The sequence below is a fragment of the Prionailurus viverrinus genome, chromosome D2 (genome assembly GCF_022837055.1).
Source record: "Prionailurus viverrinus isolate Anna chromosome D2, UM_Priviv_1.0, whole genome shotgun sequence".
NCBI lineage: Eukaryota > Metazoa > Chordata > Mammalia > Carnivora > Felidae > Prionailurus > Prionailurus viverrinus.
Window position 1 is genome coordinate 50,079,199 of NC_062571.1, and position 70,579 is coordinate 50,149,777.

General features: G+C 44.9%; 2 protein-coding genes across 14 annotated transcripts; one reads left to right on the plus strand and one right to left on the minus strand.

Annotated features, from left to right (window-relative positions):
• The first annotated feature begins 23,679 nt into the window (after positions 1 to 23,679).
• On the plus strand, positions 23,680 to 42,220 carry HNRNPF (heterogeneous nuclear ribonucleoprotein F). 10 transcript variants are annotated; one of them, XM_047826262.1, is made up of 5 exons: positions 23,706 to 23,744; positions 24,064 to 24,131; positions 35,067 to 35,200; positions 36,870 to 36,938; positions 40,304 to 42,220. In XM_047826262.1, the coding sequence occupies exon 5, from the start codon at positions 40,355 to 40,357 to the stop codon at positions 41,597 to 41,599; it is 1,245 nt and encodes a 414-aa protein (XP_047682218.1). In that variant the 5' UTR covers positions 23,706 to 23,744; positions 24,064 to 24,131; positions 35,067 to 35,200; positions 36,870 to 36,938; positions 40,304 to 40,354; the 3' UTR covers positions 41,600 to 42,220. The 10 variants fall into 10 exon arrangements, with proteins under 10 accessions (XP_047682222.1, XP_047682223.1, XP_047682218.1 ...); XM_047826260.1 differs by lacking the exon at positions 23,706 to 23,744 and adding an exon at positions 34,076 to 34,232 and having other exon boundaries at positions 24,067 to 24,131; XM_047826267.1 differs by lacking the exon at positions 35,067 to 35,200 and having other exon boundaries at positions 23,692 to 23,744.
• An 11,863-nt stretch (positions 42,221 to 54,083) lies between these two features.
• Positions 54,084 to 58,510, minus strand: FXYD4 (FXYD domain containing ion transport regulator 4). 4 transcript variants are annotated; one of them, XM_047826272.1, is made up of 9 exons: positions 58,385 to 58,448; positions 56,842 to 56,901; positions 56,241 to 56,357; positions 55,981 to 56,013; positions 55,818 to 55,841; positions 55,072 to 55,146; positions 54,929 to 54,965; positions 54,471 to 54,508; positions 54,084 to 54,271 (listed from the first exon to the last, which is right to left on the minus strand). In XM_047826272.1, the coding sequence occupies exons 3-9, from the start codon at positions 56,281 to 56,283 to the stop codon at positions 54,252 to 54,254; spliced, it is 270 nt and encodes an 89-aa protein (XP_047682228.1). In that variant the 5' UTR covers positions 56,284 to 56,357; positions 56,842 to 56,901; positions 58,385 to 58,448; the 3' UTR covers positions 54,084 to 54,251. The 4 variants fall into 4 exon arrangements, with proteins under 4 accessions (XP_047682228.1, XP_047682229.1, XP_047682230.1 ...); XM_047826273.1 differs by lacking the exon at positions 56,241 to 56,357 and having other exon boundaries at positions 58,385 to 58,510; XM_047826274.1 differs by lacking the exon at positions 55,818 to 55,841.
• Positions 58,511 to 70,579: the final 12,069 nt, after the last annotated feature.

Consider the following 70,579-nt stretch of genomic DNA (forward strand, 5'->3'; position numbering starts at 1 on the left):
AATAAAAATAAAACTTAAAATATATATATTAGAATGAAAAAAATCAAAATCTTAAAAAATTATGATTCTAATAGCTATAATTGAATTTTTCAAAAGCATGTCTCTTGACTGTGTTTAGAGCATCATGGCATAAAAGTTTTATTTCACATAATCATTTTAATATGCATATATAATTGCTGAGTTACACTACTACAATATAAACTGAAATACGCTCAAAATGCAAGAGACATTTTGAGGCATTACAAAATATTAAAAAGGCAATTTTTAAAAAATACTGATTTCACAAGTTCATGGTGCAAATCTGTTACACAGCTTCCACTTCTGTAATAACAGCTGCTCATTGTATAAGCTTAGACTTCAGTCAGTGGAGTTTTTCTATAAAACTAGCTATCTCAGGGGCAGCTGGGTGGCTCATTCAGTTGAGTGTCTGACTTCCGCTCAGGTCATGATTTCACAGTGCGCAGTTTCGAGCCCAGTGTTGGACCCTGTGCTGACACCCCAGAGCCTGGAGCCTGCTTTAGATTTTGTGTCTCCCTCTCTCTGCCCCTCCCCTGCTTGCACTCTGTCTCTCAAAAACGAGTAAACACTAATTTTTTTTTAAAGAATGCAGTGCATTTAAAAAAATGAATTGTATTTTTTATACTAGCAATAAAATATGTGGAAATCTAATTAAAAAATATAATACTATTGGGACACCTGGGTGGCTCAGTCAGTTGAGCAGCCGACTCTCAATTTCAGCTCCAGCCATGATCCCAGGGTGGTGAGACCGAACCCCCCATAGGGCTCCATGCTCTGCTTAGGATTCTCTCTCTCTCTGTCCCTCTACCCCTCTCTCCTGCTCACACTCTCTCTCTCACATTAACAAAAATTGTTTTAAATAACAATACCATTTATGATAGCTCAGCAAAATCAAAATTACTTAGGTATTTAACAAACATAACAAAACATATGGAGGACTGGTATGCTAAAAATTACAAAAAACTTATGAAAGAAATCTAAGTAAATGAACAGACGTACTATGCTCAGAGATTGGAAGACTCAACATAGCAAAGACAGATGTCAATTCTCTCCCAAAATGATATATAGGTTTAACATATTTCCTATCAAAATCCCAGCAATATTTTTTATAAAATATAAACTGTTCTAAAATGTATATGAGGAGAGCCTGGGTGGCTCAGTCAGCCAAGCATCTGACTCTTGATTTCGGCTCAGGTCATGATCTTGCAAACCTTGGGATCAGTCTGAGTTGGGCTCCCTACTGATAGCCTGATAGCATGGGTCCTGTTCAGGATTCTCTCTCTCCTCTCTTTCTGTCCCTCCCCCTGCTCATGTGCAGTCTCTAAATACATAAACAAACAAATAAACAATTAAAAAGGAGGGGGGGGGGTGGCTCCTATAAATCAGCAGAACAGAGAAAAGAGTCCAGATCTAGACCCACACAGACAGGGCCATTTGATTTCTTACAATGGAGCAAAGGCAATTCAGTAGAGAAAGTAGTCTTTTGAACAATGGTGCTAGAACGATTGTATAGCCATTTTTCTGCATACCCATATCTATAAAGAAAAAAAAAGATGGGGTGCCCAGCTGACTCAGTCAGTAGAACAAGCGACTTTTGATCTTGGGGTCCTGAGTTTGAGCCCCACGTGTAGGGTACAGTTTACTTAAAATTTAAAAAAGTGGTTTTTAATTTAAAAAAAAAAAAAAAAAGAGGGGCGCCTGGGTGGCTCAGTCGGTTAAGCGGCCGACTTCGGCTCAGGTCACGATCTCACGGTTCGTGAGTTCGAGCCCCGCGTCGGGCTCTGTGCTGACAGCTCAGAGCCTGGAGCCTGTTTCAGATTCTGTGTCTCCCTCTCTCTGACCCTCCCCTGTTCATGCTCTGTCTCTCTCTGTCTCAAAAATAAATAAACGTTAAAAAAAAAAAATTAAAAAAAAAAAAAGAGAGAACCTTGAACTAAATCTTACACCTCATTAAAAACAAAAACAAAAAACTCAGAATGAAACTTAAATGTAAAATGTAAAGGTATAAAACTTTTTAAAAGAAAATATAGGTGAAAAAAATCAAGACCTAGTGTTATGCAAATAGATATAATACCAAAAGCAAGATCCATAAAAGAAAAAGTTGACAGACTTGACTTCATCAAAATTAAAAATTTTTTTGCTCTGGGGGCGCCTGGGTGGCTCAGTCAAACAACTACTTCTGCTGAGGTCATGATCTCGCAGTTTGTGGGTTCGAGCCCCATGTGGAGCCTGCTTTGGATTCTGTGTCTCCCTCTCTCTGCCCCTTCCCCAGTCGCACTATGTCTCTCTCTCTTTCCAAAATAAATAAACATTAAAGAAAAAAACTTCTCTGCTCTGCAATACTGTGGGGGACGAGCAGAGAGAGAGGGTGACAGAAAATCCCCATCAGGCTCCACACTGTCAGCGCAGAGCCCAATGTGGGACTCAAACCCACAAATCATGAGTTCATAACCTGAGCTGAAATCAAGAGTTGGACACTTAACCAACAGCCACTCAGGCACCCCATACAATACTAAGAGAAGATGAACTATAAACTGGAAGAATTTTTTTTTTTTTTTTAATTAGGCTTCATGCCCAGCACAGAGCCCAACATGGGGCTTGAACTCACAACCCTGAAATCAAGACCTGAGCTGAAATCAAGAGTCAGTTGCTTAACCAACTGATCCACCCAGGGGCCTCTGGAAGAAAATTTTGTAAATCGCTCATCTGGACCTGTATTTAGAAAGTATAAGGAACTGTCAGATCTCAACAGGAAGGAAACAACCCAATTTTTAAAAAATGGGAAAAACACTTATTCAGATACTTACAAAGGGATATGGGGATGACAAGTAAGTTCATGAAAAGATAATCATTAGCCATTAGTGAAATGCAAATTAAAGCCATGATAAAATATGGCCATATAGCCCATTAGAATGGCTAGAACAAATATTTTAAGTTACTAAAATGACAATATCGGGGCGCCTGGGTGGCTCAGTCGGTTAAGCGGCCGACTTAAGCTCAGGTCACGATCTCGCGGTCCGTGAGTTCGAGCCCCGCGTCGGGCTCTGGGCTGATGGCTCAGAGCCTGCAGCCTGCTTCCGGTTCTGTGTCTCCCTCTCTCTCTGCCCCTCCCCCATTCATGCTCTGTCTCTCTCTGTCTCAAAAATAAATAAAACGTTAAAAAATTTTTTTAAATGACAATATCAAGTACTAGTGAAGATGTAAAGCAACTGGAACTCTCATGCATTGCTAATGGGAATGCAAAATGGTACACACACTGGAAAAGTTTAGTAATTGCTTATAAAGTTAAATACTTTCTAATCTAGCAATCCCACTGGGGCTAGGGAGGTAAATTGGTACGACTATTTTAGAAAGCATCTTTATGGGGGTGCCTGACTGGCTCAGTCATTAAGCGACCGACCGGCTCTTGATTGCAGCTCAGGTCATGATCTCAGGGTCGTGAGATTGAGCCCCGAGTCCAGATCTGTGTTTATAGCATGGAGCCTGCTTGGGATTCTCTCTCTCCCTCCCTCTCTGCTCCTCCCTGTGTACACACACACACTCTCTCAAAAATAAACAAACAAAAAAATAAATAAAATAAAATGATAGTATCTTTATGTGATGAAGTTGAATGTGGGCAAACCCTATAACCCAGGAATTCCACTGCAGGTATAATCTAAAGTAAATCTGGCACATGTGCTCCAGAAGACATATGCTGGTTCAAAGTACCATTGTTTATCATATCCCAAAATGGAAATAACTTTAACAGAATAGTGAAGAAATAAGTTGTTGCCTGCTTATTAAACGGAATATCATAGGGCACCTGGGTGGCTCAGTCGGTTAAGCTTCCAACTCCAGCTCAGGTCATGATCCTGAGGTTCTTGAGTTTGAGCCCCTCACAAGGCTCTGTGCTGACAGCTCAAAATCTGGAGCCTGCTTCAGATTCTGTGTCTCCCCCTTTCTCTGCCCCTCCCTGACACCCCTGCCCTAAGGAAGGGATTCCTCACACTTGTCCCTCTGGATCCTCCTGTCTCCATCTCCCCAGACAGAATAGCGATTCCCCCACTGGAGCCAAGAACCTTGGCTCGCTCTACAACGAACCCCCCCCCCCACACACACACACACTCCAAATCCCAGTCCCATTGTCCCCACCCCCAGAGGGCCCAATTCTCTGCAGGTCCCAGTTGTACGACCCTCAGCCTCGGACCCGCCGCCCGTCCCGCCCCTCACATCGGACTCCGAGTCTCCACGCTCTCGCTCTTCTTCACATTCCGCACCTTGGTCGTCCCTCTGAGCACCCAGGGGAGGATGGAACACTGGGGACTAGGCATTTGTAGCTAAGGCAGTTGGCCCTTGTTTATTATCACCATGGAAACCCCTGGCATTGCTCCCCTGGCGGGGCCTCCGAAGGGTGGGGTCTGGCGCGCGGTAGCCCCCCCCCCGCCCCGCCCTTCGGGCACACGCAGCGCTTCCGGCAGCCCCGCTGTTCTGGGCTTGCCGGGTCTCCGCTCGACCCTGCACCCCCAGCACCCGGGAGCACCAGCCCCGGGAGCCCTCGCCCCCGCTCCGCTTCCATATTCTCGCCAAACCCCACCTTCTTCCCCAGGAAGATGGAGCGGGAAGGACTTAGCGCGGCGGGGCAGGCCCTCAGTGGCTGGCTCCGGGGGCGGGGCCGTGAGGGCGCCATTGTGACGCGCCTGAAACGGAGCAGGGATTGGTCTGCCAAGCGTGGGCGGAGCCAGGGCCTGTGGGTGCGGACAGTGAGGTAGGGGAGTGGCGCCGCAGAACATTCCTGAGTCGCGGAGGCTGCCCACTGAGAAGCACTTCAAAGGGCGGGCCCCAGGACGTCTAGATAGAAGACCACCGTGAGAGGAGATATGGAGTCGTTTCCTGCCGAAGGAGAAAGAGGGAACCAGGAACACCAGAGACATAATGGCTGCTCAGAGGGCAGAGCATGAAGAGTGGGCGCAGGTTGTGCTCCCAGCTCTTGGGTTCCTACTCCGCACTGTCAGGTAGCTTCACCTGGCTCTAGGTTCCTCTGGAGAACAGGGCTTTGGCTTCTGGCCCGGTTCTCAGAGACAAAGTGCTGGGGTAGAGGATGTCATCGCTAAGATCTTCATTGCTGGAGAAAAGCGCCAGTTCGATGTCATTTGAGTTCCTCCTACATCCGGGCCACCAGTGTTTTTGCTCTCAAGACAGACTGAATTTGTACACAGTCGTAATTAGCAGTTTGGGGCCAAAAGTTGTCATATTTCTGTAGCAAAAGCTGCTAAGCAGTCTTCTTTTGCTTTCCATCGTTAAAAAAGATTTTTTTTCAATGTTTATTTTTGAGAGACAGAGTGTGAGTGGGGGAGGGGCAGAGAGAGAGAAGGAGACACGGAATCTGAAGCAGGCTCCAGGCTTTGAGCTGTTACCACAGAGCCGGACTTGGGGCTCAAACTCAGGAACCATGAGAACATGACCTGAGCCAAAGTTCAGGCTTAACCGACTGAGCCACCCAGGTGCCCCTGTTTTGTTTTGTTTTGTTTTGTTTTAATCCTTCATTGTTTGATCATAACTATGCGTAGTCTTTGGTGGGCATCACCAATATGAATAAACTCCTATTTCAGAATTACACGTAAGCAGGGGCGCCTGAGTGGCTCAGTTGGTTGAGCGTCCGACTTCGACTTAGGTCATGATCTCACAATTCGTGGGTTTGAGCCCTGCGTCAGGCTCTGTGCTGAGAGTCCAGAGCCTGGAACCTGCCTCAGATTCTGTGTCTCCCTTTCTCTCTGCCCCTCCCCTGCTTGCACTCTGTCTCTCAAAAATGAATAAACGTTTCAAAAATGAAAAAAATTAAAAAAAAAAGAATTATATGTAAGCATACACAAAAAATAAAACCTTACAGGCTATAATGAGAAATCAAAACATTAAGGTGAATGGTAAAATGGGGCAAGGTCTTTGTATATAAAAAGCTTGCATGTGAAATGCAATGTGGCTTGTGTGTTGGGTTCTAGAATCATAGAAAGACATCAATGGTAAAACCAAATTAAAGTCTATAGATTAAGAGTATTCTACCAATGTGAATTTCTTAGTTTTGACAAAGGTGCCATGGTTATATCAGACATTAAATATAAGAGAAATAGTAAAGGGTATGCAGGAATTCCCTATACTATCTTTGCACCTTTTCTGTAGATTTAAAATTATCCCAGGGGTGCCTGGGTGGCTCAGTTGGCTAAGTGTCCTACTCTGGATTTCGGCTCAGGTCATGATCTTCACAGATTGTGAGTTGGAGCCTGACGTTGGGCTCTGCGCTGACAGTGCTGAGCCTGCTTGGGATTCTCCCTCTTGCTCTCTCTGCCCCTCCCCCGCTTGCATGTTTATTCATTCTCACTCTGTCTCCCTCTCTCAAAATAAATAAATAAGCTTTACATAACCAAACTCTATCTTTGAAAAATAAAGTAATCCCATAATAAAAATTTTATTTTAAAAAAAGTATGAACAATTATCCTCCAGGAAAAGAGTTTTATTTTTGCACTCAGAGCGTTGGTGATAGTTATTATAACTTGAGTGATCTAGGTATGAAGGACAAAAATACAGTCAACAACTCTTTTGCCTCAATTCCAGCTTTTGGTTCTTCCCTACCCAACATTTCAGAGTTCCTTCCTGGGTCCCCACACACCCCTCTGGTGTGTAGCCATCAGTCACTGCAAGTGACCATACCTGGTCCAGGTACTGCCCCACTACTTTGTTGTTACATGGAAATAAGTCATTCCAGCATTCCTGACTGCTTCCTGAATGGAAGCTGTAAGTGGTAAGAACCACAAAGGTATGGGAGAAGTTGTGTCAAGGCATGTTCAAATTAAAGAAGAAGGAAACTGCCTCTTTTACTCTGAAAACACATTAGCGTATCTCCTGAGCTTTCCTCAGTGAAGTGTTTATCATGTGGCCCCCAGCCTTCACCCCAGGCACAGGAGTTAATTGACACTGTAATGGAAGGCATGAGACTGTAATACACCAACAAAACATGGAAACCAGATAGTCACTGGGGAACTAGGTAGAACAGCCCAGTTTTTCGCTGTAAAGGTGACTAGAAGTTTTCATTCAGGGAATCCTCCCATAGTAAAAGAAAGATAGATATAAATATTAAGAGCAGAAGATGTAAATGTTAAAACAACTGGGACTCAGAGATAAGTTTATCTTCTGGAATCTGGCGATTTTCATTATGCTGTACGCGTGGAGGCTCCCAGTATAGCAGTACTGTCCAATAGAAATATAATGTGAGCCACATATGTAATTTAAAATTTTTCTAGGAGGCGCATTTACAAAAGTAAGAAGAAACAAGCAAAATTAATTTTTTAATGTTCATTTATTTTAAGAGAGAGAATCCCAGGCAGGCTCCACACTGTCATCGCAGAGGCTGATGTGGGACTCGAACTCACAAACTGTGAGATATGAACTGAGCCAAAATCAAGAGTCGGATACTTAGCCAACTGAGCCACCCAGGTGCCCCTCAGGTAAAATTAATATTAATGTTTTTATTTGTTTCAGTATATCTAAAATATCATTATATATGCAGTCAATATATAAAACTATCAATGAGACATTTTATATTATTTTTTACTGGATTAGACCTTTGAAACCTGATGTGTTTTTTCCACTTACAGCACATGTCAATATGGATGTTAAGTTTTTATTGGTAAAATTTACATTTATGGGGCGCCTGGGTGGCTCAGTGGGTTGAGCGACCGACTTTGTCTCAGGTCATGATCTCGCGGTCTGTGAGTTTCAGCCCCACGTTGGGCTCTGTGCTGACAGCTCAGAGCCTGGAGCCTGTTTCAGATTCTGTGTCTTCCTCTCTCTGACCCTCCCCCACTCATGCCCTGTCTCTCTCTGTCTCAGAAATAAATAAACATAAAAAATTAAAAAAAAATTTACATTTAAAAAAGTAGATTCGCATATCCATGTTGTTCCAAACATAGTTAAAAGTTTTCCACTAACTGAATTGAGTATCAGTATTTAAATTTATTTTTTAAATCAGTATTTGAATTTGAAATAAGGCAAGGATGTGAAAAAATTGGAACTCTTGTGTGTTGCCAACAGGAATGCAAAATGGTTTAGCCACTATGGAAAGCAGTATGGAAAATCCTCAACCATATGATCCAGCAATTACATTTCTGGATATACACTCAAAATAATTGAAAGCAAGGTCTGAAAGTGATATCTGTACCCCAGTGTTCATAGCAGCATCACTTACAATAGTTAAAAGGTAGGGGTGCCTGGGTGGCGCAGTCGGTTAAGCGTCCGACTTCAGCCAGGTCACGATCTCGTGGTCCGTGAGTTCGAGCCCCGCGTCAGGCTCTGGGCTGATGGCTCAGAGCCTGGAGCTTGTTTCCGATTCTGTGTCTCCCTCTCTCTCTGCCCCTCCCCCGTTCATGCTCTGTCTCTCTCTGTCCCAAAAATAAATAAATGTTGAAAAAAAAAATTAAAAAAAAAAAAAACAATAGTCAAAAGGTGGTAGCAACCCAATTTATTGACAGATGAATGAATAAACAAAGTTTGGTATATCCATACAATAGAATATTATCCCACTTCAAAAGAGAAGGAGATTCTGAGACATGCTACTATGTGGATGAAACTTTAGGACATCATGCTACATGAAATAAGCCATCACAAGTTGAGTACTGCATGATTCCACTTACATCAGATATCAAAAGTACTCAGATTTATAGCACCAGAAAGAAGAGCGGTGATGTTGCAAGGAGCCGTGGGGAGGCAGAAAATGGGGGAATTGTTTAATATGTGTAGAGTTCCAGACTTTCAAGATGAAAAGAGTTATGGAGATTGGTTGCTCAACTTTATTACTATTTTTTTTTTAAGTTTTATTTTATTTTTGAGAGAAAGAGCATGAGCAGAGAAGGGGCAAAGAGAGAGGGAGAGAGAGGATCCCAAGCAGGCTCCGAGCTGCCAGTGCAGAGCCGAACAGGGGGTTCGATCTCACAAACAGCAAGATCATGACCTGAGCCAAACTGGACGCTCAACCAACTGAGCCACCCAGCCGCCCATGCACGATGTTAAATGTATTTAACAACACAGATCTTAGAAAATGGTTAAGATGGCCAAATTTTTATTGTATTTATTTAGAGAGAGAGAGCACACATACACAGGAGGGGCAGAGAGGGAGAGAGAGAGAATCCTAGGCAGGCTCTGCTCTGTGAGCAAAGATCCCAATGCACGGCTCAGCTCACGAACCATGAGATCATGACCTAAGCCAAAGTCAAACGCTTAGCCAACTAAGCCACCCAGGAACTCCATAAGATGGCCAATTTTATGTTGTGTATTTTACCTCAGCTAAAAAGTTAGAAGGGCGCTCTGTGCTGACAGCATGGAGCCTGCCTGGGATTCTCTGTCTCCCTCTCTCTCTGCCCCTCCCCTGTTCTTTCTCTCTTAAAATAAAATAAACATTAAAATAAAAAGTCAGGGGCATCTGGCTGGCTTAGTCAGTAGAGCATGTGACTCTTGATCTTGGGGTCATGAGTTGGAGCCCTATGTTGAGTGTAGAGATTACTTTTAAAAATAAAAAATAAAAATATTAAAATATCAAAATAAAAAGTCATGTCGTCAGTCACAGTAGCCACATTTCACATGCTCAATAGCCTTGTGTGGCTGAATGCCCCCCCCTTATCACACAGTGCAGCTTTAGACTAAGAAAGGAGGAACTGAAATGCTACTATCTTCAGCTGCCACTTTGAAAGGGTTTCTCCAAGGCTGGCTCTGCTCTAAGCCACCGCCTTTCTCCCCTGTGCCTGGAGGGCTAGAACCTGTTACTTAAGTCTTGCCTGTGTTAAATACTCACACTAATTACTGCAGAATAAGCTTCGGTTTCCTTTAGGGAGTCTCACTTGAATACAGAGGGCAGGGCAGCCTTCTAATTATTGGCTATCCACTTTGACTCTGCGGGTGTAATATTTCTCAAAGAGAGGTGCAAGAGACTTCTGCTAACTCCAGTTGTCACCCTGTGAAATTGTACCCCAAAGTGGATTATTTAACACTGAAATCACTGTGATCCAACGAATAAGATTTGAGAGCAACTTGTATTAAGTCTCATTTGTGAATAGCACAGAGATTTGACCCCTCAGGGACAGAAAGAAGGGTGAAGGAGATATGAGGTTTGCTCTCGACTTTCTCTCTAGGGCTTAAATGTGGTTGACTTTTATTTACAGTTGTTAATATACTTTAAGTTTCCTATCAGGTGCTTAATATATATTTTAGACAAGGATTGATTAGAGTTGTTTTTATAGTAATTTTTGTATTTTATTACTATGTGATCTAATCACATTTTACAATTTCAAGGTCTTTTTAGTTAACTTGTAGCTCCTGAGAATTTTTATTCTTTTCTGAAAGGGCATAATATGTGATAAGCCTGATAAGACACACATTGTGCCTTTTCAGAAAAGAATGAAAATCCCTTGGCTTGGTGATAAGCTCTCTAACTGCAAGGACAGAACAATTTAATTCTTTTTGTCTTCCATACCATTAAGCACAGGGCTCAAGTTCTCAGTAAGTATTTGCTAATGGCTAGACATACTTTTTCTGCAGGTGTTCATGTGTGTTTTAAATGAAAATACCTAGTTTTATTTAACAAGGTTTAAATGTCTTTGTTGCTCACCAGTAATCAAAGGCAGGCGCCAAGTTTAGCTTAGTTACTGAGTATCCAGGGCAGTTGGAATGGTCTCCAGCTTGAAGGAAGGGCCCAAGTAGTATTGAATAGATAAATAAATGAAACTAACTGCTTTTTAAAGTGAACTGCTCTAAAATGAGTCAAGGTGGTGCCTGCCTGACTCAGTCTGTAGAGCATGGGACTATTGATCTCAGGGTTGTAAATTTAAGTCCCTTGTTGGGTGGAGAGATTACTTAAAAATAAAATCTTAAAAGAAAGAAAGATGTACCTTATGGGGCACCTGGTTGACTCAGTGGGTAGAGCATGCAACTCTTGACCTCGGGGTTGTAAGTTCAAGCCCCATGTTGTGTGTAGAGGTTACTTAAAAACAAAATCTTTAAGCAAATAAAAATAAATAAAATGAGCAGATAATCGCATGTATTAATCCTTAGGAAGAACTCTCCTATAAATATTTTAAGTGTTAAAAAATACAGCAAAAGTGAGGTTTTTGACATCCTCTCGGATTTTATAAACATAAAGTCACATTTAAGGGGCACAATTGTCTGAGTACACTCAGCACCCAGAAGAGCCATGCTCAAGGGAGCTCAGCCACGGAAATAGGGGCCTGTCAGCTGTGGTGAAGATGAATGAAAACCAACTTTGTGACTCAGCCAACGTCCCAATAGGAAATGAAGAGTTTATAGTTCACATTCTCAGGAAATGCCAAAACGTTTTTCATTGTACTTCCAGAATTCAGTAGATTTATTTATAGATTCAATATTCATGACTGCATTATAAATTGAGTCAGGTTGCCCTCTCACTTAGAAAATAATACGAAGGCCTTTACCAATAGTAACTTGTTGGTTGTCAATTAACAGAAGTCAGACTGGCCAGGACAGAAGAGAGTCACTGGTAAGACGCCTTATTTCACTGTTCAGATTCAGCCCAGGGAAGTTAAATGACTTTTGCAAAGTCCCCCAAATAGTAAATTATTGCACAGAACCCGGAAGGCTTGCGACCCATTCTAGCGATGTTCCTGTTAAGCCAGACTGATTCTTTGCTCTATGGGTAAGTGTGCTTGTGTGTTCCTCACTTTGTATGGTAGTGTGGGACTGTCAAGGTGACCATGCAAGCTGAAATGATGCAAAGCGATCTTAGTGCTCAATGGGGAAAAATTATTATTATAAATTATTATAAATATTCTTATTTCTGTGATAAAAATTTTTGCCAAAACATTAAAAACTCTCTGACAGTAATAAGTGTACTGGGAAATGAAAACAACACTAAAACTAATATTTATTTTGTACTCTGGAACCTATTAGAAATGTTGAGAATTAAAGTGTTTTATATGTAAAAACTTACCACGAGTAGTCTGAACAATGCTTGCCTCTTATGTTCATTGTATAGCTTATGACAGAAAGAGCATCTTTTTAATTCCTTGGCCAACTGTCATACTCCTTTATAAATTTGGATCACCTTCCAACATCTTATCATTTGCACTTTTAATGTCAAGAAATATCTCCAAGAATCCTCTAGCACAAAGTTATTTTGCCAGCATCACTTCCTCTAGGACACCTTTAACCTTTTCATCACAAATACTTTTTTTTATGTTAACTTCTCTTTCAACAAGTTCCCCTGGCTGCAGATCTGGAGTCTCTTGAACACCAGCAATGTCAACATTCCCCCTGTCAGCTCTTTTGGCTATAACTCCATTTACACTCAGTTCCAATTTCACTCCCAGCATTATCATTTTTCACTTATTTGCTGCACTTTTGTCTTTGTTGGTCAATTCTCTCTTTTGATCATCCATTTTTTTTTTTTTTTGAAATGTCACATAGTTTTATTTTGGGAGACAAGAGGTGACCCAGTCACATGCTTTTCTGTCCATTTGTGAGCTGTACAACAGACTCACAGTGATGATCACTGACAGAGAACTTACATGCCTTGTCACTTATCATAATACACATCTGTTATGTATGTAGTGATTTATGGCCTGAAGAGCTAGCAGCCAAAGTTTGTATTTTATGCAATTACAGTTAATACACTGTGGTAACTAAAATTTGAACGATCTTGTTGAGGGACTAATATGTAACTAAACCATGGTAAGTGTAATTTGTGCATAAGGGAACCCTACAAAGTGAGGGCTGGCTGTGTCCAGATGCAATTAGTAGAGAGTTTAAGAGGAATATAGACTTGAAGCTTTGACAGACTGGTTTAAATCCAGGATAACCGTCGTCGTCAACCTTTTAAAAGAAAAAGGCAAGCAATTCAGCCAGCAAAATTGAGTTTATTGGGAATGGCAGAGGAATTGCAATTCAGAACAAGCACGCTATGGCAAACCATAAGGAAGTACAGAGAACAATGGAGGAGAGCATCCTTTTATAGAGGAAAGGAGGAAGTTGGGATGGGGTGTTTTGAACAAAGTCCATTGGAGGAAAATGAGAAGTCATTGGCTGCAGGTAAAAATGAAAGGCAGCCTTTCATTGGTGGCTGAGACGAGAGGAAATCTTCCTTCCTGCTGGATTATGCAAACTGTGAGGAGTGGCTTGTGTGACAGCCCTCCCTTCATGGCTTCTTGACTAATTTTGAGTTAGTTTTCCTTAACACCTTTTCACAGCCTTAGGCAAGTCCTTCACCTGTAAAATTAGACAAAACTATCCCATCTCTCAGGGTTACTGTGAGAAGTAGTGATCATATCAAGATTTGATTTCACTTGGCATTGGGCAGATGCCTGCCAGGCTTAGCAGCAGAAATGGAATCTTAATTTTCCATAGACAATTCCAAAATTACTTTTACATTCTTATTGTAATTAAACAGGAAGATAAAATACTTTATGGAAGCATATCACTCCCTTTCTTGCAGTCCAAAACCTCTTAAGACTACTTAAGGTGTCTGTCTAGTTTTGAGGAGGTAGGGAAGGAAGAATAGCTAAAGGAAGGTATGCTGTAGCTGTCTTAAGAGGACTGCCTTATTCTGGGGAGGGAGGAGATGGAACTAGGGTGTTAGATGAAGAAAGGGATGGGATTTTGTGCACTGATCTGTGTTTCTCTGAGTCATATCTACATGGTATCTTTATTATTTGGTTTGCAATAATGTCCAGAACATGAGCCAGTCTATTAACAAGTGCAAGAATAAATACATTGCAGGGGCCCCTGGCGGGCTCAGTCGGTAAATCATGCAACTCTCAATCTTGAGTAGTGAGTTCCAGCCCCATGTTGGGGTGTAGAGATTACTTAAAAAACAAACAAACAAACAAAAAACATTCCAGTAACAAGTAACATAGTAACATTACCTTTTTTCACATCTATAATTTTAGTTTACCACTGTTCTTTCTCAGTGTGTGTGTGTGTGTGTGTGAGAGAGAGAGAGAGAGAGAGAGAGTGTGTGTGTGTGTGTGTCATAGGCATTAATGATAACAAGGTAGATGACTCAGTCTTTATTAACACTTTATTCCCAGTGCATATAAGATGGTCATTGAGAAAGTGTAAGAACTTTTTCTCTGATGAGGGGCTTGCTCCTCAGGTTCTGGTGATAGCCAATGAAATTAACATTGATAATAGGCAGTTAAGACCTGTAAGAGCAAAGAGAGACAACTTATTGCACGAGGGCCCCCAGATGACCTACAAGTGAGGTTGCTACAATGAAGCCCCTAAGTTTGGAGTGTGATGCTTGCTCAGCACTTTGAGATGATCTCCAGTGCTTACAACCTTGACAAAATATAGACTTTGGATAAGAAATGCCTGAGAGTTCTCCCTACCACCTTTTTTTTTTTTTCTTTTTTTTTTTTGTTACTGAGATGTGGCCTCAAGTGTTTTGGGTCCATGCACTCTCCCTCTGACATGGGAAACAATAATCAGGGATGGTCCTTCCTTGAAATTAGGGAAAAAAGGCTACTGAATTTGGAAAACCTAAGTCTTGATCAGTGATGCTTTCAGAGACCAATCTTGACCAAAAAAGAGAATGTGAAAATTAATAAAGGAAACCTGAACTAAAATTGGAGTTGGGAAGACTTCTAGAGGAAACTCTTACCCCCATCCCTGGTCAGTTACCCCAAAGAAGAGGAAAGATACCTTGCATCTCCAACTAGAAGATGTCACTACTTTACTACCCTAGCAAGAGAAAAGAAGATGTTCTCCTGCCCAGCAACAAGCCCAGCCAACAGAAAATGCCGTAGCTCAGCCAATGAGAAGCCTTGTCACCCTGAACTCTTTCCTACTAGAACTTTCATTTTTCCTTTGCCGATGACTTTCTTGCCCAACCCTCCTTTCTATAATAGCCTTCCATTTTGTAGAACTCCTTGAAGTTCTCTCTCTGCTTGCTGCCCAATTCATGAGTCACTTGATAAAGCCAATCCATCTTCAAATTTACTGTTATATTTTGGTTTTCTTAACATGAGAAACCAGGAAGAAAGGACAAAGGACGGGAATAATTGCAGTTGGTGGTTATCCCAATATTCAGAAGAGTGTGAGCATGAAGGAAACCTTGTTTAACACTTTTAGGTACATACTTGTAGAGCTTTTTAATGTATGTAGATATATATTGTACATTTGATGACAATAGCAAAATATATCATTTTAGGAAAATGTTCACAGGACTACTTTTTTTAAAAAAAGATTTCTACTGTGGCACCTGGGTGGCTCAGTCAGTTAAGCAGCCAACTCTTCATTTCCTCTCAGGTCATGATCTCACGAGCCCTGCATTGGGCTCCATACTGACAGCATGGAGCCTGCCTGGGGATTCTCTCTCTGCCCCTCCCCTGCTCGTGCTCTCTCTCTCAAAATAAATAAACTTTAAAAAAATGTCTGCTGCCACATGTCTGGAAAGCAGCAGAATCAACTGCTTATCAGATCAGGTGATTTATCTCTTCCAGTATATTAAGCAGGAGGGCACTAAGAACTCAGCTATGTCATTAAATACCCATCTATTGTATAAGTGCAACTAAAAATTTTGGGCGGCTTTCCATATCTATCAAGGTTCAAAGACAAGAAGAGTACCACCAGAGAATGTGTATATATATATAATTTTTTACAGAGATTTGAAAGTTATACTACTGTGGGAGCTGGTTAAGCAGTCTCTGTCTGCAAGGGAAGATGGATATGAAGTCGGGGACAGCCAGAATGGCTGGAACTCACAAGTCAGAGATGAAGCTAAAATTCACCTTAGCTCTCCTTGTTCTTGCCTCTGACCTTGGTAGTGTGGGTATCCAGTAGAAGAACCTTCCTTCCTGAGCTAAACACACACCTGGCCCGGGAGTGGGGAAGTAAACAGAGGCCGCAGGGGAAGGACAGCAGCTATAAGGCTAGGTGCTGCCACCCACCTAGGATGATAAGGAACCGCAGGTCCTACTGCCTGAAAGCTCACACAAGGATCTCTCTTGAAGTCCCTACCCCAGATGGAAATACACAGGGAAGGGAATTCTGGGCAACATCCTTCAGCTTAACCAGGCGGCTACACGTGAAGCCATTGACCCTGATTTCTTTATTGTGCCCCACGTGGCCTGCCCCTGGTATGCCCTGACACGAGCAAGAGTTTAGGACATGTTAGTGATTCTTCATTTGAGGCTAACTGTGATACAGGTTTTTTTGTTTTTTAGTTTTTTTGTTTGTTTTTTTGATAGGAAGAGAGCGCAAGCGGGGAAGGAGAGGGTGAAAGAGAATCTTATTAAGCAGACTCCATGGGACGCTCAACTGACTGAGCCACCCAGGTGCCCCAGTACAATGAATTTTTGTTTTTTTCTTCCTTGTACAGAAGAGTAAGCCCTATCCTTTCTATGTTTTTTTCTGTCTCTCTCATTGCCACTCACATACCAAACCACTTTACTCAACTGATCTTTAACTTACAACTGTCCCCCTCCTTTTTTCTGTTGTAGATCAAAAACTTTCAAAGTCAACGTTATTTAAAAAAAATTTTTTTAATGTTTATTATTTTTGAAGGAGAGAGATACAGAACATGAGTGGGTGAGGGGCAGAGAGAGAGGGAAACACAGAATCCGAAGCAGAGTCCAGGCTCTGTCAGAGCCCAATGAGGGGCTCAAACTCATGAGCCATGAGATCATGACTGGAGCTGAAGTCGGACACTTAACCAACTGAGCCACCCAGGTGCCCCTCAAAGTCAACATTATTAACAACTTCCATTGTGAAGATAAAGATCTGAAATTTGTTCCAATTTTGTATGATAAAATTTGGGGTTTATTTTTTTCATAAAGTAGTCAAAATGTACGTGTTAACAGGATGCCATTGCTGCTTAATAACCCTCAAGTGATTAAAAAAAAGAGAGAGAGAGAGAACTTCTGACAAAAGCATAGATCATGAGAATGCTTAGCATATATTCATCCCTCACAGGGAGTGGAGCTCCCATGGCCTGTGCCCACGCTTCTGTCCTATCACCTCTGCCCCACATGCAATGAGGCTCAGGAGTCATTGGCCAACTCTGGCCCCTTTCTCACTTGCCCTTGGGGAGCACAAAGTCTGCGGTGAAGAACTGGAGGTAGGAGAGGCTGCTCCCTAATAAGGCACTAGTCCCCCAGAGGGGTGGGGATTGTGGGGCTGATGCAGTGACCTCAATTCAGGCTCCCTCCCACCCATCCAACCATGATGGTTTTGAAATAGAAGCCGCACTGAGAAGGTATTGTTTTCACCATATTACCTTGGGTGAGGTCAGATGCTGATCATAAGAGAGAAAAATGGGGAGCCTGGGTGGCTGAGTCAAGTTGAGCATCCGACTTTGGCTCAGGTCACGATCTCACTGTTCGTGAGTTCAAGACCTGCATCAGGCTTGCTGCTGTCTTCCTGTCATCCTGTCAGCCTGCCAGCCTGTCAGCCTGTCAGCGCAGAACCCGCTTGGGATCTTCTGTTCCCCCTCTCTCTGCCCCTCCCCCGCTTGTGCACTCTCAAAAATAAATAAACATTGAAACACAGAGAGAAAACAGCTTTATAGTTTTCTGTACTCAGCTCTCAAGGGAGAACACATGCCACCCAAGGACACTCAGGGGAAGCACCAGGTTGGTCATGAGGCAAAGCACGGGGAAACTCCTCAAGGGCAAGCACCTTTATTGTGGCTTTTGCTGGAAGGAAAGGGTTAGACAGGGCAAACAGGTTTAAGATTGGCTAATTTGAATAATTTCAGTGGGCTCTGGGGCACAGGGGCTGTCCCAGGATGCCTGGTACTTGGCACTGGGGTAATTAGGGTGGGCGTTTTGTGGTCCAGAGTATATAAGTCAGATAAGCGAGATGTTTAGTGTTGCAGACCTAATGGGTTGTTTAGGAAGGGGAACTGACCAGCCTCTAGCCAGGGCCCCAAAACTGGATCAAGAGAGCACACAAGGACCCATACAAGCTTCTATCACAGCAAGCAATATTCTTTTTAAAAAGTTACGTAAGCGGGGCGCCTGGGTGGTGCAGTCGGTTGAGCGTCTGACTTCAGTCAGGTCACAATCTCGCGGTCCGTGGGTTCCAGCTCGCGTCAGGCCCTGGGCTGATGGCTCAGAGCCTGGAGCCTGTTTCCGATTCTGTGTCTCCCTCTCTCTCTGCCCCTCCCCCGTTCATGCTCTGTCTCTCTCTGTCCCAAAAAAAATAAATAAACGTTGAAAAAAAAAAAAGTTACGTAAATGAACACACATTTTGTTACTTCTCTGATACCAAAACTTTAATACTCCCTGCTGACTATATTATCTTCAAATTTTTTTCAAATTTTGAAATATTCCATCATTAAAAAATTGTATTATAGAAATTGTTTTTGACTATATTATCTTCAAATTTTTTTCAAATTTTGAAATATTCCATCATGAAAAAATTGTATTATAGAAATTGTTTTTTAAAGAGTTGAAAATACCTTAGAGCACTGGTTTAGCTGCAATTTTTTGTCCCCAAACAATGAAATAGTCAATATGTCAAAGTGTCAACATCTCTTACATCTGTACAATATCTAATTTTCTGCATGTTTTAAATATTCCTTTTTTTTTTTTTTTTAATGAAAGTTACTGGGGCACCTCAGTCGCTTAAGTGTCCAACTTCCGCTCAGGTCATGATCCCACGGTTTGTGAGTTCGAGCCCTGTGTCGGGCTTTCTGCTGACAGCCCAGAGCCTGGAGCCTGCTTTGGGATTCTGTGTCTCCCTCTTTCTCTGACCCTTCCCCACTTGTGCAGTATCTCCCTCTCTCTCTCAAAAATAAATAAATATTTAAAAAAATTTTTTTTAAATGAAAGTTTCTAGGGCACCTGGGTGACTCAGTCAGTTAAGCATCTGACTTCAGCTCAGGTCATGATCTCACAGTTCGTGAGTTTGAGCCCTGCATTGGGCTCTCTGCTGTGAGCACAGAGCCTGCTTCTGATCCTTCTCTGCCCCTCCCCAGTTTGCACTCTCTCAAAAATAAGCATTAAAAAAAATCTTTAAGAAATGAAAGTTGCTGAGAGAAAAGGAGGCAGAGAGGAGCTGCAAGCTGTCTTGCATCTAGCACATCTTTTTTCTTTCCACTTTTTGAGATATAATTGACATCTTGATGTCAATCTTAACATACATCTTGATCCAAATGAAGTTTCCTGACTCTCCTGAGGCCCCGTAGACATGAAGACATCTAACTGTACATACTTTCGGATGGGAAAACTCATAATCAAGCTAAAAGCTTATGACTCAGAATGAAGACAGATACAGCTTAGGTCACTAACGTCCAAACCAGGGCTTTTTCCTGGCTAGCCCCGTTGAAGAAATGGTCAAAGGGCAGCCACACGATGTTGCCCAGTATCACCCAGTCCACCTGCAATCCTTTGCTAGGCAAAAAAACCCCAAAAAACAAAAAAACAAAAAACAATTCAAGCAAGTAACTATCAAGCTAAGAGGGGTACTATAATCCCTCTTTTACTACTTAATACAGAGTGCTATTTGAAGTAACTGCAAAGTAATCCCTGAACTGCAAATAACCCAGGGATCCAGCCTGCTGTAGTGGTGACTGACTTCGCCATTAGGTTAGCATTAGTGCTGCCTCAAAGGTGCATGTTTCTTTTTCTTTTTTATTGATGTAAAGTTGATATATAACATTATATTCGTTTCCGGTGTACCACACAATTCAACATTTGCATGTACTACAAAGTGATCACCACAGTAAGTCTAGTTACCATCGGATACCATACCACTGACCTCCTCCACAAAGATGCATTTTTCTGTATTGGTCAAGAAAATTATCCAGATGGGGCTATGACCGCTGAGCCAGCCTGCATCCCACCTGGGTTATGTCATCCCTCATCTCTGCCTACTAGAACACCCGGCCGTAAAGAGAAACATTACATTTGGACAGGATCTATGCTGCTGCTGGACAATTCAATTTACTTTTTACTTCATTCTCTTCTCTCAATAGGAAATAGAGACAGAAACAGGGCTTGTGAGCCAGCCTGGACGATCTCTCTCCGTTGGGTTCAAGAGTGCAGCAGTTAAGAGTGCATACCATAGATTCAGAGCACCTCAGAGTGTCAGCGTTTAGACCTGCCATCCACAAGCTGAGTGACCTTAGGGAAGTTACCTTAGGGACCCTGTACCTCAGTCTCCTTCCACTACATGGTGATGATGTTAATAACATCTACCGCTGGGTTGCTATGATGGTTAAATGAGATTGAGTATTCAGATTGTCCCAGTGAAGGTACAATACATGTAAGCTATTGTTATTATCATTGCTTTTTGACAGATACTATGGCTTGGAGTAAAAGTCTTCTCTAAACCTTGGGATCCTGCCTACCCATTGGCACTCTCGTGGGGAAGGGGGGGGCAAAGCTTCATGGGTAAAGTGTTCTTTGAAGAGATAGCAGTAACTAGAAAATTTTAATGGACTCCAGGCAATACAAACTTTTGCACCATTTGTTATGGACCAGTGGCTTCCACAAAGGAGCTTATTTTTTATTTTCTAGAGGGAGTGTGAGCGGGGGAGAGGAACAGAGAAAGAGAAATGTTTTAATGTTATTTTTGAGAGAGACAGAGTGCTAGTGGGGGGAGGGGCAGCGAGAGGGAGACACAGAATCCACAACAGGCTCCAGGCTTCAAGCTGTCAGCACAGAGCTGACACGGGTGTCAACCTCACAAACTGCGAGATCATGACCTAAGCTGAAGTTGGATCCTTAACTGACTGAGCCACCCAGGCGCCCCGAGAAAGACAGGATCTTTTTTTTTTTTTTTTTTTCAACGTTTATTTATTTTTGGGACAGAGAGAGACAGAGCATGAACGGGGGAGGGACAGAGAGAGAGAGAGGGAGACACAGAATCGGAAACAGGCTCCAGGCTCTGAGCCATCAGCCCAGAGCCTGACGCGGGGCTCGAACTCCTGGACCGCGAGATCGTGACCTGGCTGAAGTCGGACACTTAACCGACTGCGCCACCCAGGCGCCCCTGAGAAAGACAGAATCTTAAGCAGGCTCCATGCAGGCTCTGTGGAGCCTGCTGCAGGGCTTGTTCCCACAACCCTGGGATCATGACCTGAGCCAAAATCAAGAGTTGGACACTCAACAGACTGAGCCACCCAGGTGTCCCAAGAAGCTTATTTTTAAAACTTGGGGTGCTTATTTTGAAAACTAAGAGGCACCTGGGTGGCTCAGTCCGTTGAGTGTTCAACTTCGGTTCAGGCCATGATCTCACGGTTGGAGGGTTTGAGCTATTGTCAGCATGGAGCCCATTTTGGATCCTTTGTTCCCCTCTCTCTGCCCCTCCCTGCTTGTGAATACTTGCTCTCTCTCAAAAAAACAAACAAACAAAAAAACCCAAAACCTTAAAATATTTGTTGAAAGGTATTAAATTTGTGATCATCTATTTACGTAAACAACAGAAATAAAAAGGTCAGTCTGTGAGAGGATACATCTTGGGATGATCTTCATTTGTGGTGAATTCAATTGTTTTTATTTTTTATTATTTTTTAAATGTTTATTTATTTTATTTCTTTTTTTTTTTTTAATTTTTTTTTTTTGGGACAGAGAGAGACAGAGCATGAACGGGGGAGGGGCAGAGAGAGAGGGAGACACAGAATCGGAAACAGGCTCCAGGCTCTGAGCCATCAGCCCAGAGCCCGACGCGGGGCTCGAACTCCTGGACCGCGAGATCGTGACCTGGCTGAAGTCGGACGCTTAACCGACTGCGCCACCCAGGCGCCCCAATGTTTGTTTATTTTTGACAGCATGAGCAGGGAAGGGGCAGAGAGAGAGGGAGACAGAGTATCCGAAGCCGGCTCTGCACTAACAGTGGAGAGCCGGATGCGGGCCTCAAACTCATGAACCAAGAGATGGTGACCTGCGCCAGAGTCGGACACTTAACCAACCTAGCTACCCAGGCGCCCCTCAATCGTTTTTAAATCACAAACCTTAAAGGTGCATCTCTGTGCATGTACTCTCAACAATGAAAAAACATGTCTCTTTGTAGATTTCAGAGCTTAGTTGAGACACTTTTGTGGACACGGAAGTGAAAAGAATGGAGGCCCCTAAGACTCCACAGCTGAGATGATCCAAGTAGACCAGGTGTGGGCAAGTGTTTTCCAATTGGAGAGATGAACTGGACATTTGTGGAAAAGGCCTGGATCAGTGGCACTCGTATGAGCAATTCCGGCACTCACTGTGAAAGGGGGTCTACATGTGAGTGTGCTGGCTCTCATCTCTGAAAAAAATATAGTGGACACCTGGGATGACTCCTAGGGGCCAGAGGGAGACTCAAAATCAGTCCAAGGCCCTAGTCTTTTCATTCAGAGAAGCCCTCAAAGACTATTGATGAAGGGTCAAGCAGCCCATCTGGCACAGAGTCAATGAACTGTGTACATAAACACCTTGGATCTGGTTTCACAGTCCCTTCATTCTCAAGAACTGTTTTTTGGTAAAATTTTAATATTTGCCCCAGAGTGGCTGCTTACATTTTCTCTCCAGAAACAGACTACTCTACAGCGAGAGCCGTGACAGTCATTGCGGGGTTTCCCAAGAAGGCCCACCTGATTTTTGTAGGACTCTTTCTCCTCAATTTTTGCCTTAATTTTCTCCTTGTACATTTTCATCTCTTCTGACAGCTCTTTTACTGCTTTCATTTTTTTCCCCCTGGAATCAACTTTTGTTTTTTGACAAACAGCTCCTGCCTCTAATATTGTCATCCACTCATCATCTGCCACTATTCAAAGCATTCTCTTAATTTAACCAGTTATTTTTTTAATGTACTGTTTTTTGTTTGTTTATTTATTTACTTTTGAGAGAAGAAACGGACGAGAAAGAGGGAGACAGAGAATCCCACGCAGGATCTGCAATAACCAGAACCAGCTGTGGGACTTGAACTCAGGAACCTTGAGATCCTGACCTGAGCTGATATCGAGTTGGAACCTTAACCGACTGACCCACCCAAGAGCCCCTAGCCAGTGATTTTAAAATAATCTGCCCTGCTTAACCTACGATGAATGCATGTCTTGATCTCTTCCTCTTGTATGAAGAGAGTCTCCAAAAATAAAATGGTAGTAATAATTAACCCCAGAACACACGAAGAAAATCTCCACAGACTCAAGCTGGGTCGCCATATCCACCCAGCCTGTAGTCTCAGGTGTTCTGACTGAAACCCTTGCATTCTCCGTGGGTCTTCCGGGTCACCTTCAGAGAATAGGTTTTTCAGCCCAAGTGATAATTACGTGAGCAACCTCGGTAAACCTGTTAATCCTTCCCTAAATCCTCCAATCGGGCCGCCTTTATCCCTCTCGGTGTTCTCAGTTCCCTATTTTTTCTCTCGACAGGAAGTAACTCTCTTTTTCTTTTCTCATGCTTGTCTTCAATCCAGAAGTTCTTTGGGCTCACTGTTTGGTGGGGGTACTCTGAGTCAGTATCCTAGTCCCCTCAGCAGCTTAATATGGCTCAACAGCCCCCCCCCCGCCGCCTCTCACTAAGAAGGGCTCACGGGGATCCTGCAGCTCCCCTCCCCGCATTGCCCCCCTCCGCGGGCCCGTCCCTGCCCTGCGCCCGGCCAACCAATCCCTGGCTCCACTCCATTCGCGTCACAATGGCGCCCTCGTGGCCCCGCCCCCGGACGCCAGCCGCGGAGGCCCCGCCTCGCAGCGCTCATTGCGTCTTTCCGGCTCCGTGTTGGAAGTAGCACTGCGCCGTGTCTTCCTGGAGAAGAAGGTGGGGTTCCGTGGGGAAACCGACTGGCGGTCACGCCGGCAGCCGGAAGTGGGGCGGGGGCGCGGGCTCCCGGGGCTGCTGCTCCCGGGTGCTGGGGTACAGGGTCGAGCGGGGACCGGGCAAGCCCAGAACGGCGGGGCTGCTGGAAGCGCCGCGTGCGCCCACGGGCGGGAGTTGTGCACTCGGGCCTACCGCGCGCCAGACCCCGCCTCTCGGAGGCCCCGCCCAGGGCGCGCTGCCAGGGGTTTCCATGGTGATGGTAAACAAGCCTCAACTGCCTCCGCTACAACTGCCAAGTTCCCCGCGTTCCACCCTCTAGGTGCTCGGAGGGACGACCGTGGTGCCGGATGTGAAGAAGAGCGGGAGCGTGGAGACTCGGAGCCCGAGGTGAGGGGCGGGACGGGCGGTGGGTCCGAGGCTGAAGGGCCTCACAGCTGGGACCAACAGGGAACTGGGCCCTCTGGGGGTGGGGACAGTGGGGCTGAGATTTGGGGTTGGGGGAGGTTAGGTCTGAAGTCAAGGGCTCACATGCAGGGACCGAATGGAGACTGGACACACGGGCTGGGAACGGCGGAGCTGAGAATTGGGGTCGGGGGGAGTGGGGTCAGAGGTCAAGGGCTTTACACTGGGGGAGTGGACCACGGGACTGAGATCAAGGACTTTACACTCGAAGACTGGACCGCTGGACTGAGATTTAGGACCAGGGGAGGCAGGGCCCGCGGTGAAGAAGGGAGAAAAGGCCATGTACGGAGGACTGCAGGGGAAGCAGAGCTTGAGCGCCCCTGCCAGGAATACCGTGAGGGCATCCGGCGACCGTGGGAGAGGGGCTTCATTTAAAAATGAAAGCAGTACTTTCACGTGGTTGAGTTGCACCGGACTGGTTGGGAGTTGACTCCTCCCCCCTCCCACGTTCCCGCTCGCTGAGCCTCCACTTTCGATCTTTGCGGCCTTTTCTTCCTCTCCGGGCGGCGTGTGTGCCCTGATCGCTGGTGTGCGTTTGTCTCCTGTCCTTGGAGGTATAGTGTTTGCATTTTGGGTGAAACTCTTTGGTTCTCGTTATCTTTGCCTGGTGGCCACATTTCAGCCGAGCGAGATTAATCGGCCATTTCTTTCTCCTTGTGCTTTATTTCTTTGTATCCTTGAATATATTTTTTGCTGATTCTTGACTGCGCCTGAGAAACTTCTGGACTCTCCCGGCGCCCGCGCTGCGCCCTCTACCTTCAGTGTACCCGCGTGGTTCACTGAAAGTGGCTCTGGGCGGCCTGGTGACGCCGAGCGAGTCGCGCGGGGACTCGACGGACCCTGGTCTTTCATGGAAACGGTTGGGAGGCCACGGGCCCCTCCCCGTTGATCTGTACCTCTAAGGGGCTCTCAGGACCCCCCCCCCCCCCCCCCAGCTGCCTGCCAGACAAATCCCCAGGCCTGGGAGGCCCCCTTCCCCCCCCCCCCCCCCCCCCCCAGCGCCCCACGCCACCCTCCAGCTCCAGCAGGACCCTCGCCCGGCGTGTCTTCGGTCCCGGCCCGCCTGCCCGCGGGACTCCTTTCTCAGTAGCTTCCTTCCCCGGAGGCCCTAGGACGAAAGAACGTGCTTCCTTTTCTAGTTTTCGCAACTATTTGTGGGGCGTCCGGGCTCTTGCCTGCCACTGCGGGCCGCGTGCGTGGCGGGAGAGGAGCCCGCGAGCGGCAGCGCGCTAAGGGGGGAACCGCCGGATGGGGGTGGGGGGTGGGGAGCGCCGAGGGGTCCGGAGCCTAGTGGAGCTGGGAGAGGTTTGACTGCAAATAATACTCCTTTCAATTCAAAACAACGTCGAAATCACCTATCTTAATGTAATTCTCACTGTTACACGTTTTTAAAGGTTAACTGTTTATTTCTGAATTTCTAGTGAGAATGAAAATACCTCGGGTTCTCCGGTTAGATAAAAATATATTAGGATATGTCAGTGAAAAGTGATGTGATGTTTTCTGTGTTAATGGCTAGAGAAGATTCGTCATTTTAAAATATGTGAGTAATTTTCTACTTTTAATAAATATTGGGAGAGTGCTGATGTTACTAATTAACATTTAAGCGAGTCCATCTTTAGTTATCTCTGGTGCCCGTATGCATTTCTGTAAATTGATTCGGCTCATTGTGTATTATGGTGTCTTTATTTTTTCTCTTTTAACATTCTTTTTGTGGTATTGCTTTTTTTAAATTGACAAGTGACTGGCATTCACTTGAGTATTGTTACAAAACTCCCTTTAAACATAAAATATTGAAGTAAAAATGTGAATTGATTTGAGTGAAAAGATTAATTAAATAAATAGGTTAGTCCTCAGATGTGGCCAAAATTGTGAAGGAGATTGTGGAGACCTATGGTGCCCATCGAGGGTAGTAAGTTCATGGAGGGGTTACAAAAACGGGAGGAGGGCTCCTCAGTCGGAGCTCTGGTTTTCAGACTCTTGTCGGAGCACATTAATTGGCCCTTACTAGGTCTAGGCACAGAGCTAGGAGTTTCACCATGTTTTTCAGTCACATGCTCGTGAGTAGTCTCGTAAGGGGGGCGTATTGCTGTTCTCCCTGTTACAGATGAGAAAATGGAGGCCAAGGGGAAAATGAAGTCACTTCCCCCGGGGGAGGGATACAGCTGGGAATTAGGACTCACGTCTGTCAGACGGGAACAGCCCTACTCGGTCAAGGACCCTGCCGGCCCCCCCCCCCCCCCCCCCCCCGTTTATTGCCCTGAATTGCCGTTCTTGGGGAAAACAAGAGGCTGGTCAGAGGGAGAATCAGGCCTCACCTGAGACCAGTCTGGCTTACTTTACAACTAATTCCAGGCATGATAAGGGTCTTACTCATAAATATTTCAGCTTACATTTCTACGGATCTTTAAAAAATATAACTGCAATACTATTATCACACCTAAAGAAATGCTAATTCTTTGAGATCATTAAGTACCCCGTGTTCAAGTGTACCTGACTGTACAATAAATATTTACAGCTGGCTTGAATTGGAATCTAGACAAGGTCACACCTTGTATCTGGGAGATCTATCTCACTCTTTTAATTCAGAGCAGTGCTGCCCAACGGAAATACAATGCGAGCCACATGTAATTTCACATTTTTTAATAGTAAAAACAAACTGGTGTAGTTCATTGTAATAATTTAATGTAATATATATACAAAATATTTGCTCGTGTAATTTTAAATTACATTTTCACTTTTTTCAAAATCCAGTGCATACGGCACCTCTCAGTTTGTACCAGCCACATTTTAAGTGTGGCAAGTAGCTTCCTTATTAGTGCAATCTAGAGGTATTTTTTTTATTCTTTGTTAAACGAATTGGGTATGGTGTCAGAGTTCCTTCCTCAGGCTTTGGCTTTTTCTGATTACATTCAATGGCGTTTGAATCTCTGACCTCTGCATTTCCTGTGAAGTGGTAGTTAGGGTTCTGTTGAGATTTTCTTTTTGGAAAGATGACTTCACTGGAGGTGCTGTGTACTCCTGCCTGAGGCACTTCTTGGCACTCCCCCTTTGTGAAGTTAGCAGCCATTGATGGTCTTTTCCCTAGATCTTTTGTTTTGTTGATGTTTCCAAAATAGTGATAACTTTAAATATTGCTTCTCATTTATTTGCAAGAATACTTCTATAGGGAGGTGATTTTCTTTGTTAATCATTTGATTACTGTAAGTTGTATGTTATTAATGGCAGGTTAAGTTTTTGATTCATTCCTTATGTTTATCAATATCTAACAATTTATTGAATCTCTAGCAGGTGCCAAAGACCCTTTTTCTGGTGTCTTTATGATGTGCTTTAATCCACTGTGGCTTTTAGTCTCTTTGGTGCACAAATTATCCAATCTCTGGCCAGTGGGAGCCTTTCAAATTGGTTCCTGACTTTGACAGGAAAGACCTCAGTGGTCTTTGATACCTTCCTTATTAAATGGGTCCACTTCCTTATTAAGTAGGTCCATTTATTCAACTGGACTTAGAGTGATAGGCAGTTGGGTTGTTTCTAGCCTTTTCCTATTAGAAGTAGAACCGAGATGAATAGGCTTTGCAGGTGTCTTTGCTTTTTTTGGCCATTTAATATTTCCACAAACGGTATTTAAAAGTGCCTGCTTATCTGTAGCCTTGCCAAGATAATGCATTTTCAAAATTCTGTATTTTTTGCCAATATGGTAGGTATTTTCAATGTTATTTCATACCAGATTTTATCTTAAATGGGTAAAGTTGAGCATCTTTTCATGTTTAAGGTAATTTCTTTTTCTGTCTACTATACCTCTAGTCCATTTTCCTTTTTGGGTAGTTGGATTTTGTCTCTTTTTAGATGCTCTTTATATGTTAGGGATATTAATGCTTTGGGAAAAAATTGCAAATATCGTTCCCACTTTAGCATTGGTATTTTTGTTTAGCTTAGTATTTTTTAGCTATTCATAAGAGGTTTGGAGGTTTTTGTTTTGGGTTTTGTTTGTATTTGTGTAATTAAATTTTTCAGTGTTTTCCCATATTCTGGGTTTGGAGTCATGGTTAGGAAAGTTTTCCCTACTTCCAGTTTATGGAATTCATCTATTTTCTTTCTTTTCTTTTTTCCGTGTGTAGGATATTGCTTAGCATTTCTCATAAAACGTGAAAAATTCTTAGTTAACTCATTCCCCTTCATTAATATGTCAGTGTGACAGACTGTAGGGATTGACTTTGAAATGATGAGCTACAATTGCATTCCAAGAATAAACCCAACTTGGTCATGATTATTTCTTTGTGTATTGCTGGATTTGGTTGCTGATAATTTCTTCAGGAGCTTTTTATCTGAGTTCATGAGGAAAATTAGCCTGTGAATCTTGGTAAACTAATTCTAACACTCTTGGGAATGGAAAATCAAATCAGGTTGATTGTTGATCAAAACAAAAATGCAGATGGAAACAAAGCTTTATAAGTTTAAAAAAACATCCATATGGACTTGGGCTAAGAAAAAGATCTCTTAAAACGGTACAAAAAGTGATAATGATGAATGGGTTAAAAAAGAAGACTAAAATGGAAAGTTCTGAATTCCCATTAAGTTTCTCAGACAGTTATGCCTCTTTTACAGAAATCCTCACCTAGTGTGAATATTTAAAATTTCTGTTGCACTCTCTCCTGCTAAGTCCATCTGCATTGCAAAGATGTTCCATTATTGACGTCTCCACAGGTCTTTGTTCTGCTTTACACAATATTTAGAATTACGCTGTCCAATAGAATATGAATGACAAGTGTAATTTCATTTTTGAGATATAATTCACATACCATACAGTTCACCTAGTACAAATGAGAGGTTTTTAGTAAATTCACAGCATTGTAAAAACCACCATTACCTAATTCAAGAATATTTTACATTGAAACACCCTTAAGCATTCTTGGGGTACATCCTGCTTGGGCATGGTGTATAACCTTTCTTACATGTTGCTGGATTCAGTTTGTAGTAGTTTTGTTGAGGAATTTTGCACCTTTATTCATAACAGATATTAGTATGTAGTTACCTCTTCCTGTGAAATCTGTTTTGTTTGGTTTTGGTATCAGAGTGTTCAGTTTGTTAAAGGGGTGCCATAACAAAGTACTCTAGACTGGGTGTCTTAACAGAAATTTGTAGTCTTGCAGTTACAGAGTCCAGAAGTCCTAGATGAAGGCATCAGCAGGGTTGGCTCCCTCTGAGGGCCATGAGGAAATGATACATTCCGGACCTCTCTCCTTGCTTTGTTAGATAGCTGTCTTCTCTTTCTTGTGTCAGCTTGTCTGTGTCCAAATTTCCCATTGGAAGGACACCAGCCATAATGGATTATGGCCCACTCTAATGATGAAATTTTCAACCCATAAAGCAGGGTAATATTGGCCTTGTAGAATGAGTTGGGATGTGTTTTAATATTTTAATTTAGTATATGTATTTTGATCAACTGTTATCTAAAATATTCCAACATGTAGTCAATGTTTTAAAATTGAGCTATGTTACATTCTTGTTTTAATCTTTGCAATTCGGTGTGCGTTTTATACTTAACAGCACATCTCAATTTGTACTTGTCACATTTCAAGTGTTCAGTAGGCACATGTGGTTAACGGCTATCATATTTTTATCCTTTGTACCCAATTTGTTCTTTTTCCAAGCAGTTTTTTCTATACTTGAAACTTAAATTTAGAAGTTCTAGCAACATATGCCTAGGTTATGTCTTTTAAAAATATCTGTTGGGAACCACACAACCATGTTTATCTTAAGCCAGGAAAATCTCCTTCCATTATTTATCTGTTCTATTTGTGTCTTTCTCCTTCTGGAATCCCTATTGTTGACATGTTATTTCTTTTGTCTCGTGTTACATCTTGTGTCCTCCAAATTTCATATCTTTTTCCCTTTGTTTCTGTTTTTTTTCTCTTTGAGATATTTCTTGCACTTATTTTTCAGGCCACTATCCATGCTTTCAGTTTATTACTAACTTTATAAACTCAAAATTTGATTGTTAGTACTAAAAAGTGTTGTATTCTGTAACTGAGTATCTGAAAGTGCTCTTTTTTTTTCTGTTAAAAAATGTATGGTTTTGTTCAGCACTTCTCATTCCCTGATAACTGTTTTAAGCTGTTGTCTAAATGCATGGTATCCTCTCCGGGTGCTTGAGTCACTCTCATGTGCATTGTCCATTCCTTTCCTCTTGGTTCTGTTTTCCACTCTCCCAGGGCAGTGTGCTCTGGTCCCCTGAGCAGCAAACATTGAGCACGAGCTGCTACAGCAGTCTCCGCTCCTCTGGCAGCTGCTTGGGACCTGACAAGGTGTCAGCTCTCCACAGAGCCCCAGGAGGAAGCTCTAGGCCCCTTAAGGGACAGTTGGCATGTACTGCAGCCATGGCTCCGGGAGACCATGAGTGTAACCCCCACAAGCCTTCCTGAATGTGGGATCTAAATGGTCACCCACCCAGGGAGGGGCTGCTTACTCCGGGGGAGAGAGCTACAGGCGGGTTGGTAGGGGAGGTGGTTCGGAGATGGTCTTAGCAGTTGTATTTTAACAGGTTCCCCCCCCCCCCCCCCTTTATATTTCTTAGCTAGGCTAGAATCATATTTCCTACTGTGGATGGGGGGAGCACTACCAATTAATAGAGATGATGAATGCCTCACTTGAGAACAGATTTTACCTTTAGCAGTGGAAGTCAAATAGCAGTGGTTTTTTTTTGTTTTTTTAGGAAAACTTCACCTGATATATTTTTTTCCTCTCATAATTTGGATTTCATCTTTGGATTCCATCTGTGGAATGCAGTGAATAATATCCTAGAGCAAGAGTTGCTAGTTCTATGTTGGATAAAAATTTGTCCCTTATGTTAATTTTAATACAAGTAATAGAATTTACCTAACATTGTATTATACTGTTTTTGCTTTTTAGTTAACACAGATTTTGCAAAATGAACACTGAGAGAAACAGTGAATTATCACCCCAGACTTAGCTACAGTACATAAACTAAAGGGCTTAATAGTTAAAAGATAATGGAAAACAGCTTTCCTGTTTCTTACGGCTCATCTATATCCCCTTTTTGTGGATAAAAATATAGTAATCGCAATAAACACTTAGAACGTTAAATTATTTAGTGATCCATCTACAGCTTCTCTTTAATAGCTCTGAGATAGCTTTGTGTATTGAACTTGGCTTGTTGTACAAATTAGGGTCAGAATTCTCACACTTCAGAAGCATGAGCCTCTTGAAAATTTTGGTACAACTGTGTTGGGGGTGTGCTTTCTTGAAGCAGCTCGTTCAGACCTAGGTCATATTCTCAAGAGAGTGACAGTAGGAAGTGTTTAAGAGCCACTGACTTTATAAAATTGCTAGGTTAGAAGAGATTTGGTTTGTAATGTAATTTCCAGTGGAACAGGAATACTATCCATATAAAGATTTGAACAAGCATTCAGGGGGGAATAAGGGTAATGTTCAAAGGAGCAAAAAATACGATTTTCTAAATTCTGCTTTTGAACCCTATATATTTACCAGGGGGAAAAAGTTTCACATCCCCCCCCCCCCCCCCAAGCTTCTGGTTTCTTTAAGTGTCACTTCCTCAGATACCCAGTGTAAATTAATCCCCATTTTCTAGTTTTGGGCCATTCAGATTTTGTCATCATACATTTATTTCTTTATTGATTTCCTAGTCCACTGTTCTGTGGACCTAGCACAGCGCCTGCATTTTGTAAGTGCACAATATTTCTGGGTTAATGACTCCCAATTTGGTAAATTGTATCTACTGCGCATCACTCAAATCCTTTCACAATTGCTTCATTTCTATCACAATGTTTTTATTGCAGGGTACCATTAGTTTTTCCTAAACTTGTGTCATTGCTTCCCATCTCTATGCATCTGTTCCCACCATTAGTTTTCCAGATAACAGCTAGACTGTTCTGTTGAAAAGCAAAAACTCAAATTTACAACACATTCCATTTTGAAACTATTAAGTGACTTCTCATTGGCCTTAGACTAAAGTACAAAATACCAAACCAGGCTTTCAGAGTTGTGTGGAGGATCTTCCTCTTTTCATTGGTCTCAGATCTTCTCTGCTTTCCTCTTTCATTGGTCTCAGCACAACATGCTCCCGTGTCTTCGGTACTTGTTGTTCCTTCACCAGGCAGGAACCATATCATGGCTCATAAATTATTAACAGCCACCTCCCCCATATCACCAACCAGTTAAGCCAAGAAGGCATATGTAAAACTACTTAACAGCAAGAAATATATTCAAATAAGTGAGAAAATGCACACCAGTCGTATAGATTACCAAGAATATATTTTGAGGAGGTTTTTAAGATGTGAAATTAAGGGGTGCCTGGGTTAAGCATCCAACTCTTGACTCGGGTCATGATCTCACGGTTTAGGAGTTCAAGCCAGTGTCAGGCTCTGAGGCTCAGCACTGACGATAAAGAGCCTGCTTGGGATTCTCTCTCTGGCTCCCTTTCTCTGCCCCTTCTTTGCTCATACTCTTTCTCTCAAAATAAACTTAAAAAAGTGAAATAAATGCTTACAAAGCAGTCAGGGTACCTCAGTTCTGTAGAGATACTTTTCCAAAAACAAGCCAATTTTGTGGTTCATTCTTCAAAATACTGTTTTGCTTCTCTTGAGTTCAGTTTTTAGTGCCTGTGTCTTTCCATGGGAGGCTGGATTTTTAATCATATCATCCACCCAGCTTCAACAGTTACCAGTCAAGGACAGTTTTTCTTTACATCCCCCACCTAATAATTTTTAAGCAAATTCCAGCAAACATACTATTCTTCCAATAGTTCCAAGTGAATCTCTAGAAATGTATTTTTTAAACATAACTATAATTCTGTATCTAAAAGAGGTAAATGTAATACTTTAATACCTTAAAGTTTTTAGTCAGTGCCCAGAAATGTCTTAAATGTTTATCAATTTGTTTGACTCAAAATCCAAATATGCCCCCGTGTACTGTGCATTTGGTACTTGGTCTTTCCCCGCGTACTTGGTCTTTTCCTTTGGAGCTGTTTTCTAATGGACTGAACTCATCTGTCCTTGTAGAATTTCCCCCAGTCTGGCTTTGCATACTCTCACCTAGTAGGTTCCTCTTACCTATAAATCCTATTTATCTCACAGTTATTTCTAGTAAGTAGATTCATAGTTTTTTCTTTTCTTAAATAATTTCATTACTGAAGGTGTTTAACATAGGAAAGTAGAGACAAAAATATAATGAAACTCCATGTACCCATCACCCAGTTTCAATAATTAAATCATGGCCCCTGTTGGTTTCATCTGTAATCCCACTCAGATTTAGAAACATTCTAGGTATCAAATATATCTCTTAAGTAATGACTCCAAAAATAAAATTGCAGCACCATAATTAACGACTAAAAATTTTAAATTCTTTGAAATAATTCAGTCACTGTTCACACTGCAGTTGCTTTAGTAATTATTTTCAAGATCGTATGAATTCGGATTCAGGGCTCCATGAAATGTAGTTCTTTTTGGTGTATTAAGAATTGCGAGTCTTAAAATTAATCTTTTAAATTGATGCAAAATATTTATAGGCGTTCATGGCCAAATATATAAAACAAGACTATATATAAAGAGGTAAAGAAGTTCTACCTTTTGTCCATTAGTTTCCATTCTAATTTCTTTCAAAGAGGTTTGGTGTATTTTCCCTCAAAAAATTTTTTTTTTTTTGAGTTTACGGTTTCTCCTTCCACCTAAACCGTGCCGATCTACTCCTTTCCTGCGCTGTTACTCTGGACTTTTCCCCATCTTGGCATCTTTCCTGAAAACTCACTCAGAACGGTCTTCCTCGTTGCTTTTCTTCCCTCCTTCCTCCCACTTCCTGCCTGGGCCGACCGCGCGGGCCGCGGGCCGCACCTGCAGGACGCGTTTCCATTGGTGACATCTTGGCGGGCCCGTCGGTGGCACTTCCTCCTTTACACCCCGTGACCCACGTCCGGCCCGCCGCCCTCAGTCACGCGGCCTCTGCCTCCGGGACGCAGCCCCGCGCGCCGGCCTTCCGGACTCCGGACCCGTCGTGGTGAGCCGCCGCGAGCGGACGACCCCCACCCACCCGCTCATCCACCCTCACCTAGCCCCCAGTACACCCCCACCGCCCCCCGCGAGTCCCGGGAACTCATTTTCCCCTCCTCCGCAACTCCCCACCCCCACCCTGCCTGCTCCAGGAACTCTTTCTTCCCCCTCGTTGCCCCAGGAACTCTTCTCCCCCCGCGTCCCTTCTGCCCCAGGAAGTCCCCCCGACCCGACCCAGGAGCTCCGCCCCCCACGGGTCCAGGGAAACTCTTTCCTGGCCGCCCCAGAAAGCGCCCCCCTCCCAGGCCCCGACTCGGGAGCTCCGCCCCCTCCCCCGCGGCTCCGGGAAGCCGGGACGGAGAACGCTGGCCCCACCTCACTCCTCGGCGGCCTAGAAGTTCCCACTCCCGCCTCCGTAAGCTTCCCCCCCACCCCCCCGCCTTTCTCTCCTCCCACCACCAGGCCCGGGAAGCCTTCGCCTCTTGACCTCTTTCCCCCTCCCCCCTCCCGCGCGGCCCGTGAAGCCTCCCCCGCCCCCCCCCCCCCGCTTCCCTCCTCCCTCGGCTCGTCCCGCCCCCGCCCCGGAAGCTCCCGCTGGTCCCGCCCAGGCCCCGCGACAGGGCGCTCCGGGGTCTCGCCTTCCTGTGGGGCTGAGCCGAGCGTAGGTTGTCGGATCCGCCAGGTAGAGACGACGAGTGAGCCCCCGCTCTGCACTTCGTCTGCGCACCCCCGCCCCAGGAGCTCAGCGCCTGAGACCGCAGCTGTGCTTCCCGCCGAAATCGCTCAGACGCGCCCCTGGCGGCCCGCGGCTGCAAGCTTAAGAGCGCAGTTTCAATTTCAGGTTAATAACAAAAGGAGACGCACCTGGACTTTCCCGGAGCCTTCTGCGTTTTTAAGCGTCGGGTGGAATTAGGGGTCCTTTGGCTGTAAACCGCGCTTGTTTGAAAATAGAAATCAGTCCTGCTCCTCTCAGCGGTAAGTCTTAGAGCAAAAATGTCAACTGCGTAATCCTGAGGCAGCGTCTCTTGCTCACTGTGGTTTTAAGAGTAGAACTGTTTGAGTAATTAAGATACTCAGGACAACCTTGCTCTAGTGTGCCACCAGCTGTAGGTTAATATTTATTCACAAATAAGGGTGAAATTGCTCCTTAGGTCCTACTGCAACACAGACGTAAATAAAAGGGTGAAGCCACGGTCCCTCTGAATACCCACCCCTTCCCGAACAGAGGATGGGGGTTTAAGCCGGCCTGTTTATCTTGATTGGATCTACCTGAATCCGAACTAAATCCCGTCTAACCAGTACAGTGAAGGAGAGAGCACATTCTGGAGAGCCTCCTTGGAGTACGTTGTTTCAGAATCTCACATTTTAACAACATCCTGTACGGTACAGATAATTTGAATCTCCAGTTGCGGGACCTAAGAGCAGTATATTTTCACACTCCAGCGATTACAACGTGTGCTCGTGTGAGACCCGTGCTATCAGTGCTTCAACGTGTGTGTTCGCGGGCCTGCGCGCCCCATTTCAGTCTTGTGAAAATTGATTGGCCTCAGCGTGTCTGGCCGCTCCTACGCGTGCATGTACAAGGAGGGTCCCCACGATGTTGGTCTGCAGACCACACTGGAAGGAACCAGGAGCTGGGGTAAACCATATAAAAGAAGGGATTCAGGTCATTTAAGATGCCTGAGTTCTACCTCTCAGATTCCACTGGGAGCTAGCAGGAGGGACGGTTGAAGCTTTTTGAAAACCATCTTCCAGAGAATTTGAAATTAAATACCTTACTTTTATACAGGTTCCCCCAACACTTCCGGGATAGTATCTTATGTAATAATCACAGGAGGCTATAAAAACAAGTTTATCTTTAACATGAGGCACTTAAGTGAAATTAACTTGACGTTCTCGGTTTTACCTTTCCCAAACTAAGAATGCAGTTTAGTTCTCCAATGTACTCCTGAACTTCATATATCCTGATCCTTTGGGACACCTTCATCACTTGGCTGTGGGTGATGGTAGTAATGTTTTTCCTACTGAAAAGCATATTTTAACATATACTTACATTCTTGTCAGTTAATTAAAATATCAACATCAGAGCAAATACAGGTCACAAGAAATGAAGTTTATCAAATAAAACTGGGAAGGAAAGACTTGGGTATCTCCACCCTGAACCTCAGAGAGTCTTACAAATTGTAAATTCTGTTGAATAGTTTCTGGTAAGCAGACTGTGGCGCTCCTCCCAGTAAAGGTCTGGCAGCTTCCGGAGTCTTTCACCTCCTGCCCCTGAGGTCCCTACCCGAACTTTTCTGGCCTTGTTCCACCCCCTCCCTGAAGAAGCCCCTCCCACCCTTAGTATTTAGATATCCTCACTGAGCTTAGAGTTTTCTAAGTCTCATCTAGGCTAGTGAGTGTTTTCTTGCTGTTATCCTTTGTATTACCATATGAAAAGGTAAATCTTTTAAATGCGATGGGGGCTGTCCTGGGTGTGTGCTTTAATTATGGAAGCTTCATGGCTTTAAAAGAATTGCTGCCCCAACCTGCTCTTCCCTGGAGAAAAGGAGCTGGAGCCCATCCTAGCCCCGGCACCACCATCCCTGTTTGCTCTGATGAGTGCTGGGCCACTGAGGCAGACGGCCATATCGCTCTTTTTTAGGACAATTCGTTACCTACCAGGAGTGTCTCCGACTGTGGGCATCCCCTCCCCCCCGGGTTGTTCTTTAAGGTGAGCTCTTTTAAGAAAAGTAATTTTGGTTTACGTTTGGTATATTTAAGTAGGAGATTTTTAAAGCATGAAGTAAAAGCTTTATCATTAGCTTTAAATCTAAGCGCAGAAATCTATAGCACTCTTTTACTGAGTTTTAGTTAATGTCTTGAGCACTGTAAAACTCCACAAGGAATCCAAATGTAGAAGATTCTGAGGGCAAAGTGAGGATATTGAATTGTTTGCATCTAAAATTAGGTTTGAGTTTCATTGAAAGAATACGGAATTACGTGTCATAGGATTTCTTGCAAGAAGTGGAACAGAAAAATAATTCCGGAGTATAAATAAACTTTTGTAAATATGTGTTTGAGAAAAGAATGCTCTTCTCCTTTCCTTCAGAGAAGTCACTTTGTTTTTGAAACTTTCTTTTCTGAAGTAAAACACTTCTAATCTGTAATGTATTGTTGGGTATTTTAAGTAATTCTCCTGTGAAATGCTTGTGTTCGCTTATGCTTCCTGCATGTCTTTCAGCCTAGACTGCCATATTGTAGAGGGAGGTGTTGACCTCACATGGCCATCAGTTAATCTCTTGCTAATCTTGGGCCTGCTCTGTTGGGGGTGGGGCCACAGTGACCAATGGAACCGACACAGCCTGTCCCCGGTAGGCTTTCCAAGCAGTTTTGAAGACACATTTTGAACAAATCAGAGCAAGAATGTTATGGGAGTGTAGAACCATGAGACTTAATTCAAAGGGGAAGATCTTGTGGAAAGGTAATATGTTTGAGCTGAGACCTTAAGGATTAGTAGGATTTGACTAGACAGAAGGTTGGGTGGAGTGTATTTGGAGAGAGAATTAATTATCACGTGTGTCAAATGCAAGGGAGCAGAAAGCCTGGCACATTCCAGGCATACGAAAATGGATAAAGGAGGGTTTTTGTTTTTTTGTTTCTTTGTGTTTTTTTTTGTAAATAGGAGTGATGTAAGCTAGATAATTGTGTTTGTTGCAGGCCAAAGTTGCAAGGTCTAAGCGACCCGTTAGCACTGTGGTTTGTGTTCCACTGCCGGTGGGAAGCCACTGAGAACTTGGAACAGGAGAATGACATAAAGCCAGTTTTAGGAGAACACTTGAGCTGCAGATTGGGTTGCAGTAAGGGCTAGCCAATACACTTGGAGAAGTTTAAGAACCAGGTAAGAGTATCCTGGCGTGGGCTGTTGGTACTGGAATTTAGAAATGAGGAAGTAGAAATGAATATGAGGGCAATGCAGAAAGAAAGTTTGACAGTTGAAATCACAAAGGAAGGAATTATTGAGTCCTTACTGTGTTGAGAAATGGCTAGGGACTGCGTATAGAATTGTGAGAAACTTATTTGTTGAACTCGAGTTCCTGAATAGGATTTGGGAATGTGGGTTAGGGTGGTGAATGGGATCATTCCAGAGAGAATGAATTCATTGGATTTGAATTCATTGGGTGAAGTTGTCCAAGGATTATTTCACTTTCTTTGTAGAACCTCGGGATGGCAGGTAAAGCTATTTATACCTGCAGCCAGAGTGCTATAGAAGAGTGTCAGAGAAAAAGGCTGCTTTCATTTGTGGTGTATAGGGGCTGTGGATTAGTTTTGTATACCAGTCTGGGCCTCAGGAAGCATAAGGCTGGGGACTTGAGTGTCTTTGGCCCAGAGCTAGTTGACCTTGATCTTGTGAGGCTGCCTAGAAAAGGACTCACCCAAGTCCACTGATATCCCTGCAGTTGAATGTTGAGGAAGGACTCCTTGAAAGAAGCTGGGAGAACCTATTTAGGGAATTAATAGGAAAACCAGGAGATGGTTACATCATAAGAGCCAGAGGGAGAAAGGATTTCCCAAGGGAGTTGCTTAAATCCTGCTGCGGAAACAAGTAAAATGAAGACAAAAAAAACTCTTTTCTTCCCAGTGGAGTGAGAGGTTGTGCCCTTTTAATGGTAAGGAGTAGAGGTGACAGTAGAGGCCTGCCGTCTGAGATTTTACTGAGAGGATCAGTAAATCAGCAAGTAGCTGGAGGGAAAGTTGGTGTCAGGGAAGGTATATTATGGCGTTGGTATAAATTGGCATATAATTGGTATAAATGCGCATGCTGTGTTCAGTGAAGAGACCGTGAAGATCAAGAATTTCTCCGGGGTGAATGGAGTTGGGACCAGAGCAGGAATGTGATCCTGCTAATGATGTCAGCTAATAGGAGAAGCAACTTCTTGTTTATAAATGTTTAGACTTTGTGGCAGTTTGTTCACATCGTCCCCATTCTTTGAACTAGATGATCACCCAAAGATGAGGGAAGATTCGGTGAGGTTGCCACAGGTTACTCAGGGCTTTGGGAGATTGGGGTTGGTGGTAGAACTTAGGCAGTATTGAGGGCCCATTTTAAGGTTGGTGACCCTGATTCTATGGTAGTCATTCCCAACTGGGAGCCGTTTTACCCCCAGGGAACATCTGGGAATGTCTGGAGACATTTGGGGGTTGTCACAACTGGAGAGGGGTGCCTTTGGCAGCTGTTGGGTAGAGGCCAGGGATGCTGCCTGACACCCTATGGTGCACAGGCCTGTTCCCCACAACAAGGAATTGTGTGGTCCAAAATGTGTGCCACTAGCCACTCAGTACAACCACGAAACAGATAGATAATCTTCCTGGGCTGTTTTCCTGGGCACAAACGATAAAGGAGAAAGAGCATATGAATTCCATTTGTTGTAGGGGGAAGGACTGAAATCATTACAAAATTATCCTTTCTCACGTTAGCAGTTTTAAAAATAAGTGCTGCAGAGAGTGATTTTGTCAAATATTTAAATTACTATAAATCATAACGATTCAAAATGGTAATTTGTCAGTAATTGTTTTTCCTTTATACTAGTGCAGTTGGACCTTTCATATGTTACAAATTTGCTCTGCCTTTTCTCTAGTAACCAGAAAATGCCCTTGCTCTAACCTGACCGGTACTAATTCCTCTATGATCATGGCACTTACCCTCTTGCCTTTTATTTTAGCAATGTAATCTCATGTTTTCCTCCAGTTCTGAAAAGTTCTCTTTTTCTAGATATTGGCTTATTTCATTCTTTTGTCTTCTCTTCTAGAACTTAAAATAATTGATGACCGTTAGAAGTGACAGGTTTTGGCTTCAAAGCTTTCATATTGCTATTTTATTTTTCTAAGTCTCCTAATTCTTTTTCTGTCTGAATAATATGTACATTTGGGGGGGAGACCTTGGATTGAATCTCAGCTCAAATGTATTTTGTATATTTTCTTAACATTTATTTTTCCTTCTCTTTTTTTGCCTGCAAAATCAGAAAAACAACATTTACTGCATATTCTTGTACATAATAAATGAAAAATTATGTAAAGTAGTTTTTGCTTTCTTTTCAGCCACAAAAAGCTGCACCCAAGCTTGTTTGACGTCAGTCCTCTCAAGTGTCCATGATGCTGGGCCCCGAGGGAGGTGAAGGCTTTGTGGTCAAGCTCCGTGGCCTGCCCTGGTCCTGCTCTGTTGAGGATGTGCAGAATTTCCTTTCTGACTGCACAATACATGATGGGGCTGCAGGCGTTCATTTCATCTACACTAGAGAAGGCAGGCAGAGTGGTGAGGCTTTTGTTGAACTTGAATCAGAAGATGATGTAAAAATGGCCCTTAAAAAAGACAGGGAAAGCATGGGACACCGGTACATTGAGGTGTTCAAGTCCCACAGAACCGAGATGGATTGGGTGTTGAAGCACAGTGGTCCAAACAGTGCCGACACCGCCAATGATGGCTTCGTGCGGCTTCGAGGACTCCCATTTGGATGCACCAAGGAAGAAATTGTTCAGTTCTTCTCAGGGTTGGAAATTGTGCCAAACGGGATCACATTGCCTGTGGACCCCGAGGGCAAGATTACAGGGGAAGCCTTTGTGCAGTTTGCCTCACAGGAGTTAGCTGAGAAGGCCCTAGGGAAGCACAAGGAGAGAATAGGGCACAGGTATATTGAAGTGTTCAAGAGCAGTCAGGAAGAAGTTAGGTCATACTCGGATCCCCCTCTGAAGTTTATGTCTGTACAGCGGCCAGGGCCCTATGACCGCCCTGGCACGGCCAGGAGGTATATTGGCATTGTCAAGCAAGCAGGCCTGGAGAGGATGAGGTCTGGTGCTTATAGTGCAGGCTATGGGGGCTATGAGGAGTACAGCGGCCTCAGCGATGGCTACGGCTTCACCACTGATCTGTTTGGGAGAGACCTCAGTTACTGTCTCTCAGGCATGTATGACCACAGATACGGAGACGGCGAGTTCACTGTCCAGAGTACCACTGGACACTGTGTCCACATGAGAGGGCTACCATACAAAGCCACAGAGAACGACATTTACAACTTCTTCTCTCCACTCAACCCTGTGAGAGTCCATATTGAGATTGGCCCTGATGGAAGAGTGACGGGCGAAGCCGATGTTGAGTTTGCCACTCACGAAGAAGCTGTGGCAGCAATGTCCAAAGACCGGGCCAACATGCAACACAGATACATAGAACTTTTCCTGAATTCCACAACTGGGGCCAGCAATGGGGCGTACAGCAGCCAGATGATGCAAGGCATGGGGGTGTCGGCCCAGTCCACTTACAGTGGCCTCGAGAGCCAGTCTGTGAGTGGCTGTTATGGGGCTGGCTATGGAGGCCAGAACAGCATGGGTGGATATGACTAGTTTTGTAGGAGCATTTGAGTTATTGCAATCAAATTTTCACAGGCAGCCAACAAGCAGTGAAAAGCAATTATTACTCTAGAGGAAGCTGTGGGACCCATTTTGCACCATGAGTTTGTGAAATCTGGATTAAAAAATTACCTCTTCAGTGTTTTCTCATGCAAACTTTCTTCTAGCATGTGATATTGAGTAAACTAAAACTATTTTCAGCTTTTCTCAATTAACATTTTGGTAGTGTACTTCAGAGTGATGTTATCTGAGTTAAAGTAGTTTTGAGTACATTAAATGGATCTTTTACACCACATCACCGTGAACACATTGGGGAGACGTACTTTTTTGGAAAACTCAAGGTGCTAGATCCCTAATTCAAAGAGGAACATTTCTCATGTTTGTTCATTCTAGTTTATTTTCATTTAAAATCTTTTAGGTTAAGTTTAAGCTTTTAAAAATAAGTTAGTTTTGAAAATTGAGACACATTACTAATACTGTAGGAATTGGTGAGGCCTTGACTTAAAACTTTCTTTGTACTGTGATTTCCTTTTGGGTGTATTTTGCTAAGTGAAACTTGTTAAATTTTTTTGTTAACTAAATTTTTTTCTTAAAATAAAGATTTTTCCACAATGACTGGCACCGACTATATACTCACCAAAAAGTAGCAAAATGGGTGGTTGAAGAGAAGAACTTGCTTTAATACTGCTGTATTTCAGTGTGAATTTCAAAATAATTTAGCACATGAAATCTAAGATTTCCCTCTATTCCTATACCACGGTTAAATTAAAAGTTTGGTTTTTAAAATGTTAAATATGAGTGGTGGAAATGGTGACTGGAAACGCATCCCAGAGTATTAAAATAGAAGCACACAGTCCCAGCCTCCCGTGAGACTAGAGTGCTGTTCTTGATCAGTTATTTGTTGTGTCCTGCTCTTCCCTTGTTTTATGCTGGAGTCCTGTTCATTTCTCATAGCGGCCCTTCATTTTGGGTGCCATACACTGGCAGTTATTAACCCCAGTTTTTTTTTTTTTTTTTAATATAAAATGTGCTTTTTTTTTTTTTTCATACTAGCTCAAACACTCCCAGGTTAGCAGTTACAGGTTATTGCAGACTTCACATAAGCTTGGGACAGATTTGTTTCCAAGTTAGAAAATCGCCTTCCACCTAGCAAGTAGAGAACCATGTCCAAATTCAAGGCAGCTCTGCACACAGCTTACTGCCTGCCATCACTTTTAATTTGACATAAACTAAGACCATCAAGACTTTAAGATGTGAATGGAGTTTATTTAAAACAACTTTTTGATGGCCACTTAATGATTTTGCAAACTTTGTCCCCCTACTTGTAGCCCAGATATCCTAACTTCACCAGTTCTGGGGTCTTCATCTGGTATCATTTCAAAGGGACAAGCTTCATTTATAGACAAAATACTTTATTGATTAAGCCCTGAAGATTTTGCTAAATAAGCATTTATGTAAACTAGAATCTTACCCCAGCCCCTCTCATCCTCCTATGGCCTCATAGCCCCACCTTACCTGCCTTTCTTCCCACTGGTGTTCTGCAGGTTCAGATAGTTTTAGATAGGGCAGCAGCAATACCCAGGAATGCCAGAGGTTCCGGGACACAGGCTGAACTAGGAAGGTCCGCTCTGATGAGTAGGTAACGTGAGATTCTGGGGAGGCAGGGCTCATGCACCTGATGTTAGCCATGTTCACAGGGTCTCTACCCATCCCATGGGTCTACCATTCTCCCAAGTCTCCAGCAATAGTGCGTAGGGATGCTAATAAGGCCCTGGGTGGTCAAGACCCAGAAACCAGGTAGAACACCTGAGGAACACCTGAGAGCTTAAGAAACCTGCAATGACAAAGATTTGATAGGGCAGTGAAGTTTTTTTTTCAACGTTTTTTATTTTTATTTTTGGGACAGAGAGAGACAGCATGAACGGGGGAGGGGCAGAGAGAGAGGGAGACACAGAATCGGAAACAGGCTCCAGGCTCCGAGCCATCAGCCCAGAGCCTGATGCGGGGCTCGAACTCACGGACCGCGAGATCGTGACCTGGCTGAAGTCGGACGTTTAACCGACTGTGCCACCCAGGCGCCCCAAGGGCAGTGAAGTTTTAAGGAGTATATTCACCCCGTATAAACCTCCCTTGTTAGGTTTAGGGTCCAGATAAGGAAGGAGTGGGCTCCAAGAACCTGGGATGGGTTATCCGGAGGAATGTGCTATATTATCTGAAGTTGTTGGGCCAGCAGTAGTGGCTCCCTCCTACTAGAAGTAAAACTATTTGGAGGCCTCACCTGTGGTAGGTGATTTATAAGACGACGTCCTCATCAAAGTCCACTTCCGGTATTGTTTCTAGAATGGATTGGCAGACTGCCTGTCAAATCCAGCCTGCTGCCTGTTTTTACATGGTGCATGACCTGAGAATGGGTTTTACAGATGAATCAATTTAATGTCAGGGAGCCCCAGTTAAAAACTCCCCAAATGAATCCCATTCTTATTAGTAGACTAAAAAGTTTAAATATGTCTTGGCCTGCAAAACCTAACATAATTTGCTATCTAGTACCTTCAAGGAAATTCTGCTGATTTTTCTGTTCCAGAAAACTAGTATCAGGACTTAGCATGACACAGAAAGGAGAGGCCCTACTGCAGGAGGAAATGCAGATGCTACCAAACAGCCAGGGCCTGATATGTGTGGACAGGGCGGGGTCTGGAGGATGCTGGACCAGAAGGTTGAGTGTAAATGATAACCAGCATCTCCTGTGACTAAGGATTTAAATTTTGAGTAAAATGCTTGGAATCCATCCTAACAATCTGCTGCAGTCAACTCTTGAAGCTTGGAGACAGCAACCTACTGGAGGAAGGGATGCTGGCTGTTGAGAAAGGGGTCATCAGATTCAGGTGGGCATGTTAGGATTTACTATATGAAGGCAGGAAAAACACCAGCTAAAAGTGTGCTGTAGAGGGGCACCTGGCAGGCCCAGTTGAAAGAGCATGGCAACGCTTGATCTTGGGCTGGTGACTTCAAGCCCCATGTGGGTATAGTGATTACTTAAATAAATTTTTAAAAATGTTCTGTGGGAGGGCCCAAGGACACTTTTAAGTTGATAAAGGAATGTGCTAGGGAAGCGCACAAGCATTTTAAGCTTAATGGAAACACAGCCATGGTTGGCAGTACAAGAAAGGGTTAAAGGGATTCCATCACATGTGAGGTAAGCATGATTGCCATAATGGACAGTGAACCCAAAGGCAGTAAGGGGCTGCACCGGGCCAGATCTGTGGTTAAGACTAGGACCTCTGTATGGACAGGGTCCACACACAGGCACAGCTATAAGGTCTGTCAACTTTCTGCCCCCAGATATTACTCTTTGACTCTATGAGCAGAAAGCTAATTGAAAATCAGGATTTTCTTTGTTAGAGTGGGAATGTGAGAAGGCCAAGTTTGCAGGCCAATTTCATCTCACTGTAGGTCAAACAAGTTTGCAGACCCCTGTAGGTACCTCCCTGAGTGAATTAGTACAAAGGGGTACATTAGGCAGTTGACAGCTGCCCTCCCCCCTGCACTGGATCCTTGGCTTGTGAATTAAGAGCCATAATGGCAGGAAAGGCCAAAGGGGAACCTCTTGGTGTTCTCCGTTCAATACTGTGAATAAGGAGAAATGCCACAACATCTGAGGGTTGAACCATGCTTGCAGACTATTTAGAAAGGCAAACGGGCATCTGGGTGGCTCAGTTAAGCATCCAACTTCAGCTTAGGTCATGATCTCACAGTTCGTGGGTTCGACCGCCGCATACGGCTCCGTGCTGACAGCTCAGAGCCTGGTGCCTGCTTCAGATTTTGTGTCTCCCTCTCTGCCCTCTTCGCTTCCGCTCTCTCAAAGGTGAATGTTCAAAAAAAATTTTTTTTAATTTAGAAAGGCAAGCAAATGCCTTTTTAATTTGTGTGGTTTCAGCAAACAGCAGATGCATTCTGGTAGAGGATAGTGGATGACCAGGAAATTAACCAAGTTATCTCAGCACAATTCAGTGCTTAATGAGGTGCCCTTGCCAGTATAAATCAAGTCTCCAGCACTTGAGAACTCCTGACCTAATGAATATATTTCCTTTAATCAGCATCAAGGAGGAGATTAAAAATTTTAACCTCATAACAGAACACATTCCCTGACTTCTCCAGGGCTGTGGTAACTCTCCTGCTCTCTGTTACATAGTAGAGTCTGGAGAGACATTGATCACCTTGCCGTGCTCCACTGTATTAATGACATCTTCATTGTGTTTGTTGGGGGAGGAAGCAGAATTCTGTGTGCTAAAGGGAGGAAGAATTCAGGGCTCTGCCACATCATGGAAGTTTTTTGAAGTCAGATAGTCTTGGGCAGGGATAGGCAAAACTAGGGTCCTGGGGCCACATCTGGCCTGCTACCAGTTCTTTGTAAATGTTTTATTGGTACACAGCTATGTCCGTTTGTTTTGTCTGTGGCTGCTCTTGTGCTACATTGACAGAGAGGTGGGCAGTTTGATTTGAGACCATGTGGCTCACAAAGCCTCATGTATGTACAATCTGAGACTTTACAGGAAGTGTTTGCTAACTTTTGGCTTTGGGCGGATCTGGGACATTTCTTCCTCCAAAGTAAAGGTCAAGACACTTCATCACTAAAAGACATAATTTTTGGGAAGACATTTTGGATTTTGGATTTATTTCATTACATGAAAATACTGCTCCTACCCAATTATTAGGTGACCAAAAGGCTGCAGGGGTCCTGCAAGCTGCCCTGCCATCTGCCACAGAGGACAGTAGGCCCCATGATCGAGGTATCTGTGTTCATAAATGGTTTTGTGTGGTGTCTCTTGACAAGTCTCAATGAACAATCCCAGCTCAGACCCTGAGTGTTATGAATCAAGGCCGTGCCCCTATATCAGAGCTATTTACTGTTCCAAACGCTCACTCTGCATTAACCGCCACCCATGCTCTGTGGTGTTGGCAGAGGCATCAAATCATAAGGTTCTTTTAAGGCATGTCAGTTTTGTTTTTAGTTTTTGTGTAAAGCTTCTTGCACATACTCCATTAGATTTGCTTCCAGTATTATATTTTACATGGTATCTCTGATTTGCTTAGCTTGTTGCTGGGACTTCTTAGGACTAAAAAAAACAAACAAACAAACAAAAAAACAAAAAAAAAAAACCTATGGATTTTTTTTTTTTTTAAAGCAAACTCTACACCCAACGTGGGGTTTGAACTCACAACCCCAAGATCAAAAGTTGCATGCTCTACCGATTGAGTCATCCATGTGCCCTAAGTGCCCCAAGAAATACTGTGGATTTTTATATTGAGTGTGGCCTTGCTGAATTCAATAAATTTACTTATCGATGCAGGTTTAAATGTAGATTTTCTATGTAAAAAAATGGTGTTTGCAAACAATGATAGTTCTGTTTTGTTTTGTTTTTTTTCCTAATCCCTATGTACTTTATTCTTTTTTTGCCTTGTGGCCTGCTCTTAGATCAAAGTTTGTCTTTTATCATTAGAAACGTGATGCTGAACAAAGTGGAGTGAGAGGACATCCTTGTTTTATTCCCAGTTTCAGAGAGAAAGCTTTTGTTATTTCTCCCTTAAAATATTGTCAGGGCACCTGGCTGGCTCAGTCAGTGGAGCATGTGACTCTTGATCTTGGGGTTATAAATTCAAGCCCCACGTTGGGTGTAGAGATTACTTAAAAAAAAAAAATCCTTAAGATAAAGATTGGTTTTTTGGTCTCATACCCTTTATTAAGAGAATTTGGGGCTCCTGGGTGGCTCAGTCGGTTAAGCGTCCGACTTCAGCTCAGGTCATGATCTCACGGTTCGTGGGTTTGAGCCATGTGTTGGGCTCTGTGCTAACAGCTCAGAGCCTGGAGCCTGCTTCGGATTCTGTCTCCCTCTCTCCTCTGTCCCTCCCTGGCTTGTGCTCTGTCTCTCTGTCTCTCAAAAATGAATAAACATTCAAAAATTTAAATTAGGAGAATTTCCATTTGCTTCAGGTTTAGTATATGTACATTTTTTAATCATTAGTAAATGTTGAGTTTTAAATTATTTAATGCATTTCTCTCCTTACATTATCTTTTTTTTTTTTTTTTTTTTATTTTATTTTTTTTTCAACGTTTATTTATTTTTGGGACAGAGAGAGACAGAGCTTGAACGGGGGAGGGGCAGAGAGAGAGGGAGACACAGAATCGGAAACAGGCTCCAGGCTCTGAGCCATCAGCCCAGAGCCTGACGCGGGGCTCGAACTCACGGACCGCGAGATCGTGACCTGACTGAAGTCGGACGCTTAACCGACTGCGCCACCCAGGCGCCCCATCTCCTTACATTATCTTGATATTCCTTATTATCTATCTCCCAATTCACTCTTTCTCTGCAGCTAAGCCTAACTTGTTAAGCATCAGTTATGTTCTTAACTCCAGTTAAGAACTTTTAATTCTGAGGCACCTGACTGGCTTAGTTGGTGGAGTGTGCGACTCTTGATCCTGGGGTTGAGTTCAAGCCCTGTGTTGGGTGTAGAGATCATAAGTAAATAAACTTAAAAAAAAAACCTTTTTAGTTCTAAAATTTGATTTTTTTTACATAATGCAAAAAATTTAATTTGTTCACAGCTCTGGAGATGAGAAGTCAAAATCAAGGTGTTGGCAAGGTCATGCTTCCTCTGTAGTTGCAAGGAAGAATCCTTCCATGCCTCTTTCTAGCTTCCATGGTTGCCAGAAAACTTGGCGTTCCTTGGTTTGCAGCTGCATCATTCCTATCTATGCTTCTCTTGTCACATAGCCTTCTACCTGTGTCCAAATTTTCTTCTTTATAAGTCCTTGAATTAGGGCCCACCCTAATCAAGTATGACCGCATCTTAAAATGATTGTATCTGCAGAAACCCTATTTCCAAATAAGGTCATAGTCTCAGGTCCTGGGGGTTAAAACCTGAGCGTGCCTTTTTGAAGTACACACGGCTTACCCCACAATGCATCCATTCTGTTTTCTTCTGAGACTCTCCATATACCATCTCTCTTTGAACATACCAGTCACAGTTTAAAGTCATGGTCTGATCAGTCTAATATCTGCATCTTCTTTTTCTGTGTTTATGTTGTCTGGCGTCCTTTGTTTTTTTATGCCTGGATATTTTTGATAGGGTTTAGATATTGTGTACATATATTGGAGGCATAGGATAATTACAAGACCCATGTGCTATTATCATTTAAGAGGGGATTGGTGGCAGGCATGCAGCCAGACTTTTAAAAATTACCCTGAGAACACAAAAAGCTCAAAATGGCCAATATGTACTCAGTGGAAACCATAAAATGATAACTTGAGAAGAGCCAAATCTGTGACCCAAACTCAGAAAATTCTGTAGGCACCAATTTGAATTTACACTCTGGTAGGGGTGGGAGACCATAGCAAATAAATCAATAAAACATAAATAGTATATGAATTAGGGCTGAGTACAAAGAAGCAGCAGCAATCAGTAATGAGGACAAATGGTGGTGGTGCAGTTGTAGGGTGGCCAGGAGGCCTCCAAAAAGGGCCTAAAAGAGGGGAGTTCATTGGTGGTGATGCAGGGATGCTGGGCAATTGGGAAAATGGCCAGCAGAGGGAGGAGTGCAGTGCCTTAAGGCTGAGGTTGCAGACAACAGGTGTTCAGACAATACAGTACCTAGGAAGCAGGGCGAGTGTAGGAAAGGACAGTGGGTGAGGATGGAATGTTGGTAGGGACTGGGGTCAAAAGTAGGGCCTATGGGCCATGTTAAGGGGGCTTTTCTGGGGTGCCTGGGTGGCTCAGTTGGTTAAGCATCTGACTTTGGTCCAGGTCATGATCTCACGGTTCCTGAGTTCGAGCCCTGCATTGGATTAACTGCTGTCAGCACAGAGCCCACTTTGGGTCCTCTGCCTCCCTCTCTCTCTGCTCCTCCCCTGCTTGTGCACTCGCTCACGCTCTCTGAAAAATAAAAACATTTAAAAACTTTTAAACAAAAAAAAAGGGGATTTTTCTGTAAGGTAAATAGGGTATCCCTGGTACATTTTGAGCAGAATTGCTCTAATCTTCCCGTTAGAATATTCCTCTGGCTGGGTTGAGACTTGAGTGATAAATCCCTCTACAGAGCCGGGCATAGAACTTAGTCAGTCACTCCCTCATGTTAGCTGTTGGTCCTTACTTCTTCTCCTGGGTTTTACAGCATTTTACACAAAAATTGAGGGTAAGTGGTGCCTGGCCGGCTCAGTCAGAGTATGAACTACTCAGTAGAGTGAGTGCTCTCAGTCAGTAGAGCACTCTTGATCTCAGGGTTGTAAGTTTGAGCCCCACATTGGATGTAGAGATTGCTTAGAAATTAAAAAATTGAGAGTTAGATGCTGTTGTACATTCTGGGAAACAAATATTACAGTGTTTAAGTTACTAGTCTTAGAATAAAACAACTTTTTCTCATTAATAGGCCCTTACTTGAAAAGCTCTCCCTCAGACTACTACGCAGCAATACAAAGTAATGAGATATGTGTGTGTGTGTGTGTGTGTGTGTGTGTGTGTGTGTGAGAGAGAGAGGGAGAGAGAGAGAGAGAACAGTATTTATATATAACAGAGTTAATAGAATTATCAAACGTTTACCTTGATTATTTCTGGGTGTTGGGTTAAAAATTGATTTACTCATTATCTCTGTAATGTTCAAGTTTTCTGTTACAAGCATAAAAGATGTTTGCAATTAGAAAAAGAATAAGATTATTTAAATTTAAAAATGGGGAGGGGGTACCTGGCTGGCTCACTCAGTAGAGCATGCAATTTCTTTTTTTTAATTAAGTAATCTCTATACCCAGCTTCAAATTCATGACCCCAAGATCAAGACCCTCCTGCTTTTCTGACTTAGCCAGATAGAAGACCAGAACATGTAACTCTTGTCAAGTAGTCACCACATTGGGCATAGCACTTAACATTAAAAGTACATATACATACATATATACATACAATGGGGAAAGATACATATAGTCCCGAAGCAGGCACAGTCACTGGCTTTTCTCCCAGATAGTGATAAATACCAGAAAGGCAGGGTAGCCCAGTCCTTCAGAAATAGCTCAGGAGCAAGATGGCCTGTGAGAACCTCTGAGAGCCTTGGTTTCCTCCTCTGCACAGATGGAATGATACAAATTGAGTTAAGGTGTGAAATGTTTGTTAACAATGCCCTTCACATACTAAGTATTCAATTACATAGAAATTATCTTTTGCTATCTCTGGTTCTCTGGGCAGCTCCTCCTCTGGGAGAAGAGGGCAAAAGGAAGGGAATTGGGACTAAAGTCACACCCCTCCAAGGAGCACTGGGCCCGGGGAAGGGGTCTCTGAGGCACCGGGAGAGATTTCACACAGGAACCCTGAGCAGAGACCCCTCTCATTCCATGGCTACCTTTCCCTCTTCCGACTGGGGGTGGGGGTGAGGTGAGGAGGTGGGGACTGGACTTGTGTTTCATGGGAATCCACAGCCCAACTCCAGGGCCCAGCTGTCTAACACACAGGCTAACTTATTCCCCATTACCATCCCTATCACACTCCCTGACTTCTACCCATAATTAAGCCAGACCCCCCGACGTCCTCCATGAGCCTTGCCCCCTTGCCCCTTGCCCCAGCCTTGGTCAGGCAGAAGCAGCCTAAACCACCAGGTACCCACCTGTAATTGGACAAAGTCAGGCTCACTATGCTGGGCACTGAAGGAGTCCCACATATTGGAGGTGTAGGGGTTGTGGAGTCCCTCACCCCAGAGTGCTTGCTTATAGGACTTGAGGGAAGTGTGCAACTTGTTCAGCCGAAATTGCAATAAAGCCGTGTTTGGCAGGTTGAGAGCAAAGCAGGACTGGGACTGGGGTCCGCTGCCAAGTGGAGCCAGGAAACTAAAATGTTATGATGGATGTGGAATGTCGTCGTGTCCAGAAACCCTTTACCGGAGCGGGCGCCCAGGTTGGAATCCCTGAATATCCAGTCAAAGTGACTTAGGTCCCATGGCACCTGGCTGGTCAGTCAGTAGAGCATGCTATTCTTGATCCCCCAGTGGTGAGTTCAAGCTCCACGTCGGGTGTAGAGAATACTAAAAAAATAGTAAATAAACTCCCCCCTCCCCCCAAAAAAAGTGATTTAAGTCCCCCAGGCAAGGGTGGGGTTTCCTTCTTACTAGTAGGATTTCCAACAGCAGAGCTTCTTAGGCTCGTGATGGTAAAGACCTAACTGTTTCAGGAAGAAAGCAGTTGGAAGGGGGGTGGGGGTGGTACCTGATTGGCTTAGCCAGAGAAGCAGGCAACTCTTGATTTCCAGTCATGAGTTCGAGCCCCACATTGGGTGTAGAGATTATTTTTTAAGTTTATTTATTTACTTTTGGGGGGAAGGGGCAAAGAGAGAGAGGTAGAGAGAGAATCCCAAGCCAGCTGCTCACTGTCAGTGCAGAGCCCTATGTGGGGCTCCAACCCAGGAACTGTGAGATCATGACCTGAGCTGAAATAAAGAATCACAGGCTTAACAGACTGAGCCACCCAGGCACCCTGGGGTAGAGATTACTCAAATAAACTTAAAAACAAAAAGAAAGCAGTTTTCCCTCACTCAGAAGGTGGCATTTTGACCACGTGGCTTCCATGTCCGCCACTCTAGCCCCACCAACAGCCACAGACTTTGCTTTCCTGGTGGAGCTCATTTTTAGCTTCTCAAATGCAATCCACGCACACCAGCATCCTACATGTCCAAGGACAGGGACCTGCACCCCACTCCCCAGGGCTGCAGAGCGAGTTTGGAAGCCACCTTCTGAGGCTCTGACTGTGTGGTGCTTGCGGCTGCTGCCTTGTGTTGGGCTGCGTGCCCTGTGCTCTCAGCCTTCCTCCTGTTCCCACGTCCCGCACTCAGGAGGGGACGGTGTTTCTGCCAGTAGTGGCCGCAACTGCCTCCTTCCTCTTTGATCTCATCGCACAGGTTCCAGTCATACTGACTTGCCTCTGGTCTTTGCAAAAGGTCGATTGCACACGCTGATCTCTCCACCAGGAGAGATGTTTGTGCGGCTCACGCCTCTAATCATTCACCTTTGAGGATTCAGCTCAAATGTCACCTCTTAACCCGAACACATCACCCATTGGTGCCCACGCATTCCAGCCGCTGAAACACACTTGTATCTCCTTCACAGCATGCATAGGCTCAGAATCCTGGGACGTTAAGGGCCTTATAGGATGGGTCCTGGCGGTGATGAGCTTGGCACAGCCGCCAACCTCCATGGCTCCCTGCTGCCCTTGGTCACTCAGACAGTGGCTGCACTTTCAACCAGGTGTCTTGGGTCTCACTCAGGTTCTTGAAGTTCTTGCTGCAGCTCTGGGCAAGCCTTGGAACTCTCCCCTACCTCTACCTCCTTATATATCCTGTTTCAAGGGCCCTAAGCAGATCTATGAATCTCATTTTTAGACCTCAGGGTCTGGGATGGGCCGCCAACCAGAAGATAGGGTCCTCAGCTTTCAGACTCCCCTGCTATAGCCTCCTAACCCAAGTCTACAAGTCAGGGGCCTGAATTCTAGGACACATACTTTCCACAGGACCCACACCACCCTTAAGAAGTGGAGGGAGGGTTTGGAGCAGTGCACCATTAGAGAGAGCTGGCTTGAAGCAACACCAAGCATCACCAAGATGCACCAACATGGCTGTCCCATCACCCCAGATCCAGACTGTGCACCACTGTTTGGCTGGGACAGGGCAGATCTCTGCTGCTGGGCCTGCCTCCACCCCAGGGCCTATGCAGGGAGGGCTGGACTGAGTGCACCTGACTCCTTCCATCCTGGGCTATGGAGGTTGGCATGAAGGATGAGGCAGCAGGACAGATGGCTACTGAGGTGGGAGAGACATTTCCCCAGCCCCACTCTGCACATGTAGGGACCTTTCAAGTGAGGTGTTCCAGGAGTGGACTTGGACATACTGGGGGACCTAGATTTGTGCACTATGCAGGGCTCCTTGGGATGTGGCTCATAGTAGGGTCCTAGAGGATAGTACCTAGGGTGGGCAGAGGGTCTGTGGGTTGGTCTGAGGGTTATATTGGGTTTTACTGGGGTGAATCAACAAAAGAATTGCTTCATTTCCTGAGTGGTGTGAATGATAGTATTCACTGAGTGAGGTGGCACCTTAGTGGAGGGCGAGCCCCTGGGGGTCATTCTAGGTTAGAGGATGTCATGGGTACCTGGCTCACTGGGACTTCTAGGGTCTCTAGGCAAGGTGTGGGAATTGTAAGATCTTTTGATAGAACACTGAGGTATCTTGCACAGTGCATGGATGAGGCAAGGGATCAATTATCAGGAGGTTTTCAAAGTGGAGGGCATGTGGGGAGTGGGCCTTAGGACAGACATGCGGCCATAGGAAACCTTAGCAATCCACTGGACCCCCTACCCACCAGCCACTTGAAGGGCCTGAACATTCCTGAGCAAGATGTGAGAGTCCCTGCCCAGCCTGCCTATTCCCAACCAGACCCACAGAAAGTCACAAGACCAGTGGAGGGAGGAGTGAGACAGTTTAATTTAGAAATAAGCTTTAGACAGTGTCCTGATCAGACAGGAGCTGAAGGGCCCAGCTTTGGAGAGAAAGGCCATCATGTAAGGGCCCCAAGGGGGGAGGGAACAGCATGGGAGCTGGTACGGAAAGTGCCACAAAGCTGGTCCTGTGCTCAGCAGGTACTGGCAGAGCCTGAGGAGAGAATGGGGTGAAGTCCTCATAGACCTGGTCACTACAAGACAACCCCCTCAGCCTCCGGAGACCCCAAGGCTGGGCTGGCTCAGGACAGTCCTGCCTTACACATGGCATAACATTTAACAACTCAAATACTATGGCCACCCTCCCTGAGTGCCTGGAAGCCTCTCGAAGCAGCCAGAGAAGCCCGTCTCACCTGGAGTGATGAGTGGAGTGGCTCTCTCAGGTAAGGGGCTGAGAAAGGGACACATGAAATTAGTATCTCCCCCCCTCCCCGCCCCAAACTTCTGTCCTTATCCCGCATCAAGACTCCTGGTGCCCCCTCCCCAGGGCTTTGTGGGGCTTTGTGCTCACAGCTCCAAACCTGTTTTCAATCTCTTTGCCCCTCCCCCGCTTGAGCATGTGCGCAAGTGCCCTCTGTCTCTGTCTCTCTCTCAACATAAATAAAATAAACTTTAAAAAACAAAACAATACCAAGGGTTATAGCTCTCTCCCTATTTGGGGGAGCTTTGGGGCTGATTATCTGTGAATAACAAATCCCACTGCAAGCCCAGGGGGCAGCCAAGAGGCTCTCCTCTTCCTCCTAATTGCAGAACTTTACCCCAAAATAGGTGTGCTTAGCTCCAGGTGCATACAACAGGGGCCCTATCTCACCTGTGCTTCTTATTGTACTTGCATTTGCATTTTCCACCTGGGAGAGGACGAGATGGTCAATGCAAAGAACCTGGGGAGCCTGGGCCATGCCCCCCCCCCCCCCACCTCCCGCCCCATGCCCTGCCTGCCAGCCCACCACTCACTCAGGGCTATCAAGATTCCAGCGATGCACAGGAGCCCTCCGACAATCATCCCACCCAGCTGCAGGCTTTCCCAGTCTGGGGGAGCAGAGGGTGAGCTGGCACCAGCCTGGCTCCACTCCACTCACTCATTCAAAAGATATTTATCATCACCTGCTTGTACAAATGCACTTGCATTCCAGGCAACAAGAAAGACAAGTCAGTAAATAGATACACCGTATAATATCTGGTGGCAACAGCACTAGGGGAAAAACATAAGCAGAAGGGCACAGAAAAAGAAGGAAGGCTTTTCTGAAAGGTGGCACTTGAGCTGAAGCTAGGGGGGAGATGAGTGTGTAGGGATACTAGAGGACAGTGCCAGGCCAAGGAAGAAGAAACCAGGCCAAGGAAGAGGGGGGCTGTAGGGCAAAGAGCCAGGTGCTGGGGAAAGCGGCAAGTGAGAGAGTAAGGGGAGGATCAGGTGAGATACCTGGGGACCCAAGAGCCTCCAGCCCCTCCCCCACAAATCTTCCTAAATATCCTGTGGGCACCTTCCCTCCTTGCTGGAATGAAGTTCTCCCAAAGATCATGTTGCATGTTGGCCTTTCACTCTTTTCATAGACCATGCTGACTCTGCAATCCCCAGTCCCAGCCCCATCTTGCTGCTCTTCCCTCATCAGCCCTCACTAAGCTCTAGCAAAGAGGTCCAGCCAGGATAGGCAAAGGTAGGGTAGGGGTGCGGGGTGGGGGTGAGGGATATCAGCTCTTACCATAATAGAAGGGACTGTCTTTATCTGTGGGAAAGGGGGAAAAGGAAAAAAAAAAAAAAAAAAGAAGAAGAAAGAATAAGGACCAGAACCAGGAGACAGCATGTGGAGTCTTAGAGGGAAAATGTGGGGCAGCAGGAGCAGGGCAGTTTGGGGCCTCACTCACCGACCAGATCATTGGCTTCCAAGGCAGGCAGGCCTGGGTGGGAAAAAGCAGAGGGATCTGTATTAATTCGTGACACTGGTCTCAAAATGAATCAGCAGGCAGGACCTCAGCCCAGAAGGGCAAAGATGAGAACCAGCCTCATGGGTAGGGGGGACCCTGGAGTCACCAGTTCCCTTCCTTCTTCACACCTTTCCCAGCCCCATACAACCCTGGGATTTTATCTCTCACCCCATAGCCATGCCCCCCCCTCCCCAACTCACCCTTCCTGCTATTTCTCTTGCTTCCTGCTAGCCTTTCTTGCATATGAAATGGGATGGTGTGTTGGTATCTTTTTACCCTCTTCTGAGAAGCTTCCTACACAGACTCTGGCCAATGCCCTGTTAGGGAATAGGGAAAGCTTCTCTCTCTCTCTTTTTAAAGTTTATTTGTTTATTTTGAGAGAGAGTGTGTGAGTGGGGGAGGGACACAGGGAGAGGGAGAATCCCAAGCAGGCTCAGCATCGTCATTGCAAAGCCCAATGCAGGGCTCAAACCTATGAACCGTGAGATCATGACCTGAGCTGAAGTCGGACACTTAACTGACTGAGCTACCAGGCGCCCCAGGAAATGCTTCTCTCTTTATGCCAACAGATGGTTACCGTTTTCCAAAGTTCAGTCATGTAGGACAATTTTGCAATATCCACTTCCTAACTGTATTATTATTTCCTTAGTGCTGCTCTTTAAATTGATGGTTTAAACGAAAACACATTTGTTCGACATCAGGCCCCCCCCCCCCCCTTTGGGAGATGCTGCCCTCGCTTTCACTGCCTTGGTGGGAGGGTGAGTGGCAGCAGGTTCACTTCTGGGGGCAGGGGGGACTCACCTGCCAATGTGAGGAGAAGGGCCCGGGTCACTCTCTTCATGATACAGCTTCAGGGCAGGGCTGCAGGGGAGGGGGACAGGCTGGGGTCAGATAGCCCTGACCTGCCAGAGGCTCACAGTCCCTGAGGCAAAGAACCAGGGCACAAATCCCAAGGGTGCACTTGGCTTATGAGGTGGTTTGGGGAAAGTTACCAATTTCTAGTAGTAATGACTAGTGGAGTGACATATATTGAGCTACTACTAGTTAAGTATTTAGAACAGTGCTTGCACGTAGTAAGTGGTTTGTTAAAGTCTTCGTTAAAGTCTTTAATCAGATGCCTGACTCTCGGTCAGAGAAGCAGAGCTACTGTGCTAACTCAGGTTTTGGTGCCTGCCTTCCTAACCCCCACTCAAAAGGCGAAGGCACCCTGAGCTATTTTTCCCAAAGGTCTGGGCCTCAGGCACTATCAGGATGAATTCCAAGATAGTCTCTGCAAAGGGCCACCCTGGGCTGAGCAGCAGAGAAGGGAGCAGCTGAGCAGGCGAAAGGTGGTGGTGGAGGCAGGTGAGAGCCACCCACCTCAGCCCCAGCCAGGAATCTTGTTCCAAGGCGGCCCCAAATTCCACTCTGAGTACAGACTGCTATTGACAGGAAACTGACAGATGGAAGGATCATTACTCCTTTTTTCTTTCTCCTTGGGGTGAGAACTATGCATGTTCCTATTTACTAGTTCAGAGGGTGGCTGTTTCCTTGAGATAAGACCCCTTCCAGCTTTCTGCATGTTGTTAGCAGCAGGCAAGCATAGGGATTGTCAGCTGTTGCAAACTGAAGCCCTTGTTGTGATCTGCTGAGCCCAAAGGGCTGGAACTCTAATTCCCTCAAAACCACTGATCAGCTGTGTGACTCAGTGGGTTACTTAACCACTCTGCGCTTCAGTGTCCTGTAAAACGAGGATAATTAATAGTAACTGCAAAAGGTTATGATTGAATTAAATGAGTTACTATATGTGAAGCCTAAGAATAATGCCTAGCACATAGTAAGGAATGAAATGTGTGTTACGATAAACAAATACATAGCCCTTTACTTGCTAGGTGGAATGTTGCCTGATTCGTGAATCGCTTAATAAAGCCAATTTGATACATAAATACATGCATACATACATAGGTCCTTTTGTCCTGGACGGGAGGACTATTAATGTGCAGCTTCTGGACATGGGAGTTTGTCGGCTTTTAACAGTCTCTGCAGCTAGCCCTCCTTTGGACTCGTCCCCCCCTCACCACCCTGGGATTCCTCAATAATGAGGGTTGCAACTCCACTTTACATACTCCTTAGCCAAAGGCTGGCTTCTGTTTCCTCCAGCCCCTAACCCTAACCCACGGTCCATATGATGGTGGTCATAGAGCAAGTAGCCTCCAATCCTCAAAACCCTCAAACATGCATCCTATTACTGATGATACCCAGGCACCTGCCACCCCTTCCTCAGACAGGTACCTCCTCCACCCTCACCCTTCTTCCCCCACCCTTCTGCTTAGCAGCCCTGAAATCCTAGCAGACACTTGCTTACCTGAGAGCCAGGTGCAAAAGGCAGGTTTGGAGAGGCTGCTGGGGCTGTGTTGAATCCAGGTGGGTTCCGGCTCTTTAAACCCAGCAACTCCGCCCAGGGCAACAATGCCATCAGGCAGGAGGGAACTAGTCAGATTCCTTGAGATTGCTGTAGCTCCTTCTCCACCCCCCCCCCCCCCCTCGTGCTCTGGAGACAGCTTGTCCTGCCACACCCCATGCAGAGCTGAACTCCTAGGGGCCCCAGGGCCATCAGAGGCTAAGGTGGTGGTGGGAGAGGGATGGGCCGGGTCTCAGACCTTTCTCCTGAGCAGAAGGTGGACTTGTAGCTTCTTTAGCTCACCTAGATCCTAAAAGAGGGGTCCAGAGGGGGCTGGGACACAGGATGTTTCTGGGTTCTTGTGTCAGCAGTGGAGGTTCCAGGACTTCTGTGTGGGGTGTAATCAGATCAACTAGGAGTCAGGGACTGGCCTGAGGCTCCATTTGCTCAATGGTCCCATTGCTCTTCCCTGGACTGGATGTTTATTGAGTGGGAGGGCTGGGGCTGGTGGCACCCTTCAGGATCGCCCACCCTCTGACCAGGCCCTGACACCCATTTATTCCAGGGAAACTGATGGCTGGGATTAGAAACCATCCTGGCCTAGGGTGGTTTCCTGCCTACTCCGTGGAGTATGGGAGGAGGGATGGTACCAGGAGGAAGACTGTCAGCTCAGGCTGAAGAATGGGCTGCTTCCCTCTGTGCACCCCCATATCTGCCTCATGTGGTGCTGGCCAAACTCCTCTTTCGCCCCTCACCCCACCACATGCTTTTGGCCTGTGCCCTTGGCCCTATTCTGCTCTCCCTCCTCCCCAATTCCTCTGTGTTTGCTGCTTTTACCACTGGATGGTGATCAGCTGAAGGCAGGACTGTTGCCTCCCTTAATCCCCATGGCCAGTCATAGACACCAATAAATAGATTTTGATTGAATTATTGAATCAATGAGGACAAGAAGCCACCAGAGGCTCCCAGTGCTGGGGGTCAAGGGGGAAAACAAAGCCTTGAAAGGCAGGGCGGGGAGGAAGAGGGAGGATATTCCTGGTGTGAACATTACACCTCCTCATGAAAACCTTCTATGGTGCTCCCTGTCTTCAAGTTTCAGTTTCTACAGAGTTCAAGTCCAGGGGCTCTGGGGCCAGGAAGAGCTAGAGTTGATGCCCAGCCTGCCATTTGCTCAATGGGTGAGCTGAGGTAGCTCCTTCATCATCCTGAGTCTGTTTCCTTTCTTCTAAAGTGGAGTTAATGACAGGACTTCTCTTCAAGGTTCGGGGTGTAGGTCCTGCCCTCAATATGTATTTGTGGAGTGAATGCCTCCTAGGTCTGGCATGAGGAAAGTTTGTTAACCTCAAGATTCAGAAGAACCACTAATTGCACATACTTTGGAGTCAAATCCAGGCTCTGTTAGTTAGTTGCTATGTGCACTGGAACAGCTAATTTCCCCTCTTCCTGCCTATTTATTCATCCATAAAGTAGGAACCATGACCGCGCCTACTCTGAATGTTTGTGGTGATGATGACATCTGATTGTGCTGCTCAGTTCACTGTAACTATAGCCGTGAATGGCCCTGATATACACAGAGACATCTGCAGCATAAGAGGAAGGGGGTCATCAGTACAGACACCCCCGTGAAGAAACCACATTCCAGAGAAGAGAAAGGTCTTGTTCAAGGTCACGCTGTGCCTTGGTAGCAGAGTGGAGCTCTCAGCCCAACCTATCAAACCCTTCGGTTGAGTTCTTCTGCCCCGTCAGGCTCCAGGGAGGAATAAGCAGAAATGAAGCAGGCATTTGTAAAAAGGGGACACTTGGAAGTCCCGAGTGCCCTTTTTGCTTTGGGAGGTCTCCAGGAAGTATGAAAAGGACCTCAGATCCACTTCAAAGGCCCTAGCACTTTTGCCCTGCCCTGCACCTTCTGCCCTCTTCAGGGATCCTGCACTCCCATCCGTCACCATGAGATATTATCGTCTTTTTTTTTAAGCTTATTTATTTATTTTGAGAGAGAGCAAGCGAGAGAGAGTGAGCCAAGGAGGGGCAGAGAGAGGGGGAGAGAGAATCCCAAGGAGGCTCCACGCTGTTAATGTAGAGCCTAATGTGGCGCTGGAACCCATAAACCGTGAGATCATGACCTGAGCCGAAACCAGGAGCTGGACACTTAACCAAATGAGCCACCCGGGTGACTCAGAGATTTTATTTATTTATTTTTTTTTAATTTTTTTTTTAACGTTTATTTATTTTTGAGACAGAGAGAGACAGAGCATGAACGGGGGAGGGTCAGAGAGAGGGAGACACAGAATCTGAAACAGGCTCCAGGCTCCGAGCTGTCAGCACAGAGCCTGACTCGGGGCTCGAACTCACGGGCCGCCAGATCATGACCTGGGCCGAAGTCGGCTGCTCAACCGACTGAGCCACCCAGGCGCCCGATTTTATCATCTTTAACAGGTAGAAAGAAAACTTCACCTGAACCAGGTGGTATTGACACTAGTCCAAGGTAAAGGAGGGGTAGGTTGAGCCTGGGGCAGAACCAGGGAGAGGGAGCCCAGCTGCCCGTGTGACTTCTGCAAGCACAATGGTAAGTCACCACCTCATCTTTTCCTTTTGCCAAAACTGACTGTAGGTGTAAGGTGCACCATGGCTGAGTGGTAAGTACATCTGTCTCCTCTGAGGGACCTCAAAGGCCGGCCATTCACTCAGTGGCAGGCAGCAATGCCTTCTATGCTGGAAGTGGTACAAAGTCAGTTCCCAGGTTAGTGAATTTATCTTCTAAGACTTAAAATCAGCACTTATGGATGGTCATGAAACTGGCTGTTGAAACCTTCAGAAGTTTTGCATGGTAAGAAGTGTTTACTAAACTGTCTTTTCATTCATTAGGAGTGTTTAGGATGAACAGTTACCCTCTCAACTGAGAGGCTGGACTGGCAGTGAAGGCTGTTTTCAGGAAATTACTTTCAAGGCGGGCTGGCCACTTGCCCTGATTCTTGGACATGCATTCCTCATCAGAATCTCTGGAGCCATCCATTTGGGTCTGATTTCTTTCTCTTTCTTTTTTTAAATTAAAACAAAAATTTTTTAACCTGTGTTTATTTTTGAGAGAGAGAGAGAGAGAGAGTGCAAGTGGGGTGGGGGTGGGGGAGGAACAGAGAGGGAGACACACAATCTAAAGCAGGCTCTAGGCCGTCGTGGGGCTCAAGCTCACAAACTGAGAGTTCATGACCTGAACTCTCACAAACTGAGAGTTCATGACCTGAGCCCAAGTCAGACGTTCAACTGACTGAGCCACCCAGGCACCCCGGGTCTGATTTCTTATCTACCAAATGGGAGAGCTGGGTAAGAGGCAACTGAGGCTTCCAGGAAAATCATACCTTGGGTGATGAAAGGCTGAGAGGAGTGGGTGATGGGGAGCCACACTTAGTTGGGTGGGTGCAGATGACAGCCTGGAGGTATTAAAGTTGAGAGAGAGAGAAAACTGTGATCCAGCTCTGAACACTTTCTTCCCCTTCTGAAGTCAGCGTTGCAAAGGATTACAAAGGAGGGAAGTCTGTTGCCAAGAGTGGCTGCCTGAGAATCAGCACTGACGCCCAGGGTCCCGCCTCTGCTCATGTCAATCACTGCCACAGCTCCTTACAGTCCCAAACTGCTTTTCCCCTTCTGCAAGCACTAACTCTTGCTCTGTGAAAAACAGAGATGCATCCTCAAAACCATTCACTGCACTGAGAAAAGGTAATAAAACAGGGATTATCTAAGATTGACCAGAGGTAAAATAAAAAGGAAGTGGCTGGTATCTTGCCCGGCACATGGCGGGAGCACAATGTGTTTTTTCCTGCCTCCCAAGATGGAATGAATGTCACAGACATCAACAGGCTGATTGTCTATTTCGAGGGGGTCTGGTAGAGTAGGGAAAAGACCCCATTCATGAGGGGAGAGGTTACTCCAGTTGTCTCCGATGTTTCCTCCCTTTGAGAAATACACACTAAATTCCCACCCGGACCCACTTCCTGTGCTCTGTCTCCCTCGGGAGCCCCCCACCCTCCTTCCCCCCTCTCTGCATTTTCAGCAAGTTCCCCTATGTGTGTTCAGAGTGCTGGTCTGAGGCCTTTAACGATGGGGGCTGAGGGGGTGGAGCTAGAAACACAGCCTGTGTGAGAGAAGGTTAGCGGGTGTTAAGAGTGCAAGGGCGGCCATCTGAAGGGTAGCGGCGGTCTGAGGGCTCACTTTTCAGGAGTCAGGCCTTGGCTGACTTGTGAGTTGGGGAGGCATCAGGAAGGGCCCTCTGCTGCGGATTCTAAGTGCCTTCTGGGAGAGGGGATAAGGAAACGGTGCGGGGGGCGGATCTCACGAAGGGGGATATGTGGGTGTGTGTGGCAGCCACTCCCCTGAAGAGTGTGTAGTGAAGGCTTGGCTCTCTTAGGTCCAGTCTGGCCTCCAGAAATGACTCCTCCGCGTCTAGGCAGCTCCTTCCTAGAGGCTCTTCATTACCACCCTCCCACTTCACGCAAAGGACTGAGAAATAGCCAATCAGAATAGGACCGCGGTGGCTTCCAGCCAATCAGCATTAAAGGAGGGCTGTTGCGGCCCGGCCGCGGGTGAAGCCGCCTGCGAGGCTAGGGCCCAGGCGGTGTGGGCGGGGCTTTCTTGTAGCGGAAGCGGTTCAGTGCCTCTTCGTGAGGATTGGCTGCTCCGGTTCAACTGCGTGCTTGTCAAGGAGCCTCCCTATTACGCATGCGCAGTCACTCAGGTGCTCTTCGTAGCCCAGTAAAGGTCGGTGCTCCGGTCAAGTCGCGCAGTGTCTTTGTCCATCCATTCATACTTTGGCGCTCCCATAATGGTCACAGTCTTCCGGCAGTCGTGGTCTTCAGTAACTGGGACCCTAGAGGCTGAAGGATAGCTGGGGTGAAGGGACAGGACAGCTGGTGAGCCCAGAGCAGGTAAGGTAAGATAAGAGCAGGGCTGCCTGTTGAACAGGCAGGAGGAGGCGGGGCTGCGTGAAGTGAGGCCAGAAAGCTGCCAGGGGACCTTGGACTTGGGGAGCGCTTCAAACTGAGGGCAAATTACAAGCCTGAAGACCTGTGCAAAAGGAGAGAAGCGGAAACGGTTCACCGAACTGAGGCCAGGCGACGTCACTTCTCGTTGACCTTTCATTGGGCTTCTGTTAGAGCTCAGTAATGCTTTCCTCCCACCCACAGGTCCACGGTCCCCTTAGCATCCTTGTCCAACTGCTGCTTGTGTCTCTAATCAACCAGGCTTCGCAGCTGTCCTCTTCATTTCCCAGGGGTACTCGATAGTCAACAACTTGTAACAAACCTTCCTGTTGTCACACACACACACACACACACACACACACACTCACAACCTATTTCAGAGTTCCGTATTTCAGGTCACCCCCTTATCCACGTGTCGCACAGGCTACCGCTAAGTACGTAAGGAAAGGGCACAGGCACCTCTCACCCTGGCCGACAGCAGTTTCGTCTACAAGAGCAGCCTAAGCGAGTGCTTGCTACTTGGCAGGCTGTTTTCCAGGACTTTGCACGCGTTAACTCATGTCATCCTCACAACAGCCTATCTAGAGAGGATTCATCACCCGATTTCAGGATGAGGAGGTGAAGTGAATGGTTAAGTGAAGCTCTGGGCCACACAGCTGGAAGTGGCTGCTTGGCCCCAGAGCTGGCTTTTAACCACCACTCTCCACGGTAAACTGTGCACATGATTTATTTCTAATATGATTTTATTTTATTAGAAAATTATTTATTTATTTAGAGAGAGAGTGTGTGTACATGAGCCAGGGGAGGGGCAGAGGGAGAGAGGGAGAGAGAGAAGCCCAAGCAGGCTCTGTGCCACTAGTGTTTTAATATGATTTTATAACAGTTCTGTTGAGAAATGATTCACCTACCATACAATTACCCCATTTAAAGTGTACAGTTTAGGGGTGCCTGATTAAGATTCTCTCTCTTTCCCCCTCTGCCTTTCTCCCCTGCTTGTGTTTTCTCTCTCTCTCTAAAATAAAAATTAAAGGGGTGCCTGAGTGACTCAGTTGGTTAAGCATATGACTTTGGCTCAGGTCATGATCTCATGGTTCATGAGTTCCAGCCCTTCATCGGGCTCTCTGCTGTCAGTGCAGAGCCTGGAGCCTGCTTCAGATTCTGTGTCTCCTTCTCTCTCTGCCTCTCCCCTGCTCATGCTCTGTCTCTTTCTCTCTCAAAATAAATAAACATTAAAAAAAAAATTAAAAGAAAATAAAGTGTACAATTCAATGTTTTTTTTTTGGTATGTTCACAGAGCTTGTACACATTATTTTTAAAAATATATTTCTCTTTGATGTATGTGATTTTTATGCAGATAATGTCTAAATATTTTTTTAAATTTGTTTTTTTAATTTATTTTTATCTTTTAAAATTAATTTATTTTTAGAAAGAGAGAGTGAGAGCAGGGGAGGGGCACAGAGACAGGGAGAGAGAGAATCCCAGGCACATGGTCAGGGTGCCGAGCCCGATGTGGGGCTTGAACTCACAAAACCGTGAGATGACCTGAGTCGAAATCAAGAGTTGGTCGCTTAGCCAACTGAGTCACCCAGGTGCCTCTAAAAAAAATTTTTTTAAGTAATTTCTATACACAATGTGGGGCTCAAACTCACAACCCCAAGATCAAGAGTCACATACTCTATAGGCCAAACTAGCCTGGCACCCCTAGATATTTTGAATCAGTGAGTGTACTTTTTATTTTCACTAGGGTGCCAATTGTCAAAAAGTTGGTATCACTATACAAGTACTATGTATGCCATGCTTTTTAAAATAAGTTATAGGGGTTCCTGGCTGGATCAGTTGGTAGTGAGACTCTTGACCTTGGGGGTCCTGAGTTCAAGCCCCACCTTGGGGGTAGAGTTTACCAAAAAAAAAAAAAAAAAAAAAAAGAAAGAAAAGAATATAAGTAATAATTTGATTTTGCAACTTTCAAAGTATTTTCACTCTAATATAATTACTTGATATCTATTTAATAATTCCACATGTATTTTGAATCGCACTACAGTTTTGGCACTTTTCCAGGAACTGGGGGTTCTGAACCAGGCAATGCAAAGCTCTGGCCTTGAGTGGCTGGGATCACAGTGAGGGCAGTGAGCTGGAAAAAGAAATAGATGGTACAGTATTTCAAGTACTGATTGACAGGTGTAGTGAAGACACATAAAGTGGCTGAGATACAGAGTGATGGGGAGGAGAGACAGCTTTCTTAGACTGGTACGTCAGAATTGGTCAGTGATAGAAACATTGGTTTAAAACATTTCTATGCCACAGTCATAAATTTTCCTTTGCCACTTTTTTTCTGGTGAAACTGAGCCAATGAAGTCAAACATACCCAGATTTTAGATTAGAGCATAATTTACAAAAAGGGTTTCTTATCTAGAGCCAGTGCCTTTCATTCCAAGAAATGTCTCTCCATCAAATCTGTTTATCTTGTTAAAACAAGACAACAGGCCCCCATATGGAGATATTTCTGCTAAGCCACATCACCAAACTTAGACTTAATTTAATTACAGTTTGACTCTGAAATGGAATCTTAAACCAGTCAATCAGGAACTACCTGATCAGCAGTAGAGGGGTAACCTGCCTGATAACCCCTGCCTTCTCTTAGAGGAAAGTGACCTTGGCACAGCCAATCCACTTTTTGCTAGTATAACTTCTTTGTTTCCTCTCCCTTTTGCCTATAAAAGTCTCTTATTTCACCTCAGACCTCCTTTCTTTCTGCTAGATGGGATGTTGCCAGACTCATGAATCACTGAATAAAGCCAATAAATAAGATCGTTAAAATTTACTCGGTTGAATTTTTTTTTTTTTTTTAACAATCTATCTCTTTATATAAGTTATAATAAGTGTCTGATAAGGAAAATTACGTAGTTATGTGGCAGTATTAGAATAAAAGAATGTTTTTACTGGCATTGTTAAAGTTGAAAGACTAAAAACCGTGTTTGGTGTGTTTGAGAGACCAAAGGCACTATGATTGGAAAGGGTCTGCACTGAAGCTGGTTTTAGTTCTGTGTTTGTTAGCAATGTTGACTATGAATGTCAGTAGTTTCTAGAAGCTTGTCTGTTAAGTTGAAGAAAGCATTGAATTTGTGACCGCTTGAAATCTGGATTCAAATGCAGTCAAAGCTGGACAAAGTCTTTGTTGTCTCCACTGCATTAGCTAATTTAAAAACCCTGCAACATTTTGCAGTTTCACCAGTACACAAAGGCACTTAGTGTTTTGTTCTACTCCAATCAGACTACAAAAGAGAATAACAAGTACCTCCAAACAATGTTTACCAAACTAAAAAGAACTATTGAGAAATTAAAGTTCACTAAACAATGAGAAATAGATCATATTTTAAAAACTGAGCAGCAGTTTTAACTTTTTGCTTATAATGTAAAAGTAAAATGCCTGTTAGTTTGATGTGTAAAGTCTTGAGAGCTATTAATTACCTTCAAATTCTTAGTAAACTAGTAAAATATTAATATATTAACTTGTAATGATCAACATTGGGATTTTCCACAGTGAGCGCTGAAGCCATCCCCTCCACCACACAGCCCTTGGAGAACCAGTTTTGCTGCTAGAGGTGGGTGGAGTTTGCTGTGTTCTACCCTTTCATCCAGGGTGACTGAGACCTTCTAGGCTTCTAGATCTAGGTACAGTGGGGTACACAGGTCTCAGTTCCATTTTTAAAGGGGTACACCTGTCTTAAGAACAACATTGCTTCTGAAAACTGAAGTGCAAACCTGATGCCCAGGAGCGATGCCCTGGGTGTGTCCCTTGGAAAACAGATATACCTGCCCCAGAAGACCCCCGCAGGCAGATCCCAGAAGTGGAAGCTGAAGCTCACACAATGCCAGAAGTTCTTTCTAGGAAAAGAACATAAAACCATTAACGTAATGTTTGTGCAAAAGTTTGTTTATATATACTTTAAGATTTTACTTTTTATTAAAAAAAATTTCTTAATGTTTATTTATTTTGAGAGAGGGAGAGAGAAAGCATGAGCTGGGGAGGGACAGAGAGAGAGACACAGACTCCAAAGCAGGCTCCAGGCTCTGAGCTGTCAGCACAGAGCCGATGCAGGGCTCAAACTCACAAACCGTGAGATAACCACCTGAGCTGAAGTCGGATGCTCAACCGACTGAGCCACCCAGCTGCCCCTTAAGATTTTATTTTTAAGCGGTCTGTATACGTAAGGTGGGGCTCGAACCTACGACCCTGAGATCAAGCCTGGCATGCTCTACCAACAGAACCAGCCAGGCATCCCTGAAAGTTTATATTGATTTGGAATGACAAAGCAGAGCAATTGCAAATTTAGAAAAGGTGACACAAAATTTTTAATGCAACAAATTTTAAAATTGTCAAAATGTGAATTTTACTGGTAACATTAACTGCATAAGCTTGTCACTACTTCATCTGATAGTGATTTCAAATATTTTAAATTAGAATATATAAAATTAGAATAATTTCTATGGGAAAGAATGGAAGGTAATGAAGTCTTCCTTCTTAGCCTGATTAACTCACTCTTCTAAAAACATTTTTACTGAAATTTAGAAAACTTGCTTCTAGCTTCACAATGTATCATTGCTAATGTCTTGTAAAAGTTTTGGGTGCTGTCAAATTTGGGAAAACCTCTACTGAGTTTTTCTTTTTTTAATGAAAAAAAAAATTTTTTTTTAACGTTTATTTACTTTTGAGACAGAGCATGAATGGGGGAGGGTCAGAGAGAGGGAGACACAGAATCTGAAACAGGCCTCAGGCTCTGAGCTGTAAGCACAGAGCCTGACTTGGGGCTTGAACTCATGGACCGCAAGATCACGACCTGAGCCGAAGTCGGCCGCTTAACCGACTGAGCCACCCAGGCGCCCCTCTACTGAGTGTTTTTTTATGCATGAGCAGCCATATTTCAGGGTGTTTCACTTTTTTTTTTTTTTAATGTTTATTTCTGAGAGAGAGGCAGAGCATGAGCATCGGAGGGGCGGAGAGAGAGGGAGACACAGACTCCAAAGCAGGCTCCAGGCTCTGAGCTGTTGGCTTATAGCCCAACGCTGGACTCCAACTCACAGACCGTGTGATCGTGACCTGAGCTGAAGTCGGAAGCTTAACTGACTGAGCCATCCAGGCACCCCAGTTACCTTTTCTTGTGTATTTCCCACTCTTCACCATTCTTTGAATTGGTGATGCTGGGTGACCACACTGGAGGTGTGGGACCCTGGGAGTATATGTGGGGAGGGAGGGACCAGGTGGGTGAAGAGCGTCTTGGAGAGTGAGGAAGGGGTCTATGTGGAGCCTGGACGGTGTATGGGAGAGAGGTCTGGCTAAGGGGGGTGGGGGACAGGGTGTGCGTGTGTTGAGGGGGGAGTCCCGTTGTGGGGAGGAGACCACAGTGTGGGGGCACACACTAGAGGAGGGCTGGAAGCAGGGTAGTGGCCAGAGCTTGAGGGGATCAGACTTGGAGTGGGGGCTTGGGACCTGGGCCAAGATTGCCTGGGCTTGTGTGGGTGAGGAGCCTGGAGTGGGGGATTAGGGACACTGAGAAACTGGAGAGGGGGCTGGGGTGTGGGAGGAGGCCCAAGTGTGGGTGGAGCTGGGTGTGGTAAGGGTCTCAGGCTTGGGGAGTTATGGGTGGGCATGCCCTGACTTTGAGGAAGAGTCCCTGATGTGGGACCTGTAGACAGGAGGGTGGATCCCAGAGCCTGCAGAGTGGCTAGGATTGGGGATACTGGAACTTTGTGGGAATCTGGCTATGGGAGGTGTGGGGGAGGGGGTCAGGACGTGGGTGGACATGGGTGGGGGTCAAGGGGGCTGGTGGTGGAGGGTTTTCTGCCTGTAGGCCTAGGCCCCAGGAAATGGGGGAAGCTGGGGTGTGGGACCCCTAAGCTTAAGTTTCAGTAGCTTTAGTAGCTCAGAAATGTTCCCACTAGGACTGTTTTGTTTTTAGTGTTTATTTATTAGTTTATTTTGAGAGAGAAAGAGAGCAAGAGCATGTAAGCAGGGGAGAGGGGTAGAGAGAGGGAGAGAAAGAGAATCCTAAGTAGGCTCCGCACTGTCAGCACAGAGCCCAACATGAGGCTTGGTCCCACAAACTGTGAGATCGTGACCTGAGCAGAAATCAAGGGTCTATTGCTTAACGGACTGAGCCACCTAGGCGCCCCAGGACTGGATTTGATAGAAGAAAACCCAGAAACAGTGTAAATAACCATTGACCAGAGAAAGATAATTACAGCATTTTGTGGGTTAGAACTTTATTCGGCAGTGAAATGAGTGATTTAGTCATGGATTAAGGGAAAAACCAGTGTATTGAATGAAAAAAGTTGTAGAGGAATGCCATTTTTATATAGTTCAAGACTATATATGTAGTAAAGCCATAAATGAAAATACTAGAATAGATAATAATTTAAAAAGTAAGGGACACCTGGGTGACTCAGTAGGTTAGGCATGGGTCTGTTGATTTCGGCTCAGTTCACGGAGCCCATGTCGGGCTCTGTGCTGAGCCTGGAGTCTGCTTGACATTCTTTCTCTGTGTCTCTCTGCCCCCCACCCCCAAATAAATAAATAAATAAGCTTAAAAAAAGAAGTGAGTGCACAGTTCAGACTGGAGTTTCCTCTGAAAAGTGAGGAACGGAGTGAGGCCTCGTGTGCATGGGAAACTTCACCTGCCTTGGTAACTATTGGGTCTGTTAAAGTTGACCCGGTGCCGCCTGTTTGGCTATTCCGTTGTACAAGAGAATGACGCAGAGCCCAGGTAGCGGAATGAAGCACAGTTAACGACTGGCAGGAGAAGGCTATGAAGGAGCAAAGGGACTGGTAATTTGAGGAAGGCCTTCCAGGTTTTTCATGGGAATGGTACAGCTGGTGTCTGAAATGGGAATAGAGGGATTATTCGGAAGACCAGCAGCTGTGGTTTGGACAGCTTGGACTTGACAAGGAATGGAGGGAATGTTCTGAGGTTAGCAGCTGTAGGCTGGGCAGGCCAGACTTTCTGGAGAGGGATGCAGAAGAAGAGGTAGGGCTAAGTGGTGTGGAGGGATGAGGAGGCCCAGCTGAGGAGACAGGACATTTGAAAGCCACTATAGCCAAGTCTCACATCTCAGGTCCTATAGGGTCTCTCACGACATTTAATTTGATGCAATGGGTGAATTTAGAGTTACTGTGCCCATTTTACAGACAAGA

What these genes read in the sequence shown, in the direction of transcription:
- HNRNPF (XM_047826266.1), top strand. Translation starts at nt 40,355, where the DNA reads ATGATGCTGGGCCCCGAGGGAGGTGAAGGCTTTGTGGTCAAGCTCCGT.
- FXYD4 (XM_047826272.1), bottom strand. Translation starts at nt 56,283, where the DNA reads ATGCAAGAAAGGCTAGCAGGAAGCAAGAGAAATAGCAGGAAGG. An exon ending in AGACAGTCCCTTCTATTATG is followed by an intron (nt 55,147 to 55,817) that starts GTAAGAGCTGAT and finishes CTGCTCCCCCAG; the next exon opens with ACTGGGAAAGCCTGCAGCTG. An exon ending in CACTCCACTCATCACTCCAG is followed by an intron (nt 54,272 to 54,470) that starts GTGAGACGGGCT and finishes TTCTCTCCTCAG; the next exon opens with GCTCTGCCAGTACCTGCTGA.